This window comes from Podarcis muralis, chromosome 3 (genome assembly GCF_964188315.1).
Source record: "Podarcis muralis chromosome 3, rPodMur119.hap1.1, whole genome shotgun sequence".
NCBI lineage: Eukaryota > Metazoa > Chordata > Lepidosauria > Squamata > Lacertidae > Podarcis > Podarcis muralis.
Window position 1 is genome coordinate 38,957,939 of NC_135657.1, and position 72,089 is coordinate 39,030,027.

General features: G+C 44.3%; 1 protein-coding gene across 4 annotated transcripts; it reads right to left on the reverse strand.

Annotated features, from left to right (window-relative positions):
• Positions 1-3,187: 3,187 nt before the first annotated feature.
• VEGFA (vascular endothelial growth factor A) lies at positions 3,188-33,468 on the reverse strand. Of its 4 annotated transcripts, XM_028724343.2 has the most exons (8): positions 32,365-33,464; positions 25,277-25,328; positions 17,759-17,955; positions 14,996-15,072; positions 13,653-13,691; positions 10,502-10,573; positions 9,176-9,307; positions 3,188-7,090 (listed from the first exon to the last, which is right to left on the reverse strand). In XM_028724343.2, the coding sequence occupies exons 1-8, from the start codon at positions 32,428-32,430 to the stop codon at positions 7,069-7,071; spliced, it is 657 nt and encodes a 218-aa protein (XP_028580176.1). In that variant the 5' UTR covers positions 32,431-33,464; the 3' UTR covers positions 3,188-7,068. The 4 variants fall into 4 exon arrangements, with proteins under 4 accessions (XP_028580176.1, XP_028580181.1, XP_028580180.1 ...); XM_028724348.2 differs by lacking the exon at positions 9,176-9,307 and having other exon boundaries at positions 32,365-33,468; XM_028724347.2 differs by lacking the exon at positions 10,502-10,573.
• Between the last annotated feature and the right edge of the window lie 38,621 nt (positions 33,469-72,089).

Consider the following 72,089-nt stretch of genomic DNA (forward strand, 5'->3'; position numbering starts at 1 on the left):
CTAGGAGGCAGTATTACTAAATACATATCCAGTAAAAGTGTGTAATAAATCAATTGGTCTTGAAACTGACAAAAAGGCAAGGATTTTTTCTTTTTTCTTGTATTGACCATGCTTCAGCTGTTGGAGGATCATGAAGGGCTTTCAAGTTCCTACACCACTTGACTTTTAATAGAAAATGTCAAATTTACAAGTTTAACAGTGCCATCTTCATAGATGTCTTCTTAGAAGTAGGTCCCACAGATTGAAAGGTACTCCCAGTCTGTATTCTCAAGTATGTACGGATAATTCTTTGGTGACCAATGTAACATTTGTAAGCTTCTTTAAATAATATTTTATGTTTTAGCTATTAACTCCAATTAACATTAAACTATTTGTTAACTGGTTTAATCTTCCCTACAAAAATAATAATGAAATATGCACTATTGGTGGCTAACTCTTGTTTTGCTTTGTATTTATGTACTTAAATATTGATTTGGCAGGGGGTTTTTGTTTGTTTCGGTAATGCTGATTTATTCTGCATTTGTTGAAATGTTGATTTTTGTCATTTGAATTTACTAACATGTTCTGTATTTTTGTATGTTTGTATTTTCGATATTTTGATGTTTTTGAATGTTTGCTGTGAGCTGCTTTGGGCAAAACTCATTGTGGAAAAGCAGCATATAAATAAACTCAACCAATCAATATGCTACAAGTAGTTTAATTTTTTTTTTTCATTGTGGGGTTTTTTTAAAAAAAATGTGACCAGTGTAACTGTTTTGCAGCCTCAATAATTCATCTGTAACTTTGATTCCCCCCCCCCCCAAAAAAATATGGATCAATAATTTGTTTTCCATCTGAGCTAATGTTTCATAGACGAGTCTCAAAATTATGGTAATGTTTATTGGAAACTGTGGGAAATAGGCTCTCTGGTAAATGACCTGGAACCAATGTATCATGACCAATATAACATGTGACAATTCACTGATAGACATCCACAAATAAATAGCTCCAAAGCTAAACCCTCTTGCATTCACAAGTTGCCAGTCAGCATCAAGTCCATGAGGGAAGTTGTAATTCCCAAAGGAATTTATACTTAGCTGCAGGCAACACTCAAATGATTTGCTTCTTTCCAACCAAACATTTGTCATTTTCAGGAAGGCAAATGCCAAAAAAAGTTCCTCTTTTTGAAGATGACTTCATGTTAATGAATATAATATTGCATCACCCAGTCCACTTTTTTAAAAATTTCCCAGTCTTAAACCCCAAAATAACAAAGTTGCCAACTGACACTAGTAGTTCACTGGTTGTTTCTGCTTCTGCACTTTCATTCAACATAATCACATTTCTCCTAGGGACATTATTCCCCATGGTTGTAGCATTTATCTTAAATTATGTTGAAATTCATTAATGCTTTGTGTTCCAAGGTTGCCTTCAACATTTCACAGGCAAGAGACCTTCAGTTCCTGAGGTGAAATTTCAAGATCAGGGGTCAGGAAACTCCAGAACATGGCCCAATCTTGGCCTGACAGGCTTCCATAATCAGGCCATGAGGCCATTTTGAGCAAACCATAGCCACCCAACCTGCAACTGTTGTCATACAGGTGTGTGACCAAAAGAGTGGGGCTTGTCCAGCTTCCAAAGTGCCAAGAGCCTGACAACCAGCTGGTTGTCGGAGACTTTGAAGCACTGCCCGAAGTGGGAAAACCAGTTTAAAATCCAACATGAAGTCCTCTGGCCACGATTTTACCTCACTTTTGTCTCTAGACACCCAAACATCGTAACCTTTCCTCAAAGGGGAAGTGCTCCAACTTCATGTTAATTTCAGTTGCAGCTTTGACATTTTTATTTTCCCATTATGTGTTGTAAGCAGTTTTTAAAGATCTCTGAAAGAAAGGCATGGTGTCCATGTTTTAATAAAAAGGAACCCTGAACCAGCTGGAACACCCATCAGACAGCCCCACAGAATCATCTCACCTGCAGTTAACCCAAGCATGTGATGCAACTGTATTTTCTGAAAGCCCAAACTCATTCTTGCTGAGGATATGTACTTCAGGAAATCACTAGGGTATTGATAAACTTAGTTGCGAATGCCATCAAAAGACTGGCATCTGTGGCATAGGTTCATATGAAAGAGCCTTCAATAAAGTCCACCACAACTAGCTTGCACAGATAAACAGCAGTCGTATGAAAATGCTAGGTTGTTAGGTCTTCCAGCAACCTCTGTGTTCATTAGAGCCTTCCGAGTGGACATCTTACTTTCTGACTGAACTGTTTGCTAGTACAGTGGTACCTCGGTTTTCGAATGTCATCACTTCCAGTAGACCGTTAAGACTTCTGAAACATTGGAAAACCAAGGCGCAAAGGGCCGTCTGCAAACTCAATAGAGAAAATTGGGGGGGGGGGGGGGGACTCAACGAAAGCCATTTGACTTCAAAGGTGCGTTCGAAAACGGAAGCATTTAATTCCAGGTTTTCGGCATTTGAAAACAAAAACGTTTGACTTCCGAGACGTTCGAAAACTGAGGTACCACTGTATATAGGAATATTTGGATATCTTAAGAGCACAAGTAGGGAGCATTGAAAGCATACAGTGGTACCTCGGGTTAAGTACATTATTCGTTCCGGAGGTCCGTTCTTAACCTGAAACTGTTCTTAACCTGAAGCACCACTTTAGCTAATGGGGCCTCCTGCTGCTGCTGTGCCGCCGGAGCCCGATTTCTGTTCTTATCCTGAAGCAAAGTTCTTAACCCGAGGTACTATTTCTGGGTTAGCGGAGTCTGTAACCTGAAGCGTATGTAACCTGAAGCGTATGTAACCCGAGGTACCACTGTATTGGTATTCTGCCCATAGATCAAAGAGGGCTGTTTTGTGGCCTTAGGTCACTACATAAGACAATTATTGCTCCCCTATGACAGTTGAGATCCTGGCCATTCATGTGCATTTTTCATTTAACCATTAATTAATTGGCTACTTGTTACCTCCCAACCTCACATATATTCTCGATTTTCCTTTGACTGGGCTACAGTGTATGGATTGTCCTGGCATGCCCAGGGTGTTGATTCTGTACATTGCTTTTTCTCACAATGCACTTTCACAGCTATACAAGCCCTTCCCCCCGTGACCCTCTCCCCACAGCCGATTAGCAAAATCAGTTCAAAAACACCAGCAGAAAAAAAAGATGCAAAAGAAGTTTGGGAAAATAAACCAAGTGAGAATTAAATTCTTTATTACAAAAAAAGCCATAGATGGTGGTTTTTTTAAAGATATATTTGTTATTTTTTTGTCTAAAAATAAATATTTCATATGGAATCTTGAGATTAGCCAGTGTGGCAAATGTATTCTTTTCTTGCCACATTACAGATAAACAGTAGCACCAATAAATAAAATGATAGTAAATTTTTCTATATTTCTGGGGCGCAGGAGCGGGTTACATATATAAAAATCGTAGTGTCTATTTATTCCGAATCACACATATACATAAACATATATATATATATATATACACACACACATACATATAACCAAATATATATATAATATGTAGATGTATAACCCTTGCCTCAAAAGGAATGTGTAGGGGGAGGGTGTTAAGAGATATTAATTAAATAACTGATCATGCTACTGACTCTGTCAACAACTGAGGAGAGATTGGATGGAGCAGAAGAGTTAAAAATTTATACATAACAGTACAAAAAAAGAGGTACGGCTTATAAATAGTAAAATTAAATATTAACAAAGAATACTGAAAAATACCTAGTTTAAATTATTATTTTTAATTTCTAATTTTTAAAAAGGGATATTAAACAAGTATATAGAACAATGTTTGTCACCTTGCACAGCATGAATATATACATTTCAGCTGTGTGCGTGTGTGTGCACGCACAAGCACACACACACCCCTGCACGCACGCACACGCACGCACACTCACACATGCACCACACTTGCTATTGGGTAGAAGGGAATTTCATAGTGGTTAATCATCAAACTTGCAACAAGTTGATTTTTTGCTTGCCTGGAAACAGACAGGCATTTGGCAGCATTCTCACACAGACCAAATGTAACTTTTATTTTTTAAAAACCCAAACTTCTGAAACTGAGCACCAGGCGTACACCCCACTCCAGTGAAGGCAATTGGAAGCAAGCTTCCACACACACACACACACACACACACACACACACACACGATGGGCACATGGTTCTAGACCTTTGCATTCACAGCCATCCCCACTGAATTAGGAAACAGGTCCGCAATGCGAAATGGATAGCCAGCGCTAAGTGCTGAATCTCTTTGGGGGGGGTGTGGAGAATCCAGAACCTACAGCTACCCCAATGCAAGGGAAGAAGTTTGGATTCATTCCGCCCACTCACCAAGCCAATCAGAGCTGGCCTTACTACCTTTTGAGCAGCCAGGCAGCCACAGGTCCATGCATGCAGCATCACTCAGGTGCGCGCGCGCACACATACACACACACTGAACGCCAATGTATTTTACATAAATTAAATAGGAATAGGTTTTCAAAGGCAACAATGCTGCTTCAAATCTCAAAGAGTCTGCACCACATACACCTGCTTAGAAGGGAGCAGAAGCTGCCCACAACGTCACAGGTGCTGGGTCCAATCCAACTGGGGGGGAAGGGGGGAACGGAAGCACTGCCCTTCCAGGATCAATCCAAGTGCAGGAGCACCAGTTCCACTCACCCACCAAGTAAATTTCATCTAGAACTAATGAATGAGGGGAGGAAAGGCTACCAGTGGATTGTACCCATGTTGCGCTTGCCAAGTCATCAATATGGCCCTATTATCATCAGCACCCATTTGCTGGCTAAGGCCAGGGTGCATTTGGGCAAGTCAACAAACTTCAGATATTTAAAGTACATTGCTGCCACCTCCTTTCCAGATCAGAATGTTTACTTAATACCTAGTGGTTTGGTGTGCTTTGGTGTTTATAGTGTTTTATCTTGCAAAGGCACTGAGCATTATAGCCTGATCTCACAAGAGCACTTAGGCATCCGTTACTCAAAATTTTTGCATTATATCTAGGTGACTAGCCCAAGCTTCTGTGTTGTAATGCAGTCCCCATACCAGTGTTACAATGGAACTCTTGCCAGTTTTAAGAGTTGGAAAGTTTTTTTCTACTTTCCCAAGGTTTGTGCACACATGGTCCCGCACATCGCAGGCAATGCATGTTTATAGTGGCTGTTGACTGAGCCTGATTTTACAAACACACACACACACACACACACACACACACACACCTTTAATTCAACAGCCTTCCCCAACCTAGCTGAGTTAGTTGTAATCCCAAAAAAACTTAGTTGTAGTAAAAACAACAGTAACCACTGGAAAGCACCAAGTTGGGAAAGCTGTGCTAAAGGGAGTTAAACGATTCTGCCAACATCTAGAGAGCCTGAATATATTAGCCACTCTAGGGTGCTACCAACTTTAATCAGGTTCCACATAAGAATGTTCCGAACCTTGTAGTGCAGAAGCATGATGAATGGGGTCAATTTGAGGCTTTCTTTGTCACATCAAGCCAAGTCAGACAAGTGTTTTCTGAACAATTCAACACTGAAAATTCAAGATTCTACATGGCACATTGCTCAAGGTTATTGGGGGAGGGGGAAGGAAAATTTAAGATGGGCACCCCCAAAGTCCAGATGAGAGTTTACTTCAGGCAAATAAACTCATTATGAATTATCCAACGTTTGGTGGCGAATACTTCATAAGTCTCTTGTTAAATAAGTTTCTGTTGCAACGGAACACGTTTTCAAATAAACAAGACCGTGTATTGGTAGGATAGGCAACATTATGCCACCAGCATGATGGTGGAAAGAAATAAAGTTACAAAACTCCAGCATAGCACAAGATGTCTTGGCACATTCATGTTACAACAGATTGAGAATATTAATGAATTCACAAAACGAGAAGTAATCTCTCATCGGATACTGCCCAACAGGCTGTAAATGCCACTTTCCAATTTTGAACCTGTATATTTGTGTGCATATACTCCCCACACAGACACACACTCACCCCCCGCCCCAATCTATTGTACATATATACTTCAGATTAATATCCCTTTCCAGAGATGTTCCATAAGCATCTTCAATGGCAGCTCTGTGCATAAGGATGGCAGACAGCACTGCTCAACTGCCTGGCTATATATACTTGCTTCCGTGTACTGCCAAGCCCCCATATCCTTGATTTAAGTAGCAAAGAGAGGTTGCAAGATTGTAGATCCCAGCAACGCCTGCTCAAGTTGACAAGCACCAGCCACTGACAAGCACCGTTAAGGCCAGAACATAGATCCAGGGCAAAGTTCCTGCAGCAAAGTCAATTCGACAACATACACCAGTGTCCCATCAAAGCAGGCAGGTTGCAAGACAAGTTGGGGCAGATCGTTTTGGAGAGGAGGGAGAGGGAAGTTGACCGAATCCTCAGACCTAGTGGCTAGAGTCACTTCCTTGACCTTTTGACCCATAATATTCCAAGGCCCCAACTTTGGAATCCCCTGCCACCTCCTCTCTGGTGCCAATGTCTCTCCATACAAGACAGGGCCTGGGGAACTGAGCTTGGTGGAGCAGCATGCTTAACAGAGTCAGCAAGAGTATGAAGATTACACTGAGCGCTTTTGGCTGAAGTCCAGTCATCGTTTCTTTCTTACGCCCCAAGTAGCCCACTTGTGTCCACAGCAGTTGAATATATCCAGTGAAGACACCAATAATGTTAGCAATGTTTTTTTTTCTTTCTTAAAACTCAGAATATATATGTATATCTATATTTACAAACATATATATTTTTATTCATGTGAAACGGGAGTCCCAAAACATACCACTCCAGTCTCCCTGGCTCTATTATTTAGCAGCATGAGAAGGAAAGTCTCTATAGAAAACCAGTTCAAAACCAAAAGGTGAATCTTGTGAGGGTCCTCGGGGAATGTTCCTTCCGGAGTCCATCGTCCGTACTCAAAAGTGCTGTGCTCTACTGATCCTTCATTTTAGTGTTCATTTGGATTAGTGTTTTTTGACCAGGCGAGATATCAGGCTCCAGAAACCAAGGCTCTCTTCCCCCACTCCTTTTCTTCTCTGCTGCTCACCGTCTCGGTTTTTCACATCTGTTGAAGAGAATGGGCAGGGAGAAGAGGTTATGGTTAACTGAGGTAACTTAGGGGTGGGATTCTCTGAGGTGATGAAGGCAGTGGTAGGGGAAGAGGAGAACTACAGAGCTACTAAAAGAACAGCCAGTCCCATTGTTCCCCCACATAAATCCATACAAAGCAGGTGAAGTGGGTGACTTGAGATTTGTCTTAAAGAGCAATTTTTTTGGAAAAAAACAACACCACTGCATTTCCATGTGATCCCTGCTCCCAAATAATGACAGAAAACTACTTTCCTCTCCAAACTGTCATACCTCCTTGCACGTCGCAACTCACACACACACAAATTATCCCCTCCCAATCTATATTGTTTTTTGTTTTGTTTTTTTATGTGGAGGTGCAGGCAAACAAAGCCATGAGTGTCTCACGCAGGCAAAAGGGAAACAAAAAATATATATTGTTTGTCATTCCACTCTTTGCCAAGAGACAGTGGTTAGTGCCTGAACACAGCAGCAACAGTTTGTGGCAGAAGCAGGAAGAAGATGAATTTGCTGTGCCCTTTTAAGGTCCAGATTTCATAACCAGTAGGAATGAAAGTTCATCTGAAGCAGCTTTCCACACTCACACAGATATGAGGTTGCCAGCCCCAATGAGTACAGCCTCTCCTCCCACCCGATGCACTGACAAGACACTCTGAAAACCAGCATTTCACCCTGGCACAGGGGAGAACCTAACCATGGGGTGAATAATTTCCAAATCCTAGAGCATTTTTCCTCCTCCTTTGAGAAACCTTCTGAGCCTTAAGCTTCTAGCAAGGATGGTTTTCCAAAGCTGCTCTTTGGAAAGTTTGAGGAAAAACTATAAAGGTCAAGGGCAAGAAGATGCCTGGTTTCTCTCCAGGGACTACTTCTGCAGGGTGAACTGTAACCCAAGAAGAGCTGGCTCCCTTCTTTCTGCAGCAAAAGGCATCCACACTCAGGTTACAACCCCTCACAAAATTCCCCTGCATAGAGAGCAGTGTGTCTCAAACTCCTCCACTAACAGAGAATGGAGCTTCCTGGCCAATCATATCAAAAAGCCCAACGGTATCCAGCTCAACATCTGCAGGCACACATGGTCGACTGCGGATACTGTAGGTCAGTCTTCACCAATCTAGTGTCTTCCAGATGTTTCTGACTAAAGCTGCAACTCTACAGAGTCCCAGCAAGTCCAAAACATCTGCAGGGCACCAAATGGACAAAGCTACTGAAGAACCACATGTGCTATTCTCAGAGAACTAAATGGACTCCTGCCCTTCTAGCCTTGGCTGCAGGGCACCCTTTCTCTCGAGGCAGAAATGCTCATTTCCCAAACGTGAAAACAGGATGTATGAAACCTCTTGGTGGCAGGAAGCTCTGGGATCTCTGTGAAGGGTTGGGTGGTATTTGTGGTTACAAAGTGGATACAGAGATGATGACATCTTGTATGCACTCAGTCAGACTTTGAGGTGGTGCATATCATTGGCTTGTGGCATTGCTTCTCTGCCTATTCTAGTCCATGCAAGTCACTCTTCCAATTACACCACAGATGGAAGGACTCAGTCCTAAGGTGGACTACCGCTGCAAGCCTTAATAAAGATTTTAAAGAGCTTGTCTAGTTACACTCCAGTTCTCCTTACAGCCCTGTGTCTGGAGCAAAGGGGACTTCTATTATGATCCAATAGCCTATATCCTATTATACAAGCACTTGCATCAAAGGTACTGAGCCCTTTCCCCTGGTTTCCAGCAGCATGAAATGAGCCATCTTGCTAGCCAAGGAGCACGTTCTCCCTGTCTTGTCGTCATTCCAGCCCAGCCCTACCATAACACAGGAAGCTTGTGACATGAGACTCGTCCTTTTCCCTATCCATGTCAAGCAGGGGAAAGGAGGGATCATAGAGCATTGGCAACAGAAGCCAGCAGGAAGCAAACTTTCTCTCTCTTGCTCTTTCTCAACTTGTTGGTGTGTTTGTGTGAGCTGCACGCACGTGTGTGTGTGTGTGTGTGTGTGTGTGTGTGTGTGTGTGTGTGCGCGCCCATATGTTTGTGGGTATTTTCTCTCTCTTTCATTCTTCAGGACACAAACCTGCAAGTGCGCTCGTTTAACTCAAGCTGCCTCGACTTGCAACGTGAGTCTGTGAATTTGCAGGAACATTTACAGGTCTGGGGATCTTGTTTGAACAAGTGCTTTCTCCTTTCTGAGCAAGGTTCACAGTGACTGCAAAAAGGCAAAAGGAAAGAGGTCTAAGCTACAGCGCTTTAGCGGGAAGAAATTTACACATGCAACACCCTAAACATTGAAGCAACCCCTGCCCCCAACCCCCACTCGCTCAGCACTGCTCATTCAGAACACTGCTGGCTGGCAGACAGTCCCAAAGGTGTTCCAACACTTACTTGCAACAGCTTAAAGAGAAAGAAACCGGCTCTCTGCAGCTGCACAATTCACAAATCCTGCATTAGTCCAATTGGCCAAGGTAAAAATGGCGAGAGCCTCCTCATGTTAACAGAGGTCCCCAAAACAAGAGTGAAAACATGTTAAATACCCAGTGGCAGCTCCTTCTACAAAGAAAGTCTTGCTAATGTCAACTGGGGCAACAGCTATACCAAAAGGTGGAGAGGAGAGGAGACAGTCTCCTAGATTCAGCTGCTTTGTGCGTGGGGGCCTTAATAATAGTAATAATAATAATAATAATAATAATAATAATAATAATAATAATAATAATCCCCTTAGGGATTGAATCAAAATAGCTCCTTTTCAAATCCCTTTCCTGCTCCAGAACTGCCACCAGATTATTAGCAATGCAGGATTCTGTGAATTGAAGAGAGAGAGAGTAAAAGAGGAACCACCAATATCCAGAAGAGAGAGAGAGAGAGAGAGAGAGAGAGAGAGAGAGAGAGAGAGCTCCTCATACGTTTCCCAGAGTCCTCTAGCTCCTCACTGGTTAGTGTTACCATCAGATCACACACACAGACATAAACATGCATGAATGGCAAGCACCAAGCCCTTGTTGCCAGCCTCATTAACAATGACAGCCTTAAAGGGAAAGCTGAAATTAAGGGAAGCGAGGAGATGGGAAATCACACAGGGGGAATTGCAGGGTGCAGCAACAGTGAAGCAAATAAGCCTGCCTGTCCCTTCATGTTGTTGTGCCTTCGGAAAAGAAAGAGTAATCCCAAGAAGAAGAAGAATCGCTCCTCCTTTTATGCCTCTGCGTCAGACGTGCCAAAGCTGCTACGCTACCACCACCAGTGAGGCCACCCCAGCTCTCCACGAAGGAGTGATTTGGAGAAGTGGGTGGGGAATTGTCTCTTTGTTGTAATTAGGTGTATTGCAAGCAGGTGTTTTGATTTGAGGGGTGATGGGAAGAAATGGGGAAGGGGCAGAGTCTACAAGCACATGATGCAAACGTACAAGTTTTGTGGTTTATACCGGCCTCTCTTGCGCTTTCTCTTTTGACCCTTCCCCTTTCCTCGCTTTGATTTTCTGGAAGAAAAACAAAACAAAAAAAAAGCAGAAAGAAAGAAAAGAGAAGGAAGGAGGAAGAGAAGAAGCGGGAAGGAAAACAGGGAGGGAGGACAGGAAATGGGGAAGGAACTGCCCTGTGGGCTTGGGCGAACAGGAAGCCCAGGAAGAAGAGAAGGCTGGAAAGCCTTTGGCTCAAGGTTTCTTTTTTGCCACCTCTTACTCTAGCCCCCTTCACACCACCAGCACAACCTCTGTCAGGGCTACGGAGCTGAACCATGGCAGGACCCAACAATGTCTCAGCATGCAACCCTGCCACTGGCCCAAGAGATGGGAGGAGCTACTTCTCCCCACATGGAGGCGGGGCTTGCTGAAAGAGGTCTGGAAGCCGCCTGTGCCCAAATGAAATGCACTGTTCACCATCAGCTGGTAAGAGACAGTGCAGGCAGGCATCCTTGATAAAGCATTTGCGCCTTGCCCCGCATATGTCTGGATCATTCTGACACACAGAACTTCTGACCTCAGAAATCCAGTTTGAAGAACTCCAGTAAAATTATAAGGGTGGAATTCAAAGTAGCACTAAGGAGACCACCCATCTTTGCCCCTGATTTGGGGGGCACAGAAGGAAGGAAGCCCCACTGCACTAGCTGGACTTCTTGTGTTGGCTCCCACTAGCACAACTATTTAGTTGAACTCAGCCATAAGTGGTGCTCAAAAGTAGGCAGGCAGCAAATGGAACTGCTGACTAAAATCTCAACCTCAGTCCCTTTGGCCTTACTCTGGAGACCATGAACTCTGGGTCCATTTGAACCCAGCATGCTGTTCCACAGCTATGACTGTCATGTTGCAACTGACAGCAAAGCAGCCAGTTCTGCTATCGCTTTGCTGCTGGGGTCATCCACAAAGACTGAAGCCATAACTGATGCTGGCAGGTGAACAACGATGCAAGAAGAGGAGTCCTAACCCAAAGAACCGGCTGCTGAACTTCTCTTGCCTCTCAAGCACTGCTGGGAACAAAGACCTGCCAAACAGCCTATTTCTAAATGATGAGATGGTGAAGTAGCCTCAACCTAGCTAGTGCTCTTTGGGTTATGGCCCAGTCCTGCCAGAGAATTTGGAGCCACCTTCCTGCAGCTAAGATGAGACTGATAACCTGCTAATATGGGAACTGAAGTCTTATTCCAATATGGGAAGCTGCCTTATAGCAAGCCAGCATTTATTATGCTGACTAGCAATGGCTCTCCAGGGTTTCAGGCAGTCATGTTTCCCAACCCTACCTGGAGATGCCCAAGACTGAACTTCAAACCCTTTGGGTACAAAGCTTATGCTTCACTGCTGAGTTACAGCCCTTCCAAATGTATGTTGATAATGTGAATTGATAGAGATCAGCAGGAATGCTCAGCTCCAACCCCAAGACCCAGGTGGATGTCTGGGGAACCCTGATTCCCTGTGTTAGCAGCAGATCAAGGGAGAGAGGTGCACACAGAAAGAAGCAAGAGCATTTTGAGAGGGTTCCTACGTCTCGCTCCCAAGTTCTACCTCCTTCCCTCCCACAGGCAAGTCCACATCAATGGGATGGGAAGAAGAGGCGGGCTGTGGGGGTAACTGGCTGCATCTTTCCCGGGACTTGTTCAAGCCTGTTGGTTGGCACCAGTTTCTCTTTTCCTTACTACAGGCAGAGTAAGCACCCCCAGATCGCAGCTAGAGCTACAAACAAGACAGAGGGAGTGGTGCCTGCTTGAGGAAAACCTTTCCACAATGCTTGACTTCGTGAAGGACACATTCCCCAGGAGGAAAGCAAAACCAACAGCATCGAGCGCAGGAGGAATTTCAGCTTAACTCAAAGCAGAGTGCCCCATGTTCTGCGAAATTTGCAAAGTGAAGCAAGCCACCTGAAGTTCAGCCAAAGGTGAGGAGTGGAAGTTTCAGCAGAAGGTGAGAGGACTTTGGCTACACGAGCATTTTCTCTCCATCGCAGCAGCACACCCTGATCTCTTTCAGCCACTCCATTGAACAAGATATTCCAGAAAGAACAAGCCAAGCTGAAAGTGCTTTGCTGGGCTCTCCCCTCTTGATGGTTCCATGAAACGAATCCCAAGGAGAAGGTTAGACCATGGTAATGGCAACATAGCTGGCCATTAAGAGTCTCTTTCTTCCTTTCTCCTTTCTCTCTCTGTTTCTGCCTAGCTGCCATACCAAATCAGAGACTGTCCACTGTCCTACTCATGCCCTCATAATGCATGTGTAATTATTATTTTTAATCCAGGAGTGGGAGGAGAAAACATTACATTTGCCCTTGTTCGGTATGGACTGGGAGATGGGTAGAGAGGGATTTTTTTCCCCGATCAACACTGCCGCATTAGTCCACACAAAGCTGAAAGCAGATCGCCGTTCACGTTATAACATCAGCTAGTCCCTTTCCCACAATGTCAAGAATGCCCATCCAATGTCAAGAAGGTTCACATGTCAAGAAGATTCACTTTATTTTATTCTACCCATTGTGATCAATATGCGAAGTTCATTCACATGTAGGTCACCTCACCGCCCATACCCTGAACAGGTTTCTACTTTCAGCTTTTCCCCCTATAGCTGGCAGAACTCCCCTTCTCTGAGAGAGACAGCAAAGCTCACATGCATAGCCTTGGTGTTAGGAATCTATGCAAGCGGCTATGAATAAGTCAGCAAGTTTTCACCCAAGCAGCAAGAGAGAGGCAATGATTTCCAGTGTCCACAACAACAACTGCTCATGGAAGGAAACTTTAACCTAGAATCCATTCCCAAAGGGAAGGAGGGAGGGGGAGATTCTGTTGCTTCATGATTGTTCTTTACCAATTTTGTCCTTGCTATTCTTTACAAATTTCTATGAGTAAGCCGTTTCAGTATGTTATCAGGCAGGAAAGAAGCAACAGTCATCAAAGCTAGGTGTGTGTATGTGTTATCTGCCTACAAAGAATGGATTCAGGGTGCAGCCCTTATGATGGCAATTTTGTTTGTTTGTTAAATCAGTTATTGTTTCCCGTGATTGGAAGGAAAGGAGGGAGGGAGGGAGGGAAATTACCAACACCAAAAGAGAAAAAAGAACTTAAGCCAAGTTACTTACTTTTCTTGTCTAGGTTTCACTTCTTTCTTTGGTCTCTCTCTGTGTGGAAAGACAAGAGAAGAGATATCAGGAGGGAACCAAGAATATATACACAGGTATCACACCCACCCTTTCACCATGTTAAACCAACTCTCCCCAAAAAAATGATTACAAGGGTGCCTTTTCTATCTTTCAGCATTTTGTTTGTGTTATATGTTGTGTGCGAAATTGTTTTTATTCACACTTCTGTAAGCCATCCTGGAATCTCTCAATCAAGGGCCATTAACAAACATTTTAAATAAATTATCGCAGCCAGATGCAAAATAATTCCTGGCCATGATGCTAAGATGTTTCACAGCTAGCTATTGGCATCTAATGGAGTCTCATGCTGTGTGCAGGTATTTTGCCTGAACATGTGATGCTCAAAAGCAAGAGATGGAGGCAGGGGTGAGCATACAAGCTCCTTCCCCCCAGCTTCCCTAGGCACACGGGCTTCCCTTTAGACTGGGAGTGGGGGGCCACTTTCTGCCCAAGGGCCTGATCCTCACCTGGCTATCCTTCTTCCGGGGGCTGCAATACAACAGTGGGCAGGAGCAGAGACAGAAGGGGGTAGGGCTGGTTTCAAAACATATCTTACATACTTTTATATACTGTTGTATATAAAATAGTTCAAAAATATGCAAAAATGAATGCAAAATACGTAAAATGCAGCCTTAGGAAGACTGTGGGAAATGGCAAGGAAGGTCAACATAATTGTCCAATGCCATCACATGGCTGGGAGGTGGGTGGGGTTAGCTAGAAATGACCATTCAGAGGGCCGGCCTGGCAGGCCTCCTTAGGCCCGTGCTTCAGAGGTCACAGAGAGCTGCTTCTGACCTTAATGGAAGCTTCTGAAGAGGGTTTCGCAAGTGTGCTCCATTGAACGCACTTAGAAACCTCCCCACAAGTGGGAGACAAAGCTTAGTAGGGTTCCTGGTTGTGGGAAGTTTCTAACCATGTTTGATTGAACGTACCTATAAACCCTTTCCAGGTGTTTACAACCAGTTGAGTGAAGATCTAAAGGGAAGCCCATGCGGCAACAGAAGTTGGAGGTGGGCGTTTAACTAGGTGCCCCTGCCCCAACTTCGCGAGCACTATGCATTCACGGCTTCAGTCTGCACCATCCTGTGAACATACCTAATTGGTGGCAAACAACCTACAACTATTATATTAAGAACATAATACCTCTATTGAAATATTCTCCTTCAAGCAATCACAAACAGAGGCCCCTCTATACCAAGGCTGTGGACCTTTTTTGTCTTTTCTTTTTTTAAGATGCAACTGTAAAGCAGTCAGTTCAACTCCAAGAAGGTATCCACTCTCACCTGCATTCACATTCTCTGTGCTGCTGGAAGCTCATCCGGCTTAAGTGCTGGCCTTGAAAGTGTTTAATTCTCAGGATCTGAAATGAAAGGAGGGGAAAGAAAGAAGGTAGAGGCTGAGTCTCATTCACCAATCACAACCTCTCAAAACAAAGAGGCAAACAGCACTATGGCAAAACAAAATTAAGATCACCTCACAAGAACCCTCAATCAGCAGTTTGTTAAAAGGGCAAGTCTATACATATTTTTCAATCATCTTCCTCTTATTTGAATTTTAGCTACCAAGCAATCTACTTGCCCACAAAAATGACATGCTTCTCCACAGGTGGGGCAAAGGACCGTTTCTGGAGGCATATTGGTGCCTGGATTCAGGAAGACACAATGAAACATGACAAGCAAGGCAGCTACAGACTCAGGAGACTTTTGGCAGCCACAATGATTTCAAATGTCTGTAGAGCACACATGATGATGAAACTTGAAGTGCAGGTTGCTACTGAGTGCGTGTGCATTTGCAATACTAAGGAAAGAGAGATGTGTGCAGGAGCAAACCACACATGCAGGGCTCATTCCACCAGCCAACTCTATCGAGCCTCTTCTCTCGCTTGTCAGCCGGAAGCAGCCATTCCAGGAGTCTGCCTTAGCAGAAGAAACGGGAAGCAGGGCTCAATCCATCAGCTCTGCTGAATGGACCCCTCCTGCCCCTGGACTGTTTCCATTCCAGCTGGTCACTAAAATAACTATTCAACTTTTAAGAACTGGCATCTGAGTTTGCTTTTCCTCCTCTTCCCTCTCTTTTCCTTTTGTGTTAGATCTTTCAGATTTCACACCTGCAGGCAGGGACTGTCTTGTCTGAACTGCTTGCATGCAACAGACTTTTGGGTGGAGAGCAGGGTACTAATGCTATAAATACTGAGGTTCCCTAGTCCTGCAGACACTAAACTGTATCTCAAAGACAGGCTTGCTAGTGTTGTCTGTTTGGTGAACAGCAGGCTTAGGTGATAAACCCTTCAGCTTGGGGGCCTGTTCCTCTGCCTTGTGCAACAGCACGCAAGGGTGGCACCGCCGAAATGATAACTGGCAGGAATGCAAGCTTAACTCCACACTTCACCAAGGTCATTAGTAGAACTGGTTTCCTTGGAATTGCCACTTGTGGTCTTGGGTCTGTATACCAAAAAACCACCACGGCATTTACGCCCTCTGTTTGGGTGAGGCCAGGTCTAGAATGGCAGATTGACATCTGTAAATGGTAACTGGGGGGCATCAGCAGTCGTTTTCTTAGGCACGGATGCGGATGCGGATCAGGATTCAAGACATTTTTGCAAAGCTGAGAGGAACAGACAGGAAGCAAGTTCTGGCAGAGGCGTATTGGCTGTGCTGTGTGTGGAAAGCGTGCATCCTCACAGTATGCTTTGGCCTTAGCTATTCTTTCCAACCATTTCCCTTCAGGATGACTAAATTCAAAGTAAAAGAGAGAGGAAGCTCTTCCATTTGTCTCTGCATTGTTGTTCTTCCTACCCCTGCAGTGCTTTTGCAACTAACAAGTCAGAACTCTGGCTTGGCCAGTGGACCCTGACCTGGCCAACTTTTGATGAAGAAAGTTCACAGCTCCTTTTGTATGCCACAGTCTGCTGCACTGGGAGATGGGGTTGGAAGATACAGAAGCCAAAACAAGAATTAAGCAGAAGCCAGAGTGAAGAGGGGCCAATGGAGCTGAGGGGATCCCTGTCTACACATAGATCCCAAGTTTGTAGCTAACGGGTTCCCTCCAGATATTGCTGGACTCCAGCTCCCTCCAGTCCCAGCCAGCATGGTCAATGGTCAGAGATGGTGGGAGTTATAGGCCAAGAGCATCTCAAGGTGCAGAGGCTCCCCATCCCCAGCTTTTCTATGAGACTTAATGGGGACAAAAAACCTCAAGCTCATCCAGTGCAAGGGGTAGTGTGTAAGCTAGATTGGAGTGGGCAACATATTCAGTCAGGGAGTAGATGGATTCTCCCTATTCAAGCTGCTCAAAAAATCACGGACACTCCAGCTGGGCAGCCCAGCAGCTGAGTGAAGGGCAACAATTCACACGCTGCTTTTAGACCAGCTAGCTATTTCTCAAATTTGAGGGGCTACCTGATCTAAAAGCAGCACATGAAAAGCTACTACTACTACTACTACTACTACTACTACTACTATTATTATTATTATTATTATTATTATTATTATTATTATTACTATTACTACTACTACTACTTATAATACCCTATACCCGGAGGTCTCAGGGCAGTTCAGATAAAAATATCACAGTATATAAAATTAAAATAAAAGCAGTAACCCAGTAATACCCCCCCCCCAAAAAAGAGCCACATTTCTCATTTAGCTGCTTGGTACCCTTCCCTCGAGAGGAGAGGTCTCTGTAATGCTATAGAAATCACGAGGTCAGTTCCCCCATTTTCTGATACAAGGAGTCTCTTGTGCTCCTTTTGACTTCACTAGCACTCCCTAGCAAGTAAAATCGCTCGAGGAAGGAGTGCCACCCGGCAGGCAAAAAGCAGAGCAAAAGTAAGAATAATAAAGAATCCTTCCACTCCAGTCCTTCGACAGCCGACAGCAGCAGTAGACAGAGGAGGCTGATAGATGTGGTTCAAGAGCTACCAGCTGACCATTCCTGATTTAGATAAACCACCCGTGGTCCTTTGTGAGGTACACTGAAGGAAACAAGCAATGTCACCTCCCCCTTTGCTCTGCTCCCCACCTCCAGTTCCTTAGCTAGAGCCTCACCTCCATGGTGACATTGTATGTCGATGTGGGTACGCACTCCAGCGCCTCGTCATTACAGCACCCTGCACACCTCATCAGGGGCACACAGGATGGCTTGAAAATGTATTCCACCTCGTCAGGGTATTCTTGGAAAATATCCACCATGGTCTCAATTGTCCTGCAGGCACTGCGCTCAAAGACCACCAGAAATGAGATAACTACAAAAAAACAAGAGGTGGGGGAGGGAGAGAAATTAGGAATTAAGAACATCTCTGTTTTGCACTGTGATCGTTCGTAAGCTGTTTCAAGGCAACGTAGGAAACAGGGCTGTGGGTGTGTGGATTAATGGCTCTGCACTCGGTGCTCTTTCTGCCTAGATACCTTTCCCATTATCTCATGGGCTCACTGAAACATGCTGTCAATAAATGCATTAGTTCAGTTAAAAAGCACTTAAACCCAAGGAGATACAGAGTAGAACAGGGGTTGTAGAAAAGCAAGATAGGGCCAAATCACTGGCAGGTTCAGCATTTGCCCGTTTGAATTTTAATGAGCTAGATATTCTGAACGCATTTGCAAGGCAGAAACTAAAGCGAATCGTGAGCCTCAGAAATCAGAGCAGATCTCACAGAGGACCATGGCAGACCTTATTAGAGCAGCATTCCCCTGAAGCTAGTGGAAGTGGAATGAGGAGTTTGACGCACTCTGCTCAGAAACCAGTTTACCAAACCCAGTTAACTCAGCCCAATAGCTCACCATATGAAAAACAAAAAATCCACTACAAGTCCTAGACATTGTGCATTTCAGGGCCTCTCTTAAAAATTGGCATTTTTCACAGAATAAAAGGCAGCTGTTGGGGAGAACCAGACATCATCTCCTAAGGAAGCACTTCTGCGGTGGGGATATTTTCCTGGCACTCATCACAGAATGTTTCATCACAAGGAAAATGTGCTTTTTCCTTCAACTACAATATTAGGCTTATTGCGATTGGCATGGAAACTGGAACAGCAGCTATGCAAGTTCTAAAGTCACCTACTGGATACTTGTCCATCACTCAGGTAAACCCTTAAGGTAAAGTAAAGGAAGGAATGACCTGCCATTTTGCAAGCCTTTCAGAAAATGTTCAGGTTACTTTTTTCGGAGCTGTGCTCTCACTCCGTCCTCATTTCAGCACTGGAGTGCTTGTGTCCCAGGATGTTCCTCCGCCCAACCCCACCTGGCAAAGAGCAAAGAAGCTACCAGCACCCTCCAACAAGGCTGCTTCCATACTTTACAATGAGACAGGGTGTATATTGGTATGGCATTAGCAAAATTAATGCACTTTTCCTTCCCCCCCCCTTCCTATTGCTTGTGTTTCATGCTCTATACAGTGGTACCTCGGGTTACATAAATTTCAGGTTACATACGCTTCAGGTTACAGACTCTGCTAACCCAGAAATAGTACCTCGGGTTAAGAACTTTGCTTCAGGATGAGAACAGAAATTGTGCTCTGGAGGTGCAACGGCAGCGGGAGGCCCCATTAGCTAAAGTGGTGCTTCAGGTTAAGAACAGTTTCAGGTTAAGAACGGACCTCCAGAACGAATTAAGTTCTTAACCCGAGGTACCACTGTACTTTGTGTGTTTGCAAGAAGGATCCTACCTGACTTCCAGTATTGGGGGAAAGCTTTAGCCTGGGTCCAACCCGTCATCACCATAAGCTTTAATAATGTATTTCATTATCCAGACCGGTTATTAGACTTGTGTCACCATTTTTTATGAATATAAAAGGAAGTGTTGCATTCGAACAGTACTGAAGACATGAACAGGGCCACAAATATGTAGCTAGTAGAATGGAAAAGGTGCAATGGGCTGAGGTGCACCCATTTCAGCTGCAGATTTTCCATGCTATACAAACATAGGAAGCTGCCTACTCGATTTCAAGAAATTATACACTGCTTTATGTTGGAAAAGATCACCAAAAAAAGTGAGCAAAGGTATGTGCAAGCAATTTAAATTATAATTTTTATACTATTATCCCATTGGTCAATCTAGCTAAGTATTGTTTACACTGACCAGCAGTCCAGGGCTTCGGTTAAGGGGTTTCCCAGCTCTACCCAGACACCCTGCAGACAGAACTGGTGACCTTCTGCATGCAAAGCAGATGTTCTACTACTGAGCTGCAGCCCTTCCCCAAAGACCTTGTGCATATGCCAAGAGAGAAAAACTTAACCAATTTCCACACACACCAATTTCCCAATGTTCCCAAGTGCACAGCAGAGCTCGGACTTGGGGAGGAAAGGCTGCAGAACAACACAAAAGGAACACATGCAAGCGTGCAAAGTCCTCGTCGCAAGATTGTGCTGCATACTTCCAAATACACTCCCAGCAGCATGGGATTGTTCCTTCTTCCTCCAGCGTGCAATTGCTTTTTTAAAAAAGCTGTTAGCAGGGCTCAGTTCACAGACACAGCAGATAGCATCTGACCCCAGCTTTCTTGCCTTCAGATCATACGCCTGTGCCGTATGCAGAGTCCCTGCAGTAGTGAGGTTGATAACCCGGTGTGATAACAAGCACAAACTGCTTGCATCATGGAAAAAAAAGGGACTCCGGTAAGCGTTTCTGAAGAGCCCTGAACCTGTGACAAACCTGCATAAAGGTTGTTCCATCGAAGCAGTGGAGGTGCAGGGAGGGAGGGAGGGAAGAAAGGAATGTACAGAAGCTGCCAGGCTTTGAGCTCAGGGCTTCTCAATTAATTGTCAAAAGTTAATTCTCGGTCATGTGGAGCTGACAGTGCCACAGTGCTGCTGGCAGCAGGTATAACTAAGGAGGAGGCTCCGCCTGGGATTTCTATGGGCTGCCCTGCCTAAGTGCCTATTAAAGAGGCAGTTGCTCAGGAAGCAAAAATGCAGAGTACTGACTGGCAGCGCTCATGGAGGAAACGCAAGCCCCTTCATTGCTTTCGCCTCCCCCCTCCTCTGCCCAGTCCAAAGTCTGGAATCAGCCTCTCATATCCTTTCTTGCCTGGTATGGGGCCACCTCCTTCTCCTTCCCCTTCAGAGTGACCTTAACCTTAAAATACAGCTATCTATAAACTGGAGAATTAAACAATTCAGCGCCTGGGAAACTTGCAGGCATGCAGCCAGACACGTAACCACATTGCTGATTATTCACACCTTTCCTAGCATGAGGCAGCAAAGAACCTGTTAGGGTAAAAATAATTTTTCTGCTCAGTATGCGTCTGCGTACAGTGGACCCTCCGGATACGGACTTAATTCGTTCTGGGGGTCTGTACGTACCGCAAAAAGTCTGTATCTAGAGGCGCCGCTTCTGCGCACATGCATGGTGTAATAGAGTGTTTCTGCACATGCGCGCATGGCAAAACCTGGAAGTATATACTTCCGGGTTTGCCACGTTCGCAACCCCAAAGTTACATTACCCGAAGGTAATGTAACCCAAGAGCCCACTGTAATATATGTATATGTATATGTATATGTATATGTATATGTATATGTATATGTATATGTATATGTATATGTATATGTATATGTATATGTATACGTATATGTATGTACACACACACACACACACACACACACACCAGTGCCAAGCAGCTATGGGCACAGAGACAGAGCATCTCAAGATCCCTTCCATCCATGCTGCAAAAACACAAAAGCCAGCAGGTGTGGGGTTTTTTTACAGAGTATGCAAAGTGGTAGCAATTGAGTTTGTTGATTTATTCACTGTTCTTACAGGAGCAACCTCTTCACCCCCGGTCACATCAAAATTCATCAAAATCTGGAGGGCTGCACTTAATTACACAGGACAAAATGTGCAACGGAACATGTAATCTGCATATCACTCAAAGAAATACGCCAGGTGCCCAAATATAATCAATAGGCATCGTGCTCTCCTTTTTTTATTCTGACATTTTCACCTTTAAATGGAAGGGGGTGAAGAGAGGGGTTGCCTAGCCTCTAAGAATCTTGGAATCTCAATAGACAGCCACATCTACAGCACAAGAAGCAGAAAGGTAAACCAGCTAGGAGCTTCCAAAGAAAGTGGCCTGACAGTTTCCGTTGCCTACAATGAGTTACATTAAGATGAGGAATAAGAAAGGGAAACTGTGTGAGTTTAAATAATTTTGAGAATTAGTGCTACTAAATTCTAAGATATCAATCCCAGATGGCAGAATCAGGCAGCTTTGTGGAGAAAGTGATGCACAACTGGAAGGAGAGAACATGTGTTGTAGAGTCCCTCATTTGTGGCTACACATACAGTTGCGGTGCTTTATAGATAGTGCATTATGATAAATTTCATTATTAATGTAGCAGAGTGAATCTGCAGGTGAGCTTTAAATGCAGTTGCCTGAATCTAGCTCAGTGACTGTTCCACATAGTGATCAAACACTGTCACAAGAGATTTCCTATAGAAGCTGCCACTTTAACTGGCTGCTTCTTGAGCATCTGCACACGAGAGGCATGTTCCAGTGTCTTTAAACAGCATTTGAAATGTAATCAGGATAAACCTACAAAACCAGGAGCCTGCTTTTGACAGCAATGCCAACTTGGCTGGGCAGTTTCTGTACACAGCATTCTGTAGAACTGAAATCAGGCCTAAAGCTAAAGGATGAAGGAACCCAAACAATTGCTTTGTGATAGAATAGCATCAACGATGAACCACAGCTTGACCCTCTGCTGCCATTGATATACCTGCAGCTCAGCATAAAGGGCTATACAATCTAATGAGCAATCACGGCAGCCAGAGGTTTCCCTTATATGCATACTACAGGGAGGAAGCATTTCCCCTGAAAGCAAACGTGTTTTTTTGGATTCTCTCTGCGCTGGTCCACGTATTTCAAAGGTATGTAAATTCTAAATTCTACCTCCACTGTCAGAGGTAATACGTCTCCGAATACCAGTTGGTGGGAATCACAGGTGGGAAAGTGGGTCCTGTTTGCTGATTTCCCACGGGCATCTGGTTGGGAGTAGGAAGCCAGACAAGATGGGCCATGGGCCTGATCCAGTAGGCTCTTCTTATGTCTGCATGTTCTTATGAGGTCTGATCTGGCCCTGTGTGTGGAGCTGCCCCTGTCTCTGTCACCCACACAGGGACAACCCAGGGCCTGCACACATACAATCCTATGCAGCATAGGCCTAAATATGTCCATTTGATCCTCCACAGAAAATCAAGAGATCAACCCCACGGCTTTGGCCTACCCACACAGAGTTGTATATATACAGGCTCCACAGGTGGCGGATACCCTTGTGGACAGCAGAAATTAAACCTGGCGCCCTTACTTCCGAGTATGCATGCATAGGATTGCGCTACAATTTACTGTACTCCTAAATCACGTAGACCGACAGCTAAGTAGTCGTTGGCCAGGAACAGTAAAATACAAGTGGCTATCCCCAGAATAAATCATTTTAATCAATGAAGACCAGTGTATGCCTAAGCCCATATAAAACCCCAGGGGAACAAAGTGATCTTTCATCCCCAAACCAGTACATGCTCTGTGAATATTAAGGAATAGAGGCTAAGCATGAGTACGCAATAATTGGGAAGAGAAACTCAGAATTCCGGTCCTACTCCTTCCTCTAGAACTCAACAATTCTCCTCCCATTTAGTTAAAACAAACCCAGAGAGTAACAAATGTTCAACTGTCCCACCAGGAAAAGAAATCCAGCGACAATATAAAATGGGTCCGTTGTTACAAACTTGCTCTCCTATAAGCCTCTGGCAATGCTCCTCTGGTTTACCCAGCCAAAAGAAATTGTTGCAATTGTAACCTACTGTGGCAAGATGAGAGGCTGCCCCCTGGTGCCCTGCACTAAGAACAGCAGCCCAGTGCCACTCCCTGAGTGTCCCAAAGCAGGCAGGTGACATTGCCGTTGCAAAAGTGGTACATTGCAAACCTGGAAAACAGCAATTTGGTGATCTCACTGTGGGTGGAGACTGCACAGCCTAAAGGTCCAAAGTTTGCATCATGTATTGTTAAACTGAGGTCCTCACAACTAGGAAGTAAGTCTTGCTGAGGTGATTCAGTCACCTATCAAAATAAGCTCTGCTCTCTTTACTCACTAAATCCTCCTCTTGGCTCCACCTCTTCGCCCAATGCTATTCCTGCCTCCAGCATCTCTCAACCTTCTCTTTTATGAAGCACATTCATGCAAGATATAAGACTTTTGCAAGGAGCAGGGAGCTGGCTGCTCCTTCTCTCTCTCAAGAGGCTTGTTGTGAAAAGGCTGCACTCACTTCCAGAACAAGACCTAATTGCCCAGCACTTGCTGAAAGTCTAATGACCAGGAAAGTCAACATGGTGTCCATCAGATGTTGTTGGACTGCAACTCCCATCACCCCTCAACATTGGCCAAGCTGACCACAGCTGACGAGAGCTCTAGTCCAAAAACATCTGGAGGGCAGCATGTTGCGTCCCCCTGGTTCAGAAAGCAAATGCCTTCAGACCCACCACCACTACCCTCCAAATCGGTATAGTCACAACATCCTGGCCCCAGAAGTGGCTGAATTGCCTGTTCCAACATCTATAACGTCAGACGCGCTAAGGAGCTTCTAGTTACCCTTTGCCCATTTTCCCAGCTATACTGGACTCTGATCCCCAGCAATGTATTGACTGGAAAAGTTCAGCCCCAATGCCCTGCCTTGTGCAGAAAATTAAAACACGCCCACACACCACCACATGCGTTTTCCCTCCTCCCAATACAATGACAGTGCCATCGTGTGCATGTTTCCTCCAAAGTAAACCCCACTATGTTCAGTGACGTTTGTCCCAAGGTAAGTATGCCAAGGATGGCAGCATTTGAAAAGATGGCCACCTTCTGATAAGTTTCACTGCTGCTAAGGATAGAGAGGGAAATGACTGGAAAATTATCCCCTTTTAATTCCCTAACTCAGGTTTGCCAGCGGCATGATCTTTGGAAGACTAACACTGGTTAATAGTTTGGTGTCTTGCTTCTGTGTCGGAACAATACAACCTGGGTCAAAGGCTTGCCAATGGGAAAGATGCATAGGTGCCCAGTGATAACAAATAAATGCCAAACCTTCCACAGAAACAAATTCCTCCGTACTTCTTCAAAGGGTTGCTGAGAATGGGGGGGGGGCATTAATTTTATTTTTAATTAATTCAAATTAAAGGGCAAGCATCCTGGAAACTGAAAAATAAGCTTCAGAAAATATGTTTTATAGGGTTTGGTAAAACTCAGGGTTTCACACTGTCTGTACTCCAAAACAAAACAATATTTTTCTTAGTTAGAGCAATTTTAATGGGGGGGGGGGAGACAAGCTGGGATATAGTGAAGCTAAGGCAAGGTTAAATCTGGTCGTTAACTGTTCAAATTGTATTTCCCATTCCTTCCTTTTAATATGTGTGCTTGATCCCCCACAGTTTATACCCATTTTCCAGAAGGTGACAGAATTAATGAGGCTCCCCCCCCCCCAGCAGCCCAGCAAATGGATCCAATCCACCTCCACAACCTGCCATCCTTCTCCCATAATGTATCCGCACCCACCATGCCAATTAGAGGAGCAGAAGGAAGACAAGCCACTTACCCTCACTCTGTTGCTTTTCCCCATCTCCCTGGGCAGGAGCAGCCTGCGAGAACTGTGAAAACAAGAGAAAATTCATCAAAACACAAAAATACTGTTAACCTGTCTCCAGAAAAAAATGCTTTTAAACAAGGGAACCAAGTTGCTTCCCAGGACTCTACAGCAAGGCAAAATCAAGACACCATTTTAAACGGTCATGGCTCCCCCTGCAAAGAATCCTGGGAAGTGTAGTTTTTTATGGGTGCTGAGCATTGTGAGGAAAGCCCTATTCCTCTCACAGAGCTACAGTTCCCAGTGATCTTTAGGTTGTTAAACTATTCTGGGAATGGTAACTCTGTAAGGGGAACAGGGGTCTTCTAACAACCCTCAGCGCCCTTGACAAACTACATTTCCCAGGATTCTTTGAGGGGGGCCATGATACTACAGTTATGATAAAGCGCAGATGAGGCCTGCCATAATTTGCAGCATTACTACAAAAATGTTGATGGCAAACAGTTGCAAGTCCACAATTCTTTTCTTCACTGGGAAATGAGACATCCTCAAAGGAACGTGTCCGAATTATCAGCTGAAACACTTCTGGGGTACGGCAGGGCTGCGTGGAATTCTTTCTTTCTTTTCATTTGTGGGGCGTATTTCTCCAGTTTCCACAGTGAAACACCCACAGAGACCCTTCTCTTTCCCTCAGACAGGAGGGAAAGTGGGCTTCAAATGCCCAAACCCATCAGGGCAAGGAAAGGGCAGGGGGGAAGGAAGGCCCAAGAGAGCCAAGTTCCACAGGCCCCGTCCGTGAAAGGAGGGGAGCTCAGGAAGAGAGATCTCACAGAAAGCTCTTCTCCCTGTCACTTTAACAGGCAACAGAAGTGCAACTAGCTGCTCTCAAGGCATTTCAGATTATTAAGGTCGAAACACAAGAGAGCAAAGCTGAACTGGGGAGCGGGGTGGCTGAGGAGAAAACAACATTGGTGACCTTCTAGCGCTGACATGACAAATATGCCACGAGATTTGTACACGTCCCTGTTCCATGGAAAGTCAGTAGAAGGTATTTCGAAAAGGGGCCTGCCTGCTACAAAGCACTCCAGGAGCAGAGCGCAAAAGGGAGCTGGCAGAGCCGTTAAAGGGTCCACAATCAAAAAAATGTCCCCTTCCTAGTTTCGTAACAGGATGGGCATGGCGTGATGCAAGGCAAATTTGGAGAACAAGTGTCCCTCAGGTTGGAGACTCTACCTGTGCTACATCTGCACAAGAGTGGTGGCTCCTAGCTAGTCTCAGGGCCAGCGTGTGGTGTGGTGCTTCGCCTTGGACCAGGACCTGGGAGACTAGAGCTATAATCACCATAAAGCTCACTGGGTGACCCTGGGCCAGTCACTTTCTCTCAGCCTAACCTACTTCACAAGTCTGTTGTGAATATGAAATGGAGGTAGAACATTCATGCTACCTAGAGCTGCCTGGAACAAAAGAGGAATATAAATATAATAAATAAATAGTCTTAAACGCAGTATCACAAAATGTTGGGTTGTTTCCCCACAAGTCTTTGAAATTAGATGTCCCATTAAAATCGGATAAGTGTTAGTCCTCACCATCCCTGAAAGTACTTCCATCTTTTTTTCTCAATCACTCCATCGCAAAGAAGCACCTATCTCACATCTAACCTGCCCAAGATACGCTCTATAGTTCTTGTTATCAGAGAACTGTTTAAATGGCATTCTTCAAAACCAGCTCCTTTCTCAAGTGCTCAAATACTAAAACCCTTAGGAAGTCACTATTAACAGTCCTGGTTTTCCAGCTAAGCCATTCTCTTCGCTGGTGTCTATGTGTTTTGGGGGGGAACGTGCAGCGTATATATACAAGCAACACACAATTTGCAGGTTGCACGTTTAGTCAACAAATTAATTTCTATAGCTGCATGAATGGAAATTTAGCCAGAACAGTGAAGAAGGATGGCACAGGTAGACAGCAGGTGGCCATATCTATATGCAAGCAGTTTGCACATTTATTTTAGAGAGAGTAATGGGGGTTTAAAATTGAGGAAGGGGGGAAGTATTCACATAAAATTTCCCCTTTGGTTTGCATTTGCTACTAATATGCCTCCAAGTCTCTCGGTTTCTGTCCCAAAACTTCAAGGAATTTGAGTGATGCTTAGTTTCAGATCTCTCAGTTACTCAGCCAAGGTCGATAATCCAGTTTCAGTGAGGAGAGAAGGCCATCAGGCCATTCCATTAGTGTCAACAGTCCTGATCTGCAGATAATGGATAAGAACCCACAAAGGTGGCTGCAGGAGAAGCGAGAGGAAAGCAGCAGAAGATGCCCGGCCTCTGCTCTTGAACAGCTCGGCTGCTGAACTCACATTTACACCCATGAAATCTAAGCAGCCTAAACTGTGTGTTGGCCAAGTGGACAGAACCACCTGTTCTTAAACAAAAAGAAAACTCACAACTGGCTGGCTTTCTTAGCAAAGAGAGCTTGGTAGTCAACAGGCTACAATGTTAAGAACAGAGGAAGGTTTCTATTCAAAAACAGGGAGCGGTTTCTATCCCAGTGTGAAGGTGATGACAACAGGTATAACCATGATTTGGGAGGAAGAAGTCACACCTGAACCCCAGTAACCAACCAAGGCCAGCAGGCAGCTGGAATATACTCAAGGAAAAGTTGCGTCCGAGGCCTCAGATGCACAGCCTGCAAGTGAGATGGCAAGCTGCCACAGCTGTCAGGCAGGTGTCCACCCACCTCGCCGGCACCGCGTATCGCACGTAGCCCTTATGAGCAAGCATCAAGTGGCAAGCTGTCCTGGGACTCCTCCAGTTTATGATGGAATACCACACCTGCAGCAAACGTGATCGCATGCACCTGTTCCCACATGAGTAGGCAAGAACACAATGCAGGCCAAACACATTCAGGGCCCTAGTGAAAGAGCAAAATGTCTCAGCTTGCCATCCTTTATTTCCTCTTATTCTTCTTTGGGAGATTCTGAATCAGCTACAAGCTGCTCATTACTTTTTAGCTAAAGTTGCCTTTGAGGTACTTTGTGTTGTTTTTTCAAAGTCCTGCTAATTTCACTTGAAATAGCGCTCTCTCTCTCTCTCTTGCTCTCGCTCTCTATCTTCAATGTTCAAAACAAAACAAAAATACATTTAGGAAAGGGACTGCCAACTAAGCCATTGATGTGGAACCTGTGGCCTGCAATGTCTTGTTAGACTCCAAATCCCATCAGCCCCAACCAGCAAGCCAATAGACAAAGATGATGGGAGCCATAATCCAGCAACATGTGGAGAGATACTGGCTCCCCATGCCTGGGCTATGCTATTGCTTACAACACTTTGCTCTGCTAAAACCTCTAGTTTCGGAGCTGGCTGAAAGGCCACTAGAAATCATTCCAGACACTAAATGGAGATTTACTCTGGGTTGTTGTTTTTTTTAAGTATGTGTTAAGACGAGACTGAATACTGCTGATTAACAGAGATCAGCTGTATTACATCGAGGTATTCTCCTGAAAGGGATTGCCATCTATCTCTATTGCTCCTGTAACGACACAGTTGTTAGCCATCACGTACAATATTTTCACAGCATTGCTCATGCCGTTTGCCTTGGGATCGAGACAGCCTCTTGGAGCTATTTATACAGCAGTGTCACCTTGAGTCTATATCAGAAACATGAAGGTGCTTTGCTTGCCTACAGTGCTGAATTATGTTCTCTGCTGTTGCGACTGGGCAATCCTCAGCTAACCAAAGCAGCAGTGCTTAGGCGGAGGGCAATTTGTCCCCATTTACACCGGACTTTTCTCCATCGCAGGGAAGACACTAAAGGGGGGCGGGATCCTTCCGAGGGACAAAAGGGCCTAGTGCCCTTCTGAAGGTCAGGCAGCTTCCACCCATCTCCTTTGCTGGCTTGGGCTTTTACTCATTGTTTCTACACGATGGCTATCTTTCCATCTCACTTCAGAGTTTCCCATAAGACAGATTCTGCCTTAGAGCAAAGAGAGAGCAAACTGGGCGCTAGGGAAAATGCAGGTCACCAAGAAAGACTCTCTTCTTGAAACCACTACCCCCTGCTTTTACAACAAGGTGCCCGGTTCCAGTCTGAGCCAAGGAACAGGTTAATCCAATAAATTACACACACACACACACACACACACACACATACACTTTACTCCTTCACACCACAACTACCCCTTTCCCTCCTCCCCCTCCCCCTAATCTCTGCAGCCTCATTAAAAGAGCTTTGTAACTGTTTAGGACTGGAACAAACAATCCAGCTACTTTGGAAGGCCCCCTGGGACAGGAGTTAAAACCCTTTCCATCTCAGGCGCTAAAAAAGTCTTCTCAGAGGTTTCTACTTAAGGAGGAGCTTTGGTCTGCAAAATCTCTCTCCTTCCACCCCCACCCCCCATTGTGCATACAAGGGGAGAGAGGCCAGTAATCCAGGCAAGCAACAAGAGAGGGATCTCTGAAATGGCACATGAGAAAGAGAGGCTTGGGCTGTTCAGAAATGACAGCAATATTACCAGAGGAGCACTGGAAGGGGGGGGATCTGCCTTTTGCTGGGAATACTTGTTGATCCTGGTGGGAGGTGACCCACTCTGTTCCTTTCGAGCTTAACACAAGGAGTTGGGAGGAAAGCCCTGTCCCCAGTGTGGCCTGATCAACAGCAAGCGGCTAGTGGCTGCAAGATCATTAGCAGTCTAGTCACACGCTCTTGTCCCCTCCCCCCTCTCCTCCTCCTCCTCCTCCCCCCTCCGCGTTTGATCTTTGCCTGATCCCACTGGAAACACATCCTGGGAAGGAGCTCCAAGGCATGTTCACTACACCTAACTTAACATCAAACCGCACTAAGTAAGGTGATGGCGGAAAGGGAACTGCAAGATGCCAGTTAAGTAAAAACCAGGACAGAATAGAACTGTCCAAGGTCTTGGACGGAGCCTAGACCCAAATGGTCTTTGAACTAGGGCAAGAAAATCAACAGGAAGATGAAGTACGCAAAGTCGTAACTTGACAAGTTTGGAGCAAGTCATCTAACCCTCTTCCCACCATATCCTGACCAGCAACTTCAGAATTGGCTAACGGTTGGGGTAGGCAAGGAGGTGGGGTATGGCCACTGACTGCACCAATATATGTCTCTATGTACCTCCTGTGGATGGAGACCAACACCTGTGGTACCTCTGCCAGGTCACTGACTTGCAGGTTTCCTAGACTCACTTCATAGCCTCCATCTGTGGTTAGTAAATGTATCTTTCCCTTGACCAAAGGAACCTTATCACAGACCAGCACCTCCCCTTTTGTGCTCACTTAAAAGCAATTGCACAGAACTCCGATTCTCCTCCCAAACACCACTTCTCCCTCAACACATCCAGCGGCAGGCAGGTGTGTGTAGTCAGAACTGCAGGAAGTTGATAAATATAAATTTATCAATTTCCCTTTCCCAGCAGAGACACAGCTTGCCAAGAACGTGAGCTTCGGCTAGCACTCCTATTACTCTCCTTTACTATAGTTCCATACAATCTACCCAAGAGACTGCGCAGTCTTCACAGCTGAGCATCCCGTCACCACACCTCCCTGAAAGAAAAGGCATCTCTGGTTCCCCCTAACTATCTCAATCTATCTACGCTCAACTTTTCATTCACCTCGGAGTAACCCTCCCTCTTTCACTTCACCTGCAGGACCTCATATTTGAACAATGCCATTTTAAGAGCGCTTTCCAAAGAGAGCACAGAAATGGTATCACGCTGCCTTGCTGCAAGGCTCCCCAAAGAAATCGGAGCCACGTTTCCCCATCAGGCACAGCCTCATCTGCTGATGTCACTTGAAGACAAGTGGCAGGCTAACAGGTTAGCAGGAAAAGCATGTGACCCCCCTGGCAACAGGACATCTGAAATGGCTCCTAACTGAGGTCTTACATTTGCTGCTAAATTAAACAAATGCAGATTCATTTTCCTATGACACACTGATTCTCACATGTTGTTGCAGGGGTGGTCTGTGCCCACACTGACCTCCCCTAGAATTTCTCAAGACAAACAGCAGAATAAAACTTATTCTGTACTAATTATGACATGAATCTCTTCACAACAGCACACATGAGCCACCTCAGCTGGAAAATCTGTCTAAACCCCGATACCCAACTCTAGACTCTCTCTTTTTTAAACAAGGAGAGTTCAAACAAAAGTCCGCTAAAAGAGCAGGATAAAAGCCCTTTATGGTATATATTAGGAGTAATGGGGTGGACTTCCACAATCAGAAGTACCAATAAACTGATAGAGGAAAAGAGTTATGAGGGCAGGAGAACAAACTTCCTACTTATGGTAGCTCAGCAGAGCCGTTTATTTTGAAAATCAATCTGGAAGAAATACAAGGATCCATTTTGTGGTCTTTGATCTCTATTTGCTTTTCCAAGCCAGGAATTTTGAACTCCGGTCAGCAAACCTGCCTCTACCTAAAGCAAACAGGCCGAAACAGCCACCCCCCCCCCCGCCCCATTTTGCAATGTCAGGAAGGAGAGAGAGAGTGTGTGTGCTGATGCAAGAAGTCAGCGCGCTCCGCTGCCTCCCCGCTCGGCGATCGATGACGACGCAGAGCCTGTGTCGTCTTCACGCCTGGTTTTCCAACTCCTGCTCAACTCCGCAGACAGACAGAAGGGAGGGCAGCCCAGCAGGAACCGTCTGGGCAACGTGCGAGGAAGAGGAGGTCAGACCTGTCCTCCTGGGGGATCCGATCTCGCGCCTCCCTTCTTGCCACAGGCCCCGCGCGCCCCGTTCGCGCGAACGCCAGCAGGGAAAACCTCCACGCCTCGACCCTGCCTCGCTCCCGGCCTTTTGTTGGCAGCCGCAAGCGGCGCAGACACCGCATGTCCGCACCAGCGCGCCAGGGCAAGCCGGAGGCGGCTTGGCGCCGAGGAGCACCGAGGCACCTGGATCTGCCCTCCATTTGCGCCAAGGCAGCTTCCGACACGCGTGCGCGGATTTCTTTCTGGTCCGGCTGACGATCCCCTGAACCCCCGCGAAAGCGCCCTGGCCGCCAAGCGAGCGTGCAGCGAGCAAGGCCACGCGGGGGCAGGAGGAAGGCTTCCCCGCCGCCCCGGATCCGCCCGCCCGCCCCCTGCTTTACCTTGGCGTTCTGGAAATAGAGCAGCGCGGCCAACCCCCAGTGCATCCAAGCGAGCAGAAAGTTCATGATTCCTGGCGCGAGGCAAAGAGGAGCCGGAGTAGCTGGTCGGAGCCGCGCTGGCTCGCTCTCTTGAACTCCTCTTCTTCCTTTTCCTGGGGCCGCTCCGATCAAGGAAAGCGCAGGGGTGGGTTGTGGGGGGGAGGGGGGAGACTTCAGTCTCTGGTTTCACCCGTCCATAAGCCCGGCTCCCTAGGCGCCCGAGACGCAGATTCCCCTCCGCACACCTCTCGGCTCTCTTTTCGGCTTGCAGAAAGGCTCTCGGGGCTCCCTCGCTTCGGATTCGGAGCCTCTCCGCAGGAATCCCACCAGATTCGTCAGAAGGTTCTGAATTGTAACAGATTTCCAGCCGCCCACTCTCACTCTCTCTCTCTCTCCAACCCTCGGTGGCAAGACACCACACGCGAGCGAGCGTGCACTGCACAGGCAGACACACACACACCAAAAAAAGAGAGAGGGGGGGAAGCGAGGAAAGTTTGCGCGAAGTTTCAATGCATTTTCTCTCCCCCGGGTCTCTCTCGAACGCACGCGTGGGCTCGGATCCTGCAGCCGCTGTCGCTGCTTCCAAGCAGAAGTGGTTGGGGGGGGTGTTCTCTCTCTCGTCTTAGCACCACCTTCGGGGCCCGGGATCGCTCAGCCCAGTTCGATTCGGGACTCTCCTCTGCTAGGCGTGAAGAAGAGGAGCAGAAAATGTCCCCCCTCTTTCTTTCCACTTAACCAAAAATTAAAAAATCCAAGTTGCTTAGCGAGGAAAGCGAAACCTCTCAGCCGATCGTGGTGGTGGAATAAATTAATAAGAAAAAAAAGGAATAGCAGATCCTAAATGCGTAGGATATAGGGAAGATCGCTCCTCCTCGCCTGAATCTTTTCTTTCCCGTTCTTCTGTCTTTCTTGCCTTCCTTCCTCTTTTATTTCTTCCCTTTCCTTTCCCGAGGGAGCCTGCACTTTTCTCTCTGTGCGTCCGCGGCTCCCTTTCTCTCTCGATTGAATGTCAGGCAGCAGCAGCAGCAGCAGCGACGCTCTGACTGGCTGGCGCGCTCGGTGAGCTTTGCCTCTCGCGACTCTGCTCGGAAAGAGACTCTTTTTCAGGCTCCGTAGTCCCTCCCTCGCCCTCCTCCTCCGCGCTCCTCCCTCCTCCCCCCCCACTCCCTCCCTACTTATGACACTCCGTACTTGTCACCTGGAATTAAAAAAGACCCTCCTCTTTACCACCGCCCGCCTCCCTCCGCTGCACACGCAGATCCTTCAGCGCATTGAAGGTTGAGCCGGGAATCCGGGATCGAGGCGCATGGAAAGGCTTCCGCGCGCGTCTGTTTCACTCAACGAGTGGAAAGAGCGCAGATGTCCCATTCATTTACGCGAGGGTTTCTGATTGAATTGTGCCAGTGCGGTTATGACCTTCATTATAAAAATGCTAAAAAAACCCACCCCACATTAAGAAATGAAGTACCAAGTCCGTATAGTGACCATGGCGCCTGTTCATAGGTCGGTTGTTTCAAAAAAGACCCTAAGCTATTGGCGTGGGACAAGGCGAAGTCGCGGGTGGAGTTCCTTCCTTGTCCCGGTGTTCCCTGAGGACGAGATCTCGCTCAGTTGTAAAGCGTAGAAAAGGTTCGATCCTATCCATCTCCTGGGACAAAAAAACCGAAGTGCGGTGGTTATCTGTTGTGAGCCGCCCTGTGATCTTCGGGTGAAAGGCGGTATACAAATTCAATAAATAAGAATGATCATATGTGAAACGCTAGAGAGCCTCTGCCAACCAGTGCAGAGAGTGCTGAACTAAACAGAGTAACGATCTGGTATACGGCGGCTTCCTTCCCGCCCCGTTTTTCTTGAATATAAGGCTTGCGAGTTTTTAAAGTTCTAGGCAGCTTTTGTAAGCCTCTCTTCTCCCACCCACTTTTGCCTGCAAAAGAGGCGAGCATGCCACTCCTGAGCGCGCATGTGGACATATTCGTGCTTTCCAGGGAATTGGCCTTATTGTCTGCTCCATAGGTGAGCGTAGGCCAAAAGCTGCGCGCACCATTCTCTCTCCAAGTTCATCAAGCTCCCTCTTGGCTTTGGAAAGCCATTCCCAGTGTATTCCCCACTTGGGAAGCCCAGTTTCACCCCCCTCTTCCTGCCCAACGACTTCTGAATCAGAATCTCTCCCTGAACTCTGCAATGGTTTCCACACTTCAGAAGTTCAGCCCGGGCAAAATGCAAGCTCTTCGCCGCAGCTGAAGGAAGCAAAGCGCGGTGGGGGGTGGGGAGGGGGAGAGGAAATATCATTAGAAAGCAGTCGGCGCTAAACCGAGGGACCTTGAATGAAATGGGCAGAGCTGTGACTGTAGCGCTACCTGGTGGCAGAAATTTGAAGAAACTTGAGCAAATGTGGCTAACTCCTCACAGAAAGTGTGAGGAAAGGAGTTACTTGAATATTTGCTGCATTAAAGCTTTGCACATTGGCAGCATATTTTTTAGTCAGCGAGGTTAATCGGAGGCATGGTTATTGCAGATTGAAAATAACATGATTTTTTATGTTGTTGTTTTTTGCACCGGCCACATTAAATATGACACTTTTCCTCTTGGTGGCAGGGGGAATCCATTTAGGGGAAAGCGTGAAACAGACTTGCTCTTTGTGATCGCGCATGATGTTCACACGTGTATATAATATTTCAATAAGAACATAAGAAGAGTGTGCTGGATTAGGCCATTGGGCCATCTAGTCCAGCATCCTGTTCTCACAGTGGCCAACCAGATGCCTGTGGGATGCCTGCGAGCTGGACATGAATGCCATACTGCCTCTGACTATGCAGCCAGAGCATAGCCATCATAGCTAAAAGCCACTGGTAGCCCTCTCTTCCTCCATGAATTTGTCCGATCCTCTTTTAAGTCCATCCAGGTAGGTGGCAATTTCTACATCCTGTGGCAGTGAGTTCCATAGTTTAACTATGCACAGAGTGAATAAGTACTTTCTTTCACCTGTCCTGAATCTTCCAGTAAAGGTAAAGGGACCCCTGACCATTAGGTCCAGTTGTGACCGACTCTGGGGTTGCGGCGCTCATCTCGCTTTATTGGCTGAGGGAGCTGGCGTACAGCTTCCAGGTCATGTGGCCAGCATGACTAAGTAGCTTCTGGCGAACAAGAGCAGCGCACGGAAACGCCGTTTACCTTCCCGCTGGAGCGGTACCTATTTATCTACTTGCACTTGGACATGCTTTCGAACTGCTAGGTTGGCAGGAGCAGAGACCGAGCAACGGGAGCTCACCCCGTCACAGGGATTCGAACTGCTGACCTTCTGATCAGCAAGTCCCAGGCTCTGTGGTTTAACCCACAGCGCCACCTGCGTCCCATCAGAATCTTCCAGTATTCAGCTTCATTGGATGTCCTCGAGTTCTAGTGTTATGAGAGGGAGAAAAACTTTCCTCGTTCTCCGCTTTCTCCATGCCATGTCTATCAGGTCACCTCTTGCTCACCTTTTCTCTAAAGTCTCAAATGCCGCCAACTTTTCCTCATTGGGGAATTACTCCATCCTCCTTATCAGGTATACAGGTACTGGGCAGTTTCATGCAGTTGTATACATGCTGAGCAGCAGGTTATACACATCAGGATCACCTTATATGATAATGTACATGGAGGTCTTCTATTTTTCCTCACACATTCTCAACCTTCAACTCTATGCACAAATACCTGAGAACAAGGGCGAAGCAAATTCCCCCAGTCAGGCTTTAGAATAAGGAAACCAAAGCATTTTCTTTGAATTTTTGAATGTGGCTTATTTGTGTGGCTTATTCAAAGCCAGATTCCTAGCCAAATGGGAACCCATTGTGCCCACAATGATGGACGAGGGCTCAATCCTCCCTTCATCTACCTCCACTGAGCTTCCAAAGTGCTTCCCTCACTTGCCCCTATACCTGCCTGCCTGCCTGCCTCCTGCTTTGGCACTTACCTGCTGAGTACCAAACCAATTGTGATGTTAACTGTATAGACACAATTAATGCACACATGTTTTGTGAAAGCCTCGTGTAAGTGGTGTGGAGAACTATTTCTCTCCCTGACTACGAAAACCTCCTCTCTGAAGCTACTGGGCACAGGATTATAGGCAACAGAGGCAACCTCTTGGTTCATCTTGTTCAGTATTGTCCAACTCCCAAGACACAGTGATCTACTCCCACTATTAAAAGAAACTGTCAGTGATCTCCCCAAAGTTTTTGAGCTTTTTCTGGGGAGGCTTCAGCTAAGTTGTTGACCAGGGATGCCCCACGATCGACTGGTAGATCACGATCGACCGGTTGGGCATGCCTGGTCTATAGTAACTGTGGTTCTCCATGATTTCAGACAGAGAATATCTCCCAGACCTACCTGGAGTTGCCAGGGATTGAACCTGGATGCAAATAAGATGCTCTGCCACTGAGCTATGACTCTCCTTGGCACCAAAGGAGCCTTCCCTTGAAATGCAAAGGACAGTTTTGGAGACGTTTTTGATCAGGACCATGGCAGGGAGAGAAGAGTTATTATTATTTTCCTTCCCTTCTTCTCCCCACCCTTATGGCTCAAGGCTACCCAGGCTACCCCTCATTAGCTTTTTACACAAAGAATTGCATGATTGTTGGCTCCAACCCCTTAACACCAAGCAAAAGCTTCAGAGATTCAGTGACATCAGATTCAGTTGAACTCAGATTCCTCCTCTTGACTCACAATTCTGTAAATTTCTTATGAACAGTAAATTCATTATTAACTTGTCCTGTTTATTGTGAAATCGCTCATTAGTGGCTGCTGCAATATTATCAAAATGGAAGGAGTTTCAGTGAGGTAAGAAACTTACTCAGAGCAAGAAACTACTCACAGCTAGGGGAGGAAGACTTTGGGACAAATACAAAAGAAGAGGAAATGATATAAACCAACAAATGCCACCAGTCCCATTCCTATGACTGCAGATCATTTTTTAATTATTATTTTTCTGTTCCTTTTGAGGTTCTGTAGAAAACTACAGTCATACCTCGGGTTGAAGTCGCTTCAGGTTAAGCCTTTTCAGGTTGCGCTCCACGGCGACCCGGAAGTAACGGAGCGTGTTACTTCTGGGTTTCGCCGCTTGCGCATGCGGAGACACTCAAAATGACGTAGCGAGCATGCGCGGAAGCGGCGAAATGTGACATGCGCAGATGCGGGTTGCGTTCGCTTCAGGATGTGAACAGGGCTCTAGAACAGATCCCGTTTGCATCCAGAGGTACCACTGTATACCTATGACGGTCAGGGAATTAAAAATATCTCTGTGTGTCATCATATACAGAGGAAAAAGCCAAAAGTGAACAAAGCCAGGGATTTGGAAAAATCTGTCCTAGTATGCTAGGATAGGAGAAGTGTTCAGAATTACCATGTCAGATAAGTTAGTTTGGTATTAATCAGAGATGCTACGTAAGGATTATCCAGGATCTCAGTAACAGTTGAACAGTTTATCCAAATATTTTCCTTCTAAATTGTCCATAGTTTCCTTTACTTTACAAGTGTGATTAAAATCCTGCCAATGTTTTAACCTGCTTGCAGTGGTCTCGTATATAAATTATAAACTTTCCCCATTCTTTTTAAAAGTTCTTGTCTTCTTGATTTCTGAGCTTCCCAGTTAGTTTTGCCATTTCGGCATGGTCCAAAATCTTGATTTGCCATTCTTCTCTGGTCGAGGTTGACTCTTACTTCCATCTCTGGGCCAGTAGCATCCATGCGGCTGTTGTTGCATACATAAACAATACTTTGGGATCCTTTGGGATCTCGGTACCTGTAATTCCTAGTAAGAACACTTTTGTTTTTTTAATCAATGTTATTTTGAACATATTTTTTCATTTCTTTATATATCATCTCCCAAAAGTTTTTTACTACTTTACACATCCACCACATATGACAAAAAGGTACCTTCTTTTTCTTTGCATTTCCACAAAACCTTGGAGATTTCAGGACCCAAACTTGAGACCTAGGGGCAATCCCTGGTGATGTCATAGGGCGGCCCCTGGTGATTGTTCCCCAAGAGACTCTGCAATAATTTGCAGCCAGCTCGTGCCAGGCTGAAGCTTGCAAGCTGCACACATAGTTTTCTTAATGTTAAAAAAACTGCAGAGGCATTCTCCCTCACCTGGAGATTCAAGCCCTCCCCCTGCCATGGGGGTGGGAAGGTAAAGCTGGAGACTTTGGGTCAGCCCTAGAGGTCTGGCAACCCTAAGTCCTGCTGAACTCAATGGTGCTTGCTTCTGTAGACATCCATAGACTTGCACTGTAAATGTCTTCTTTGGAGCTGAAAAATCTACAACAAATGCAAAGGAGCTGAAAAATCAGCCTTCTCAAGGCGCTTGGTCATCCAGTTAAAGAAAATAAATACTCCCTTGTAATGAGACTTGGGGTAAAAATAAAAGAGGCAGAAATCAGCAAAATGCAATGAGCCAATAAATGGACCTAGAGGTTACTGATCAAATAATTTCAAACAAATTCTCAGGAAACCGCAAGTTGTCTATGAGTAAATCGGCATCTGAATCATGGGCCAGGTTTCTCAAATAAATTCCGTATGCAAAACTATACATGAAGGTGAATATAAAGGGGAGAGAAATCAACACAGTGGCACACGGTTCCTTGTTTGGACCATCACATGCTGGGGAGAATTTCAAGGTAAAGTAATCCATCAAAATAGTTTGCTGTCCACTAAAAGGGGATATCCCTGTAAAGCTTCAGTGCAGCCTCTCTTCTAAAATTACCACTATGGCTTTGCTTGGCTGGTTTTATATTTCATCTGGATCTCGTGGGCCTGACACTTGCCACAACATCCTGTACCCAAAAAAATCAGTCAACGTTAAATGAGTTCGTGCAAGTGCATGAATTCAGTAAAAAAGCCATGAAAAGCCCAATTCTTTTATTTCGTTCCAATTCCAACAAAAACTCTGGTGTTGGAGACAGCTATATGTTTTTCCAGGGATCTTAAAATGCTGGCATTTAGCATTACAAAGTAACAAAATAATGCCGTTTTTAAAAATATGATGTGCATTATTTCTGCTCTCTCTCACACACCCACACCATTGTTTCTGTTAAATTATTATTATATAATGTATAGCATTGTAGCGTGCATCCCAATCCTATTCATGTTAATTCAAATGTAAGGAGCCTACCTGTGCAATCCTAAACAAGTTTACTCAGTCTAGAATCCTATGCACACTTCCATGGAAGGTAAGTCCCACTGAACTCCTTCAGGCTTACATTTGAGTAGACATGTCCAGGGTTCCTCTACCAGCCTCACTTTGTTCAATGGGGCTTATTCCCAGGTTCTGTGTATAGATTTAAAGCATAGCAGTGAATGGTAGACCAAGGAATCCACAGTTCAAATTCCATCATAGCCATAGGTACCCATGCTTAAGTAAGGGCTTATCCATACTTCCTCTGGCGATGCTGCTTTCCACCCAAAGAAAACTGTTCTTTAGCACTCAATCAGAGCAAACAGCAAGTTAGGGTTTCTCTGGATTGCCCTTTGCTCCAATTTAAAGCTAAAGAGTGAGTCAAGCAGAAAGCTGCTCAGACCCATGCTTTCCAGACAGTACAAACAGAAGTGTAGATGAGCCCTCACTCTTTTCAAGCTCATTCACCAACTGCAATGAAGAGATAACAGCGACCTGCCTTACTGGGCTGTTATGAATATTAACACAATAGGGTAGATGAATAACTTTGAACACTCTGTGGCAGGGGTGATGAACCTTTGGTCTTCCAAATGTTTGCTGGATTCCAATTCCCAGCATCTCCATCCAGCATGGCCAATGGTCAGGGATGATGTAGTCGAGCAACATCCAAAGGGCCACAAATTATCCACTCCTGTTCTAAAGCATTAAATAAGCACTAGGGAAGAAGAAGAAGAAGAAGAAGAAGAAGAAGAAGAAGAAGAAGAAGAAGAAGAAGAAGAAGAAGGGGTATAAGAAAGATTTGCTCTTTTGTACATTTATAGCAATGTAAAAGGCATCTGTGCAAGAGTACTACCTACTCAGAGATAGTCCAAGCCGTGTAAATTGTCCTGCACACTGAAAAGTCTGAGGCACTGCACATTAGTAATAACTTCTGAATCTTATCCCATGAAACTATACAGTCGTACCCTGGAAGTCAAACGGAATCCATTCCAGAAGTCCATTCGACTTCCAAAATGTTCGGAAACCAAACCAATTGGAAGTTGCAGAACCCCATCAGACGTTTGAGTTCCAAAGAACATTCACAAACCAGAACACTCACTTCCAGGTTTGTGGCATTCGGGAGCCAAAACGTCCAAGCACCAAGCGTTCAGGATCCAAGGTACGACTGTATTCCCATTCTTTGGAAGCAGTTTGATCTGTGTCCCCCAAAGAAAAGTCCAAACATTTTAAGGGAGTCCTGTGCAAAATTCAAATGTCAATTTCTATTTGAAAATATCTGGGCTTTAGAGAAACCAAACTAAACACTTATTTTCTTGGAGTTTCATCTTGTGAAGTTATTTGGATTTGGATAATTCGGGAGAGAAGTCAGGGAAACGAGAAGAAGAATCGTGTGATGGTATTGGTGTGATGCCAGTTTTATTTCTTAACTCTCAAACCACACTCTGATTTCGTATAAAATCCCTGGACAGGAAACCCAAAGCCCAGCACCAGAAAAAGCAGCCAACTCCTTGGGTTTCTCAGCAAGGGATCAAGGGAAAAGGCCAAAGAGCACTCACTTCCGAGGAAAAGCAGTCCAGAAATCCTCACATCTCAGAAATGCTTCAGGTCACTCATACCAACCAAAACTGCAAAATAAATTTTAAAAATGCAATCACATACAGTAGTTGTACAGTATTATTGCATAGTACTGGGACTCTTGCAAGAAAGCAAGATTCGTTTCAGCTGCACTTGCATGAGTAGCTTAAGATATCAGAGATACTTTTTTTACACAGCATGACTAACGCTCCCTCTGGTGTGTTCAAGGCAGAAATACACTTTGTATTTGCCCAGTATCATCCTTGGAAGCGTGATTTTCCTTCAGATCCATCCCTGTGTACACTGATGAGCAAGACTTTTTTGTGACTGCACCCACTTGCATGGAGTAGCAGCTCCTCTTTTGTTGCTGCTGATGGCAGACAGTTTGTGATGGCATCCACGGCCCTTTTCTTATTCTACGAGTTCCAGCACCTCAATTTTTTACCCACCAACAGCATTGCCTATGAGTAAGCCCCATTGAGCACAGTGGAATTTATTTCTGAGCCAGCATGCATAGAAGTGCATTTTTTAAAGTACAGTGGTGCCTCGCAAGACGAATGCCTCGCAAGATGGAAAACTCGCAAGACGAAAGGGTTTTTTGTTTTTTGAGCTGCTTCGCAAGACAATTTTCCCTATGGGCTTGCTTCGCAAGACGGAAACGTCTTGCAAGTTTGTTTCCTTTTTCTTAACACCGTTAATACAGTTGCGACTTGACTTCAAGGAGCAACTCATAGCACACGGTGTGGTAGCCTTTTTTGAGGTTTTTGAAGACTTTGGTGATTTTTGAAGCTTTTCCAAAACTTTTCCGACACCGTGCTTCGCAAGACGAAAAAAAATCGCAAGACGACAAAACTTGCGGAACGAATTAATTTCGTCTTGCAAGGCACCACTGTATATTATGCAAGCCTGTTGCTTTTGTCTGTTTTCACACATACCTTTTAGTCTATGCTATTCATTTCAATATAGAAATCAAATAGGATTATTTTCAAATCAAAGGTCAAGTTGTAGTTAGTTTTATCAACCCATTTATACATGTGGAATTTTTTAAAAAAGCATTTAAGCATTACTGATGAATCATAGAATTGTAGAGTTGGAAGAGACCCTGAGGGTCATCTAGTCCAACCCCCTGCAATGCAGGAATCTCAACTAAAGCATCCAAGACAGATGGCCATCCTACCTCTGCTTAAAAACCTCCAATGAAGGAAAGTCCACAACTTCCTGGGGGAGTCAAACAGCTCTTACTGTCAGAAAGTTCTTCCTGATATTTAGTCGGAATCTCCTTTCTTGTAACTTGAAGCCATTGGTTCGGGTCCTGGTCCTACTCTCCAGAGCAGGAGAAAACAATATTGCTCCAGTCTCCATGTGAAAATGACCTTTGGTTCTCTGTGCCTATTGTAGAGCTTGATCATTGGTGCTCCTCTTCATCCACTATTCCTTCCTAAACTTTAACTTATTCCTCTTTGAAGCTTTTAATTTCTACCTGCACAAGTAGAGGACATTGTTATGTGTGCAGCCTTAAAGCAGGCCTAGCCAATGTGGTGCCTTCTAGGTGCTGTTGGATTACAGCTCCCAGGGATGATGGGAGTTGTAGTCCCAGAACATCTGGAATATATCACATTGGCTACCTAGATTTAAATTAACTCACAGAAGCCCAATAGCCAATGTGAAGTTCATTCTATTGAACTGAGTCAAACATGAAACAGGAAGTAAAACTGCCAATTGGGGTAAGATTTAAAGAAACTGTACAACATAGGTATGATAAAGGATCCAGGAATAATGAAGGTTCCTTTTTGATGTCAATTATCTTGGATTCATTCAACTGCAGTGTATGGACTAAATGCATTACAAGCAGTGACGAAGCTTTCGATTATCTAGGTATTCTTCAAGCTAAATATTCAACTAAAATCTCAGACGGGATGGGGAGAGAAAGATTTTTCAAGGGATGATAGAAAAATCTCAAAGTCTGCCATTTGTAACTGTTTTAAATCAAGTAAAGAACTCAATTACTCCAAAGGCCATGCCTGCACACAGAATTTGTCTCCCATCTGAGGGGAGAAATTGAATTTACTCCTACACCAAATGCATGCTAAAAACTTACAAAACCTGTTTGAGCAGATCCTGCAACAGAACAACAACAGGAATATGTATAAACTGTGGGCAGTGATAGCACAACCACACTATCCAACCACTTTGAAAATGTTACATTGGTATATAAGCTGAGTCGTAACCCCATTATCAGCGTATCCTGGTACCATTTTTATATGACTCTTCTCTGTACGTTTTCCGGTGTATGACATGAATTGAACAGGACAGTCCCCAACACTCAAGTTATACTTAGAAGATGGAACCAAAACTATCAGAAAATGCATTTTCTTTTCAGCAGCTAAGTACTCTGCTGTTAGAGACACTTTGTGTTCATTTTTATTTTAATAATTTGTATATTGCTTAGCTGGCAAAAGGCATTACTGAAGCTACCCAAGACTCCAGCTGCAAAGATGGTTCCAGAAACATCTCCAAACTCTGAATGTATTATTACAGAGGGAGTGCAACCCATCCAGAACTGGCCTATCAGCTTATTAGCCCTCATCCACTCCACAACTTCATTTTTGTCATTTCCTATTTTACAGTTTAATCATCAGTTATCCGTGAGTAATGAATGGCAATATCTTCAATTACAACATTTGTTAGTGACTATGTATGGGTCAACTGTTCTGAGTATTTCAAAGTCTCCTAAATTGTTGGAATGGATTATTGGATCTTTATGGATAAAATGCTGTTTATAAATGCTTAATGGAACTTTTGTGACATAAAAGTTCAGGAACTTAGAGAAGTGTGGATTAGGGAATTAGAAATCGTGTCTTCCCTAAAAGAGGGCACGTGTTGTGGTGAGACCTGGAGACCGATCCCCTGTTTTGTGGGTGAATAAGATTAGTCAGCCACAAGACCTGATTGGTAGGTCCCTCGATGTTTGGTTCAATCTGGCCAATGGGGCGCAGTCCAAACAGCTCGAGGGACCTATATATACCCATGCACGTACCCATGCACGTACCCATGCACGTGACCCAGAGCTTCCTTTTTTGGTGTGTGCATTCGGAACGCCCGACCACCTCTCCCTACTTTTAGGGCTTTGCAGCGGCGTAGCGTGGGTTATCAGCACCCGGGGCAAGGCAAGTAATTTGCGCCCCCTAACCTGTGGATTTGCGCCCCCTAACCCGTGGATTTGCCCTAACCCCAGATGTTGCACCCGGTGCGGCCGGCACCCCCTGCACCCCCATGCTACGCCACTGGGGCTTTGCACTTGACCTTGATATGCCATTGTGTGTTGTCTGTTGTTGGGACAGGGACATGGCAGGAATTTTCCCCACTTGGCTGATTGGCTGTTGCCATTTGGGTTTCGCCTGCCACGTAGCAAATCGTCACAACTTGTAAGGTTGCGGATAGGCTCTGGTTCAGGTGATAGGGATGGGAGAACGCTCTCGCCATCCCTACGTGAAGGGTATTCCATTAAAGGAATCCAGGGACTCAAATGGTTTGGTCAACCCCTGTGAGGGGGTTGTGCCCGTGCCTGAGTCCAGGGGGACATCTGGGTGGCGGACATAGTCTGTTCCCGACTTTTCGCCCATCTCACCCTTGGCTGACCTATGCTAGAACGCTGGGTCAGCGCTATCTGCAAGTGCAAGGAGCTAATCGAACCAGAGCCTATGCAACTTTCTGTAATCAATAAAGTTGTGGCCTAAATTCTGCCAAAAAGCCAACCAAAATTTGAGTCATGTGAATTTATTTAGGGGGGAGGTCTCTGGGTCTGAACACACAATGTCTATTACAGTGTAAACAATGTAAAATTGCTTTAGAATCTATATGGAATGATTCTTTAGATTTGAAGCTGAGATCAGTCTGTCAAAAAACAATATTTCAGGTATATTGGACTCCACAACATCTGTGTAGGCAGGCACTGTTCAATACAAATAGATGATGGAGGTGAAATTCTGAAAAGGCATCACTGAGGCACATGATGTGGCCTTGTCCAGTGGGTTTTGGGATGGGGAGGGGAGGTTGTCTGAAGTTGTTGTTCACAGTTTTGTCCCTGCAGTATACCTTTTAAATTTTATTCCTGTAGTGTGGGAATTAATGGCAGGACAACAAAAATGGATATTTTAAAAACCCTTATGGCCATGAATAGAATATACTTGAAGCATAAATATCCACGGTCTATCACAAAATGGCCTGAGGACCTCACTGCTCTGACTGCACTTGAACATATTTCATATAGACATCAATTTTGTATTGATACCTATTTGGGCATCTGGAGGGCTAATTATAATTTATGTTTACTTTAAGATTGATGCACTGATTGCATCCTTAACATGAGGTAATGGTATTACTACTACTACTACTACTACTACTACTACTACTACTACTCATATGATCTCTTTTCTTTATTTATTTCTTTATTTCTTCTTTCTTTCTTTCTTTCTTTCTTTCTTTCTTTCTTTCTTTCTTTCTTTCTTTTTAAAATAGCCATTTTACTTCTCTTTGTTAAATGTGGAAATAAAAAAATCAAACAAAAGAAGAACTGCGAGACTCCAATAACCATATTCATTTGATTTGCCTCAGGAGGTAGTTTCTAAATTTTAATTATTCTGCCTTACCACCTGCACTTTCCCTTGGGTACTGCTAATATATTTACACACCAAACTTCTTTCTTTACTTCATGTCTTGGGTGCATGCAGCTATTTTGTTGGGAGGGGTGGCTTGGGTTGAGGGTGGATTTTTTTAATTTTTAATTTTTGATTTGGAATGTTCACTACTTTTAAAAGGGAGCTTTGTTTGTTAAGCACTTCTTTAGTGAAGTTCCTGTTTGTTCCACCTCTTTTTAAAGCAAGTTTCAGGCCAGTCTGTCTTTTGTGGGGTTGACATCTAGCATCCTGCATCAACTGACAGGTTTATATTGCACTTCCGCAGTTCATTTATTAATTAGCACATTGCCAAGCCATTTCCCCTAATAGCCCCTTTCAGGGTTGAAACTTGTGCTGGCTGTCAAAAATCTGCATCTTTCGAAGACGGTGATTACCTTGTAACCAGCAACAACTTGGCCAAACCATTTAGGTTTTTTTCATCTGTGCCATATCATTCTATAATTATCTTGCATCCTCAAGAGAACCTTGTAAACGGTCTGCTGCTTGAATCAATTAGTCTTCAACATTTTGCTAGAAATTTCCAAAGGCTGGGCCCAGGACCAGGTGGGGGGAAAACTCTGTAACTGGAACAAATAATGCAAATTAAATAAATTGTTTCAATTGACTCCTCTTGGTCACACAGTGTGTTCTGTGGTCCTGTTAAAAACAGATCATTTTGTTCCGTATATTAAAATTACAAACTGTCACTGCGAGTGGTATTCAGTCACATACCTGCCAATTCAAGTTGCGCCATTTAAAGAGGATTTTGTGCTCTTGCACAACAAACCCGCTTCCAAAAATAAAATAAAAACTAGACTTTTGCAGTAAGGAAAGTGATGGAGAAGCACACTGAAAAGGGTGGGATTCAGTTTGCTCCATGAGATGTCATAAAACCTCATCAGAAACAAATAAAAATGAATGCTCATTAAACTGTGGATAAGCCTTTCACAAACAAATGATGACGGTGGCTGCATAAACAGACAGTGTGAACGTACAGAAGCTGTAGGGGTGGTGAGAGAGAAAGCTAGGCTTGAGGGGAATTAGGAAGATGAGGAGAAGGAGTGCTGTCTGGAGCTCAGTAACTGCAAGGCCTTTCAACCTATCTGGGATTAGGAGTGACAGCTCTCAGACTGGGGTTGGGGGAATTTTATTTTTATTTAAGCAGATGTGTGCTCAGTGGTACTAGTCTTGAATACTATGGTCCACAAAAGCGTGTGCCATCATTAATTTGTTAGTCTTTAAGGTGCCACAAGATTTCTTATTTTTGCTGCAACAGGCTAGCAGGCCACCCCTCTGTAGGCTGATGCTATTGGCAAGGCTATGTATGGAAGAGATGCATGTGTTTTATATAGGTTTAAGATAGCTCAGTCAGAAGAGCATGAGACTCTTAACAGAATGCTCCCCTTGGCCCTACGTTGAATACAACCCATTGTACATTTGGCCTGCGAAGCCACACTCAGTCACAACTTCCTACACATAGATTTGATAATAATATCTGACCATCTGCATGCACTTTGAAACCTTTCCCCCTCTACAGAGGTGTTATGCTTTCCTTGGTGTAAATGATTGAAGCACCTTCTTTTTCTTCTTTGGCAATCACTCATAGCAGAGTAAGATTGTCTTCCGTAAACATGGTTTTAACAATGGAAAGCGTAATGCTGGTGGTCAACAAAAGAGGTTTAAAGACTGTCTCAAGGCAATTTTTTTAAAAAATGTAGTATAAACACCAACAATTGGGAAACACTTGCCTGCAAGCGCTCCAATTAGAGAACAGCCTTTACCAAAGGTGTCATGAGCTTTGAAGACACTCAAACTCAGGACGCAGGGGAGAAATGTGCTAAGAGGAAGGCATGTGGCTAATTGTGTCATGAGCCACTAAGAACAAGAATTCACTACAGATTCATCAAATGGGGGTGTTGCCTGTTGAATTATATTTCTCTATTGTGTTGATCAATAAATCTTTTGTATTTATTTGGCTCTGAAATAGCCTTGAAGTTTTTACCCTCACCTTTGCATTGTGTGTGTGTGTTACTGTTGGCTGTGCCTAAAGACAACTCCCTTTTTTGTGTTTGTGTAGATCCTAAAGGGCACCCCTGACAAGTACCAGCATATTGCACAGAACAGATAGTGATGCACAGGTGAATGTACCTTTGAGAGCATGGCTGATGCCCCCTGCGATACAGAGTAAATGAAGGGAAACAGCTGGTGCCAGAGCGGCAGGTCTTGATGTTTTGCTGCATTGGGTGGTCGACTGCTGGTGGTGAGCAGCTGTTTCAGGTTAGACACCAGTCAATTGTAGCCATTGTTAATTGAGCAGAACCCAACCAGGGACACAGGCAACCAATTAGAGTAAGGTGCCAGATTAGAATTTCCTCAAGCATTTTTAACCAATAGCTTCCCTAACGATCCATGACAGCTTGGGTTGCAAATACTGAATATCAGATTTGGACAATCAGCTACTGGCTATGAACTGTCATTCCTCTTCTCCCAGGCCTTTGGCCAATTAAACAAGATATGGCCTTTTAAAATGTGAGTGGAAGTATTCTTTCTGTTTGTTACTAGGTTGTGTATTTTTGTGTTTTTATATTTTAAACAGGGCAGTATAGAAATAAATAAATAAAATCCTTAAAATTACATATAGAATTGTTGTTGTTTTGAACTCACAAGGTTTCCCACCCAGTCCTTAATGTGATCACTACATTTACCACACCCCTTTCCTCTATCTTTTCCTCACAGAGCGCAAGTTCCCTGTTTGTTAGGAAACTGTACTGCTCTATTCTGAATACCATTGCTCTTTTCTCTACTAAAGAAGCAGAATACTGTATTATTAAAGCACAAAACTTAGAGAACACAAATTTGGAGGTAAAAAAAATGGTTATTTCTAACTGGTTTTGAAACCAGCATAATTTGAGAATGTAATTCTGTGGTTGGGATAGATGTGGTCAACTCTTTCTCCTTCCTCCTTTTCTCCATCCTCTTATTCTTATTGAGCTAGACATCAAGATAATAAAGTGCTGTCCCACGGGTTTTGCTGTGTCTATTATACTTTCAAAGCAGCCAAGGGGTAAGCTTCACTCTGCAGCTTCCCTGGGTGCCCACACTTCAATTAATGCCTAGGGATTGACATCCTGAGGTAACTCCTCTCCTGGGACTTTTCAGGTCAGGAAGCATATGGGCAGACAGGGGGGCTGCAAAGCGCTGGGGAAATGTTTACAGGGAAGAAATAAAAATGCATACCACCTTTAACAGCTGCACAACAATAAGCCCTGCACCCATACTAGAGAATTTCTGAAGCGTCCTGAGTATGAGAAAGAGAGAAATCGAAGCCTCTTTCACAGGGGAAGAAAACTTCTAAGAAAGGACAGGTTTCAGCTGGGCACTAAGAGGAGAAGAAGTCGGAGCAATGTCACAGTTTCGCTTCAGCCAGCCCCCTCAGGATGCTACATTTGATGGAGTGGGCTCTGGTGCTGGTCTAACTCCATTGTGTCCATGTTAATTCTGAAGCTCCGTAAGCCCAGCCTTTGATATCTCTGCTGGATAGATTTTACCCTGCTCCTGGAACCACTGGAAGGCCACAGCATTAATCCCATTAACCTACAGGAGTAGCCAAAGATCCCCTGGCTTAGGATCACCAAATACGCCCTTGCCCTGAAACTCTAGCAGTCTTTCTTTTCCCTTTTTAAGAAGTTTCATTTAACAAAACAATGTAAATTGAAACAGAAAGTAATTATTACAATCCTGTTTGGTTATTGTTTTTAAATAATTTCACCAACTATAAATAGCGAGTCCTCACATTCTTTTACGATTAAAGATGGCGATGGTACTCCAGCCAAGACATAATTGCTGTCTGACTTGAAGAATGCTTTCACATGAATGACAAATGGTGTTTTTATTTTTCGCAAGTGATGCTTCTGCTTTTTGCATTTTCCGTGTCTGTAAATTGAATGAAAGCCCTGCATTGTCTAGGAGGCACATTCAATTTAAAAATGGCTCTCTTCTGCTTTCTATACCACATTAACAGCGTTCAAAAGTGACATTCCTGTCTTTAGGCTGCTTTCCTGTACTTTCTGTATACATTGCACAAACTTGATGGTAGGATTGTACCCTAAAAGTGTTCTTGGCATCCCTTGGTGAAAAACACTCACAGTCTTTTAAAATAAAGCAGCATGCATGTATCTGAAAAGAAAAAGGCAAACAATGTTTGTGAAGAATAATTGCAAGTTTCCCCCTCCCCCTCCTTTTGTGAACTCTTATATAATTAGTCCAAACAGCAATTGCCCGCAAGCACAAAAATGGCCTTAAAAACTTAAATCAGTCTCCAGACCCAGAGTCTATACAATTTCTGCAGACTGCTCCCTCTCCCTTTAGAAATCCAGGGGGAATGAGGAACAAAAACCAAAAGTAATTACAGAAACCAATATCCTGTGGTTACTGTCCAGCACTTTAAAAAAAACAAAGGCTTCACACAATGCTGACCATAACTGTATTTCCATTCTGTGATTCCATTCTGGCCCACAAGTCCCACTTTCAAAATGACTCGAGCAGAACGAAGCACATCACACAGAAAGCTGAAGGAGAGGGAGTACAAATAAGATCGGGAAGAGGCAAATTCTCTGTTCAACAAGGAGCCACAATCACAACCAACTCCAGTTCCAAAAGATAAGGATCCTGAATAATGTCCTCCTCTGAGTGGTTGGCCCTGTAGCTTCTTGTTCCCATGAAAATAGTTGTTGCTAATTTTGAATTAGAAGCCAACACTTGGCATCATGAAATTGTCCCTCTCTCACACAGTCGAATAATTCAGGCCCAAGCCACAGCATTTGAAAATAAAGGGGTCCAGCTCACAACAGCAATATTTTGCTCTGACAGATCAGGGGAGACTCTGGTTGTACCAGGGCTTCTGCCATGGAGTCCTCTGGTTTCAAGGCAGCTCGCCTCACCCCCTGCTTCGAGGAAGCAGTCGGCACTCCCTGGACCGACCTAGTCAATCTCCTCTGGCTAGCTACCACAAGTCATGATGGGAAAGGGTCAAAGTTGCAGGTGGTACGCCCAACAACTTTACGCCACATAATAAGGCTGCCATCACTGAAAATAATCTGAAATAACCAGACACAATACGCTCAGGATGCCTATGCCAGAGTTGTAACAACTGTGGTGTGACGTTTAATTCCAATGCAGGCAATTTTTGCCTCAAAGTGCCCTGGAAACTTGCCATAGCAGGCCTCCAATTTCTCAGGGCTCTCTCCCAGAGGAGAGGGTTGTACCAGCCCCCTAACCACCTGGGAAAGCTCCACTGGATAACTCTTGGAGCAGTTGCAGCTGACAAGTCTGTTTCTTTGCCACCACACAGTAGGTGTGATTATGATCTCTGACCTGTGCTCACTCAGTTGCCTTTATATGGTACTTGAGCCACTTGTGCTCTAACCCTCAATAAGCCCCCCAAACCAAGAGGAGTCATTCAAGCTCCACAATGGAGAAGGTGCTTAAGGATAACCTTGTCCATGGCTCTTTCCATCTCGCCGTTCCACAGAGAGAAATTGAGAGCCTCAACAGGAGTGCCTGCTATGCCAACTGGAAAATCCTTGTTGGTTTCAGTGGGAATGCCAAGGCCTGCAGGGGGAATAAACACAGGAGAAGTCAACTTGAAGAAGGTCCCAAAGAAGGTCCAAGTGGGAATATCTAGGGGGAGAGTGGAGCTACTAATATTTTCTATGGACTTGGTCACAAATATTAAATCAAAGCCAACCCTAGGTCTCCTCAGTGTTAGGAATTTTTTCAGCACATGCTGCTTAGTAAGTGCTCCTGTGGTCAAGTCTTATCTTCCAAATGCAAATAGAATCTCTTAAAAACAGGATTCTATGAATAGATTCTATGCTCCCTAGAGTTTCTTGCCAAACCAGTACTCAAAGGCATTCCCAGCCCTGGTGTGATTTTGCTAATATGTCACTTCCAGCAATAGTTGAGCAAGCAAGGAAGAAAATGTGTGTTGCTTTAGTAGCTTGAGATATTTTCTTCAGTAAACTGGTCTTCTGTCTCCAGCAGAAATACCATTGAACTTCCCTGTTGTCAATGGACAGATCATTTCTAGACATGTGCCAAATTTCTTGGGGAAACTGTCCATTTTAAACAACTCTTTATTACCCACCACTGGGAGCTGTGAGGTTAGAAAGAAATTACAGGGAGAATCTCGGTTTCAAAGGTAGATGCATCCAGTGAGTAAGGTAGTGGAAAGCTTTATTTACATCCATTGCCTTGGAAAAGATAACAATGGTCTGTTGCTGTTTTAAGAGTCATTGGCTTCAAACAGGCAGAAGTCATTAATGTGCAATATGCACCTGATGGAAAGTCCTTCAGCAGAAGAGAAGCATGAATGCCACTGTATCGCATCTCCTCCAGGTCCAATGTCATGCATAATGGGGGGAAAGCATTGGGGTATTGAGTGCAGATAATGTTCCACTAGGCAACAAATTCAGCTTCCAGAGAATCTTTGTTTTCCATTAAATAAAAAAGTTTCTAGTCCCTGTGGTTGAAAAGGTGTGCTTGAAAGTGTGTGGTGGTGAAATCCCAGAAGTGAGGAAATATATTGAATTTGGTTTCCATGGTAAAGGGGGAGAGCTGCCCTTCCCACGACCAGCAAAACCAGAACAAATTATGCAACACAGCAAAATTGCAGGATGAAAATTGCTCAAATTGCTGAACGTAAACAGGTTTTAGATTTTATATATATATATAAAAAGCAGTGAATATATACAGCCTTAGAAATAAAAACAAATTATCACTATATGGCATAAGGTATGCAACTCCATATTCACATGAGCAGAGCTCTGGTAGATCTATTCGTTTGGTAGGAGGGCACACAAAGCTATTGAGAAGAAAGGAATGAGAAACTTTTCAAGTACTCAACAAGTATGTAAGAAAACCAAACCTCTTTTAGGATAACAGCACATGGCTCCTTTGGTCTGTGTGAACTGATAAAGGAAATGTGTGTGCCATCTGGCACTGTCTCCAGCCAGGAATGAAGTTTGTTTGCACATCCCAAGACTTCGGATTTTTAGACATGTTTGTTGGACCACTGGTTAGTCTGTGTCGCAGACCTCCTCTATGGCCTTGGGCAAATTACCTGTTTTAGCTCTGTCTTAGCTTTTCATTCGAGATGAGTAGCACCTCCTTGCCAGTCAGGGCTGCTGAGTTTATGCATATGCTTCAGATGCTGAATACCTTGGGTACTACTGTAAAAAGGACACATGGTGTAATCTGGGACTTCCAGGAGACTTTTGTTTCTCTTCTGGAAATGGAACAACATTCTTCACTGTGTGACCCAAGAAAGCACCAAGTTCCTCCTCTGAGAACATTCATATTATTTTGTTATAGCCCCAATCATATTTAACTGCAGGTTTAAGCAAATCATAATAGTTTTAACAGCATAAAAGGTAAAGGTACCCCTGCCCGTACGGGCCAGTCTTGACAGACTCTAGGGTTGTGCGCCCATCTCACTCAAGAGGCCGGGGGCCAGCGCTGTCCAAAGACACTTCCGGGTCACGTGGCCAGCGTGACAAAGCTGCATCTGGTGAGCCAGCGCAGCACACGGAAACGCCGTTTACCTTCCCGCCAGTAAGCGGTCCCTATTTATCTACTTGCACCCGGGGGTGCTTTCGAACTGCTAGGTTGGCAGGCGCTGGGACCGAACAACGGGAGCGCACCCCGCCGCGGGGATTCGAACCGCCGACCTTTCGATCGGCAAGCCCTAGGCGCTGAGGCTTTTACCCACAGCGCCACCCGCGTCCCATTTTAACAGCATAGTTATATGTATTTCCCTTGCTAGCCATCTTGTGATTAGGCTGTTGTTGATCTAGTCACCAATCCCATGCATGTTTACAAAGAAGCAAATTCCATTGCAGTCTGCTCATTTTTTTTAATCAATTTCCCAAATTTTAACCCAATTATATAAATTATTTCCAAATCAAGCAAATTCCATTGCCGCCAAAAGCAACAAAAAAAGGTTGGATTTGTAAGCAGTCATGGTGTATATAGCTGGAAATTAGCCTTATCATTTTGTATGGCGTGATTTTCCATTGACCTATATCAGTAGTCATATTACGTTTCTTCTGGCTGGGCTTGCAAATTTAGCCATTGCTGTGACAATGTTTGTGGTATGTCATTTAGTTAACCTTCCATACTCTCAAGTCCTTGGATGCCTCACTTCACCATCATCTGTCCCTAACTTGTCCCTACTACACATAGAAAGCAATGTACTGTTGACTTGGGAGATAAGAAGAGCTTCCCCATTGCTGTGGCCTGATTTACCTCTCATCCATCATCAGTTTTAATTTCTCCCCTAGAGTTTCTCTACCATCCCATGCTTCCATCTTCTGCTGCTTCCCTCAGCATTTCCTCTAGAAATGATTTATTATTAAAGAGCATGTTCCTCCTTCAGTTAGAAGATGGAAACAGAAACTCAATAGGCCTAATATGATACCGGAAGCAACCAACTTGTCAGAGAACGCTTCACAAATCTGGTTGCTTTTGATCTTCCTTCCTGAAAGCACTTGCAGGTTGAGTCTGCACATCACACAAAAGCAGTGTTGTCACTGGGAGTGGTAGGTATGGGTGGGGTGCAGATAAAACGTGGGGGAAGCCATCATTTAGTCCTTTGGCTGCATGGGCCTAGCACAGAGCGGCAGAAGACAAGGAACAACTTGAGAAGCAGTGGCGCAAGGCTACTTGTTGATGCGCAGGAGCCCATTATGGCAGCCCACCAAGAAGAATCTGAAAACGCAGCCCCAATGGTTTTCTTGCTAATCTGTTGCAAACTATAGTGAAACCTGATAGCTTCATTATCACCTCATTACTTGCCAGAGCGAGGAGGGCCCATCAGTTACGCTGGTGCTCTAGTGGGTTATGCCATTGCTCCTGTTGCGAAAGAAGCCTCTGAGGTGCAGTTCCATGTATTCCCTCTCTATTGCACCTGCCTAGAAGCAAGACTGTAGGGCAGATTTGACGGTAAAGAGGATGGTGGCCTTGTCGGGAGAATGTTGTGGAGAGGGGTATCGCTGCAGTGTGCAAACTGTAGGCATGGGACTGAACTAATCCTTGGCCAGTAACTTTCTGGCATGTTTCCATTATATATCTCAAACGCCTTGGAGATATGCTGCTCTCCTTCACAGTTTACAGCGACCACCATACGAGAGCCAGTATGCAAGAGTGGTTTGATTGTTGGGACTAGGAGGCCAGAGTTCAGGTGCCCAAGAAGCCCATTGGGTGACCTTGGGGTAGTAGTCACTGTCTCTACCTCACAGGACTGTTGTGATCAAGAAGGGGGTGAACCATGTACGCCACCTTGAGCTCATTGGAGGGGGGAAAGGTGGGATATAAAAATAATGAACAAACAAACAAACGAGAAACAGCCTTAGGAGCACTTTAGGAGATCAACAAAAGTTGTGCAGTTTCACACTTGAACTGAAGCCGGGCAACTATTCATGGGAGAAATATATAACTGTGCCTCAAAAAAGCAAGGAAAAAAATAAAAATTAAACTTACTTTAAAGAGTCATGAATTCACAATGGAATGTGAGATGGTAGAGAGCTGTGTATGGACACAACCTGCCCTTGACCCCTTAAAATAATCTGCTGCCTCAGTGGAAGATACTTATGTAGGGGGAGCAGAGTGCCATTTTCTTCTGCACCTCAGGCAGCCGGCCCTGCTTCTTACATTTCACTTTTGTTTGCAGTGCTTTCCAAAGAATCACATAGTTAATCCTTTCAAATAAGCTTCGGAAAATACAAAGAACAGAGAAACTGTTAAAATCCTCCTCCTCTTACTTGCTCACATTGTATACTTATCAGCTTGGGCAAAAGCTACACACACACACACACACACACACACGTAAGGGTGTCCTGAACCCTCAGATCCGACACTTGGTTAAGTCCCAGAAGCATAGTTTCAGATTTTACACAGAAGAAAAGAGATCTGCATCTGTTCAATTACATAATCATAAAATCCTAAAGAAACACGCCTTTCAAGTAGCCTTCCCTTGAGCCCAATGTTCCTGTTGTGTTTTTATGAGTAAAAGTCCCCTCCTTCTTAGAATATGATGTAAGTATCGGCAATGGTTTTCAGGAGCTAAGAGACGAACATATTGCTCTAAGGCCTCTAGAACACAGCAGTTCTCTGAGAATCCATAGTTGAATATTCTGCTTCTTCGCGGGAATGACCAAACCAAGCTTCTACACCTGGTCAATCTGTCTTCATTCCCTCCACTCCCCAGCTTCCATTGATCTTTTATAGCTTCCTTATGCAGATCCATTTCATTCTTTTCCTCTGTAAAATTCTAATTCTCTCCTCTGCTCCTTCCTCAAAACTTTCAGAACTTTGGACATTAAGGCTCAGTGCAACACTGACTTTTCTGGTGTGGGTGTGCATAATTGTATGCATAAAGATGGGTTGGAGCCAAACTTGGTAAGTTAGGCATGATGGAGGTGTAGCATAAGCATGGCTAAATTCCCATCTGCACAATACATTGAAAGCAGGATCACACCACTGTAAACAGTTACAGATTCACCCAATGAATCCTGGGAATTTTAATTTGTCAAGGGTGCTGAGAGTTGTTAGGAAATCCCTATTCCCATCACAGAGTTACAATTTCCAGAGTCGCCTAACAATCAATCCCTCTTCCCAACTGTACCTCTGAGAGGGGAATGGGAATCTCCTAATAACTCTCAGCACTCTTAACAAAGTACAATTCCCAGGATTCTTTGCCGGAAGCTATAGTATGTCACTTAACTCAAATCTATATCTGCAAGTAAAAGACAGGAAAATGTTGCTGAAGATTCTGGATTTGGCTTCAGACAGATCAAAAAATTGTAGAGTTGGAAGGGACCCTGGGGATCATCTAGTCCAGCCACTGGACTATATAGACAGATAGATGTAGATAATCTGCGAATGTGCCCACGGTTTTAAGAGGCACAGAAAGGCCATTGTCAGTTTGGTTATAGTATGCCAGAAGTTGCTGTACAGACCACCATTGTAATATTTGAGAGATGCAGGAAAACATAATCTCAAGGGATAGCTCACTTGGTAGAGCATGAGACTTTTAATATCAAGGTCATGGGTTCGAGCCCTACATTGGGCAAAAGATTCCTGCATTTCAGGGGGCTGGACTAGATGACCCTTGGGGTCCCTTCCAACTCTACAATTCTAAGATTCTAAGGGGTGCTACCAGATTTCAGCAACAGCAAAATTTGAGGCAAATTGGGATGAGGCAAAACATTTTTATTTTTTTTTAGAATTTTGAAGTATATTAAAGGATATTTTTCTAAGATTTTCTGAATTTGATTGGATTTTCCTCAAAAGGCCTATTTCATCTCTATCAATAAGTGAACCTTTGGCATGGGCTGCAGTAAGACAGATTTTTTTTTTAACTGAGGGCTACGTTTTCGCCACCAACATCCCTATTCCTCAAGGTGTTTTTTTGTTGTTGTTTTTTAAAGTGGGAGATGCGGGAGATATTGAACATTCCCTTACTGGGCAATAATACAGCCAGCCTAGGTGGGGGGAGGGGAAGGAGGATCCTTCGCCAATCGCCCCTTGTTAGGCTACCTCACCGACCACTTTAATCACAGCTCCATTGACCCAAGTGTCTGCCTCATCAAAAGAAACTGGAGTTCAGTGTCTGTTCTGGGAAAGGCAGAGGGAAAGGAAGGGGCTAGGGGGTGGAGCGGGGGTCAGAGCGGATGATGGTTTCCATGGTTTCAGCCTTCACTCTTTCCTGGTGATCCCTTCTTCCTCATTGGCAGCTAATTCCTCCCGCCTAGGTCCCGTTCATTGAAATTCACTTTTCTCGGGAAGACAAAGGCGCACATTATGTGACATGTTAAATCTTTCACCAGTTGAGGTCAATTGAGTTGAACCTGCTTACACCAGAATAGATTTTGGCCAATGGCGTATATGTGTGCAACTCTACTTCGCGTCCAGTTTTCAGCCAATACTACTTGATTCTTACCAGTCAGTGCCACGCTGAATATGGCCTGTCCTAGATGTGTTGCCCTGAGAAACCATGACATTAAAAAGGTATAAATCCATCCTTTCCTTCTCACACACACACTGCTTTCCACATGCCTGCTATGTTCCCCGCCTTCAATCCTAGCAACATATTTAGGGAGTCCGTGTGTCCTGCCCTCTGTTTGAAGAGCTTTCATAGAGTAGTCCTCAGTCTGCTGTCCAGCTGAGGGGCAACTTCAAGGTTTCTGCTGCTCTCCTTCCTTAGGGTTCTTTATCTTTAAACCAGACATGAACCAGGCAGCCCTTTCAAATATCTGTGTATTTATTTGTTGAATTTGCAAAATAAATAAATAAATAAATATTTGAAGGCCGTCTGGTTTGAAGATGAAGAACCCTAACAAGGGAGAGCAGCAAAGTTCTTGAAACTGCCCTTCAAAAGTTGGCACCTGGAGAGCAGAATGAGCGCACACAATACAGGCCACCTGGTAGTGCTATTTTTCTAGGAAAAGAGGTGCTGGAACTCTTATACAGTGGTACCTCGGGTTAAATACTTAATTCGTTCTGGAGGTCCGTTCTTAAGCTGAAACTGTTCTTAACCTGAAGCACCACTTTAGCTAATGGGGCCTCCCACTGCTACCGTGTCGCAGGAGTACAATTTCTGTTCTCATCCTGAAGCAAAGCTCTTAACCCGAGGTACTATTTCTGAGTTAGCGGAGTCTATAACCTGAAGCGTATGTAACCTGAAGCGTATGTAACCCGAGGTACCGTTGTAATTGCAATGGCACCCACCTGAGAGGTGCCAGAACTGAGTTTTGCTGAGTTCTGGTGAGTTTCTGCTGGGGGGGGGGGAGACTGTCTTCCCCACTAGGGTAAAAAGTATTGAATTCCTATTTAAAGCATATTATTTTTAAATGTGCATCTATATACATAAATTATCATGTGCAAATTTTGTGCAAACCTGCCCCAAATTTTCTGCCTTTTGAATTGCCTCTTTTTTAGGAGCAATGCGTAACATAACTGGCCACCCAAATCAGATTATAATCAGATTATAGCCAGAAGGATCATCTCTAGTCCATGCCTCTCCAACAGGAGGATTTCCTAAAACTTAAATGCTTTATATTTTGTAGCAACGCTGCATTTGCGTCCTTCCTGATTTCATCAGCTGCACCTGGAGTACTAGGCTTGCCAGATGTCTTCGTTTAAAGGAGTTTCTGCTTATTTTCTTGATACAGTATTATAATCCCCTGAAAGAGAATCAATACCAGGGAATCAATACCTAGAACAGATAATTCAACAATCGGTCTGTGGGCATTGAGAAAAGGATGCTGTTATTACGAAGACCCAGCATGGGTTCCCCAGAAATAAGTCATGCCAGACCAATCTGATTTCTTTTCTTTTTTTTTAATGGAATTACAAACTTGGTGGATCAGGGAAATGTTGTGGACATAGTGTATCTTGATTTCAGTAAGGCTTTTGACAAAGTACCCCTGGATATTACCACAAGGTAGCTGGTAAAATGTGGGTTGAATGTTGTAACGGTTAGGTGGATTTGTAGCTGCTTCACTGACCAAACCCAAAGAGTACTCATTAATGGTTCCTTGTCATCCTAGCAAAAGTGACAAGTGGGGTGCTGAAGGGTTCGGTCCTGAGTCTGTTGTTGTTCAGTGTCTTGAATGAAAGAATTGAGGGGATGGTAATCAAATTTGCAGATAACACTGGGAGGGGTAGCTAATGCCGCAGAAGACAGAATCAGAATTCAAAATGACCTTAACAGATTGGAAAACTGGGCACAGGCTAAAAAAAATGAATTTCAATAGGGACAAATGTAAGGTTCTGCACTTAGGCAGGAAGAACCAGATGCACAAATATGGATGGAGGAGACCTGGTTTACTAGCAGTACATGTGAAAAGGATCTCGGGGTCTTGGTGGACCACAAGCTTAACACGAGTCAACAGTGTGATGCAGCAGCAAAAAAAGCTAGTGCTATTCTAGCCTGCATCAACAGAAGTATAGTGTCCAGATCAAGGGAAGTAATAGTACCACTCTATTCTACCTTGTTCAGACCACACCTGGAATATTGTTTCCAGTTCTGGGAGCCACAATTTAAAAAGGATATCGACAAGCTAGAACGTCTGCAGTGGAGGGCAACCAAGATGATTAAGTGTCTGGAAACTAAGCCTTACGACAGCCTTTCTCAACCTGTGGGTCCCCAGATGTTGGTGGACTACAACACCCATCACCCCTAGCTAGCAAGGCCAGAGCTCAGGGATGATGAGAGTTGTAGTCCAACAACATCTGGGGACCCACAGGTTGAGAACCGCTGCCTTACAAGGAGCGCTTGAAGGAGCAGGGTACATTTAGCCTGGAAAAGAGGAGACTGAGAGAAGATATGATAGCCATCTTCAAATATCTTAAGGGCTGTCTGTCACATGGAAGAGGAAACATGTTTTTTTTCTCCTACTCTGGAGGGTAGGACTCAAACCTATGGCTTCAAGAAAGGAGATTCTGACTAAACATTCGGAAAAAGCTTTCTGACAATAAGAGCTGTTCAGCAGTGGAACAGATGCCCACGAGAGGTGGTGGACTCTCCTTCCTTGGATGTTTTTATGCAGAGGTTGGATGGCCATCTGTCATGGATGCTTTAGCGGAGATTCCTGCATTGCAAGGGGTTGGACTAGATGACCGTCAAGTTCCCTCCCAACTCTACGATTCTATGATTCTATGAAACCGACGTAGAATTAAATTCTTAAAAGGATCATTCACTATGCTGTAGTTTAATACTGCTTATTTCATCTAATGAGAATAACATATTGCCACAGCAGTATTCCCAAGCTCTCATACCCTAGAAAGGAACTTCTTATTTTATGTTACATTATGTTCTTTACATCTATCGGTCGTTTTCAACAAGCCATGTCCACCCAGTAAAGAATGTGAAAGTAACAATATCCTCCACCCAAATCTGTGGTAAGCTAGGGTTTGCTTTGTACTTCTTGAAGCTTTTTTACTTTTTAACGAAAAATAAACGCAAAGTGACTTACAACATAAAATTAGTGGCCTAACTACGTATATACACACACACTTTAAATGCTATTAACTACACACACACAGATGCCATTAAAATACGAATAGGATTACATTTATCTTCTCTTTAAGAAACAGAGGAGAAAATGGAGGTAGAAAGTACCAGTCGGACAGACTGAAAATTGAACTCGTATTGTAAGTACTAAGCATCTTGAAAAAATAATAATTCTGGTGTGAAGACCTCAGTCATGTTTACAAATACACAAACACAGCCCAACCTTTGGCTTGCTCCCAAAGCAGCACGTCCCCACAACTGGCTTGTGTTCAAGACTTGGCGTTGCCTCCCCAGAGTCATTGTAAGTCAAAGCAGAAGCCCAGAATATGACATAACACAGTTTTTTGCGCAACATTTTCATGCACTTTGAGGTACAGCAGAGCAAGGCTGGTAGTGTTGTCCCCATTACTTCAGTTACAAAAATATTATGCTCTGCCCTGCATTGAACCTTGAATAGTTTGTTTAAGAGATGAGCACTAACGTTTGCCTTCCCACCAGCACCAACTGATTTGATTCAGTAATGCTGAAGTGCCTGGATGGCTTTTATGTCCAATTCATTATGGGGAGTGGGAGAGAGATACCCTTACTGGTACTGGCCCTTGTGTAGATGCTTCTCCGGGTCCATATAAGCTTACTGTTCAGTCATTCTTTGTGTGATGAAGATATGTATTCCACCACTGGCTTAATGAGACTTTGGAGTGTGTGTGCGCGCGCGTTGTGAATTTGAGGGGGGGTGTCCCTAACAACACAGCTTAGTAGTTTTGTAGTCACTGGCAGTTAGGTCCAGGCAGGCCTCAGAAGAAGCCAAGCCATGGTTCGGCCTTCTTCAGCTGCCTGGCTGATGCATTATTACAGAATCCAGCTGACTATTGCATTTCCTACATTGCATTACCAGCTTTTGACATGGATGTTAGCTGCAGCTAGGATTTCAGTAGCCAAGTAATGGAAAACCTTGGGGGGGGGGGGGAATCTACATTTGTTTTTGTGGTGTAAGAACTTGTGGACTTCAGCTATTGCAGAGGAAAATAATGCACATGAACTGCATTAGGATCCAGAATGCTTTTATGTCATCTGATGGGATTTTATTTCCCATACTTCAGGCTTAAATGCTCAGCAGTCACCATCCACACATGAACTCCAGGGCAGTGTACATTAGAATCAAATATCTTTGCAATATTAAAACAAAGGATTGAAAATACTTTATCAAAATAATTACTTTTGAAAAACAATAAACCAAAAACCAGCTAAAACAACACAATAGATTTAAAATCAGTTTAATGGGCCCTTAAAAGGTTCCTCTGCAAGAATATTTCAGTTCTCTTTTCTGTCATAAAACTGGGACTATAGGAAATAGAATTGCTATTTTTTAGAGTGGACTGTGCCTCTTCAGCAATGGCCTCCGTTTCCCAGAGCTCCCATGCAGACTGCTGGTGTACCAGGCAGAGTCTGTGTTCAGTTGTTTGTGGATTATGGGTATTGATTTCACTAGCCTAATTTCATGAGTGTACTGAGAAAGCTCCAGTTAGACATGACCTAAAGGACACTTGGACCTCTCACGATTATGCAATCACTTATGTTGTTAACAGTCCCTTTGCTCTTGCTTAACCATTATAGTGTTTTCTAACAGTTCCCCACTGGAAGAAGCTCAACAGAAGCTTTTGGCATTACTCCCTCTCCATGCTGAGCAAAGATGTGGCCTGCTGAACGTCTGCCTGATATGTGACCCTTGAAAACACAGGAAAATTGAGTGGGGTGACAGCCTCAGCGTTCGCTGATCACCAAAGTTAGCTTTTAAAGAGCAAGAAGACTCCAAGCGATTTCTTATCTACTTGTTCAAATCAGTGCAAATATTTCCTTTACAAATGCATTGCATTTATGCAGGAAGTAGCCACAGAAAACCAAGGCCATGTCAGAAACACCAAACAGAAAGAAGCAGCTGCAGGAGGGGAAGAACTAGGGAGAATTCAGAGCAATTCCTTCTGCGAGACTAGATCTATAGAGTCACAGAGCTGGAAGGGAACCACAAGGGTCATCTAGTCCAACCCCTGAAATGCAGGAATCTTTTGCAAAATTATTTCTAGTGTGGAAATGGGAAAGTGCCAATACAGTCAAAAGGAGGTAAATTGGGTTTGCAACCATTGTTAGTCGTTCAGTATATGAATATCAACTTCTATTTTTAAAACAACACATCTCCAGTCCTTATCAATGCAAGGGGCAGCTCATCAAAGCATGTATACAAAGCCAATGCTGTTTTTTAAAGTGACAAAATAGCGGCTACAATACCCCTTCATCCCTGTCATTCATGGACTTTTAGGAATTACCTATTTAGGTATTTATAATCTATATAATTAAATATTTGAAGGTTTTGCATTCTGTCTTGTGTTAGAGCATGCACCCACAATTGTGAAAAGAACGGCAAAAAGGAGAATGCCTACCCGTTCTGCTAAGCTGTTCTACAGTGATATTGGTGCTGGAATCAGAGGCGGTTTTAGGGTAGTGTGACTGGTTCGGCCACACTGGGCACCAGCGCCACGGGGGCACCACAACAATGGTGTAGAACAGAGTGCAAGAGGCGGGGGGAGCACGAACTGTAGCGTTGCACAGGGTGCTGCTGACATTTGAGATCCCAAAGTCCACCACTTCTGGAATGTATCACTGGGGTTTCTGAATGTATTACACAAAAAACAACGTGCACACATGGCATGTTTTGTTTTATCACATGGAAAGGTCCTTTGTTTATGTCTCTGTCTATAGTCCCTTTTCAAAAGCAGATGTTATCATTAACGCTTATGCTTACGCAATGTCCAAAGCCCTTGAACTCAAGACCTAGCTTTGAGGGATTAGAAAGTGGGGGCCCGTAGAAACATCACTCAGTTGTTTGGAATGTAGCTGCAGAAATGCAACAAGGTTGCTCAATAAAAGTAGGGTACACTGATTATACCGCACTCTGTGTTTTGAGAACAGAGTTGTACATTTTGTGTTTGCATGTGTGAAACAGTCAAATGCTATCCATTGTGGAGGAGAAAATAAATGGGAAAAGAAAATGGAAAATTAACAAACATATTGAATCTTGGTAACAGGACTATCACAGCATCACACACATAAAAAAATAATAATCTCATCACTGACATATTATCTCATGAAACAACACAAACTGTCAAATAGACAGGCCCTGTTGTCAGCTTTGGAAATACTCATTACCTGTTTGGAGAGGTGGGGATCCTTAGTCCAGGCTCTTCACACACACCCACACACCCACAAAAACAGCTGGAGGGATGCCTCGGTTCAGTTCCCTATCCCAGACAGGTGGGCACGCAAAGCTGGAGAAGAACCTAGGTTCAGTTCCTTTTTCTAAACAGGTGGTCAACATCAGCTAAAAGACGTTAGTGAGCATTTCTGACATCTTTCAGTGCTGAATGCATAGTTTCTCATTCATAGTTTGGACCAGATACCCAGCTCTAGGGACCCCATGGGTCATACAGAATGTACCCATTGAAGTCTGTGTGATTTGGTTTGTTTGTTTGTTTGTTTGTTTACTAAAAGGCATGCCAGATTCAGTAGCAGGTGATGTGGCAGAGCAACAGCATTCACCTGGCCTCCAATTGCATTGTTGCTGCTTACAGGGAGGTAGAGGGGTGGGTACAAAGGGGCAGAGTGTTGGCACCATACCCCTCCCCTTCTATCTCTCCAAAGATCAATTTGGCCCCACCATGTTGTCCGCTACTCATCAGATTCGGGCAGGGGGAAATGAGAGAGGAGAGATAATGCATACATTTTGTGAAAGAAGTTGAACTTCAGTTTTTTTTGGGGGGGGGGGCTAGATTTGAAAGGGAACAATACCTGCTGTTAATGGCTAAATATTCCAAATTGTATAAATTCTTATATATCAGGGGAAATTGGCATATGTGATACACTCCCAACAAGAGCTGAAAGCAATTGGTAGAGGAATTCACACTTCATTTCCAAAATTTCAAGTTTTCAGATGTCCGAAGGCACAAAGACAGACAATCCCAACGAGAACAAAAATCGGGAGGCATCTAAAGAAACCAATGGGGCTGCATATGGAGCCTGTAGGTGAGCTGAGATGTAAGAAAGGAATTTATAAGAAATAGAAGAAAGGATAAACCACAAAGGAAGAGTACACATAAGTGGTAAACAGTTTCAGGGAGAAGGTCAGCTCAGAATGAACTCAAGCTTGCAAGGGAGGTTAAAAATATTGACAGAGATTTCTTCGGCTATGTTTGAAGCAAAAGGAAAAGCAAATAAATAGTAGGTTCTTTAGGGGGAAGAAGATGGAGAAATCCTATTGTGTGACAGACAGAAGGTAAAACTGCTCAGCACCTACTTTGCCTCTGTCTTCACCCAAAAGGAAAACCGTGCCCAACATGGTGATAACAGAATAAACAATGTATGGAGGGAGCTGCAGCCCCAAGATAGGGAAAGAGGCGGTAAGGGAACACCTAGCTACCTTAAATGAATTCTAATCTCCAGGGCCTGGTGAGCTGCACCCAAGAGTACGAAAGGAGCTTGTGGATGTAATCTCAGAGCCTCTGCTTAAAGTCTTTGGGAATTCTTGGAGAACGGATGAGGTCTCTGCAGACTGGAGACAGGCAAATGTTGTCCCCATCATCAAAAAGGTGGGCAAAGAGGACCTAGGTCAGGTTGATGTTGATACCAGGAAAGTCCAAGAACAGATAATTAAACAGTCGGTCTGTGAGCACCGTAGAAAAGGAAACTGTGATTACAAAGACCCAGCATGGCGTTTCTCAAAAACAAGTCATGCCAGATAAATCTCATTTTTTTAAATAATATTATTTTAGAGAAGCTGGTAAAATGTGGACCACATAACTGTTAGGTGGATTTGTAGCTGGTTGACTGACTGAAACCAAAGAGTGCTCATTAACAGTTCTTCATCATGCTGGGGGGAAACTGACAAATGAGGTTGCAAAGGGTTCTGTCCTGGACCCATTGTTGTTCAATATATTTGTAAATGATTTGGATGAAGGAATCAAGGGGATGCTCATCAGATTTGCAGATGGTACCAAACTGGGAGGGGTAGTTAATGCCACAAAGGCAGAATTGGGATTCAAGATGACCTTAACAGACTGGAGAACTGGGTCAAAATTAATAAAATGAATTTCAATAGGAACAAATGTAAGGTTCTACACTTAGCCTAATATGAGATAGGTGACACCAGGCTTGCCAGTAGTAAATGTGAATAGGATCTAAGGGTCTTAGTAGACAACAAGCTTTACATGAGTCAACAGTGTAATACAGCAGAAAAGAAAAAAAAGACCCTTGATCATCTTGGTTGCCCTCCTTTGCACACATTCCAGCTTGTCAATATCCTTCTTAAACTGTGGTACCCAGAGCTGGAGAGAGTACTCCAGGTGTGGTCTGACCAAGGCAGAATAGAACAGAACTATTACTTCCCTTGATCAGGACACTATACTTCTGTTGACTGCCTCACTTTTTCTTCCTTCTGTTTTCCGCTAAACTATCAAGCAGTGACTTAATCACATAGCTGGCACCTTCTTTTTACTAGAGGACACGATACATAGTATGGCTTGGGTGCTGTTTTTTTAAAGATAAAGCATCCTTGCTATACACCTGAATGGACTTGACTCCTAATGTTTTACCGGCTTGAGTGGAAATGGGTGATTGTTAGAACTGTGACTGAGATTTGGTTGACAGGGATCACGTTTCTGTGTGCACTTACATTCCTTGGAAACTGGAGTTCTGATCTTGTGTCTGGAAAAATGTCTGACAATAAGCATCAGCGTGGCACTGAGAATATCATTATGAAGTCTGCAAGCATAATTTTTGGCAAGCTTGATAGTCATTTCCCCATTTTCACTGCTTCTTTCTTGTCCTTACAAAAATATTTGCTTCTGCTCTTGCTCATATTTTTGTAGCTGCTGTATGTTTAAGCTGACAGGATCAAAATCAGGGATGTGTTCATAGTAAAACGTTTTGTAAAACTATTGAGAAGGAATGCCTAGAGTAGCAGATGAACACACTTACTACAATTCACAAAGCCCACTCAATAATATAGTTGGCTCTTTGTAGGAGGATGTGGTGTTGTGCCATGTGCCAGATTGGGATCCCTGTGTGTGCTATAGATGCTCCTTGTATTGGATGGCCATGGGAAAGTCATACAGGGTTCCAGTGAAAAGTCCCTCCCCTGGCTAATTTTTAAATGGCAACGATTTTTGTAATCACTGTGTGAGTCTCAAAAGCAGGAATTCCTGGGAGGTAATTGGCTTTGTCGGTCTGTTGAGTGCACCCGGCCTTGATCTCTTCAATTACTGCATGCACGTACCTTCTCTCGCACCAACATGCCACGAAAAGGGAAGCCTGCTGGCTTGCTGAATGGGGGACATGTGCTCAGAAAAGCACAACTCTCCTGTGATCGAATCTGGTGCATGAGAGAATGGGCAATGCCTGCAATGGGGTGTCAAACCCTTGGCAGTAAATTCAGCAGATGGCTGGTGATGCTGTGCCCTCTCTGGCCACACAGGGAGGAAGTGGGAGCTGTCATCACAAACATTCAAACCAGAATCAATAATCCTGAGATAAGAGAGCTCAGAAAGTTACAGGATTTATTCCTCGGGCCCCAACATTTCCATTTCATCTATCTTCTGGGCCCCTTTGAGCCAATGCAAGGCACATATCAATGAAACCATGGGTTCTGTTTTCCTTAAATATGCTGGGATCAATAACTTCAAAAGTGGACTAAGTCATAACATTTCAATAAAATAGCCAAATTTTACATGGACAGCAGTGCCCATTAAGTGCTCACAAATGGTATTTTTCCACCAAATTGTGTTCTGCTCTAGTTGTGTCAGCCATTCCAGTTAACAACATAAGATGAGGCCAGCTGGATCAGGCCAAAGACACACCAAGTTCAGCATTCAGTGGCCAGTGAGATCCTATGGGATGCCCACAAGTAGGATCTCAGCACAATAGCACTCTCCCAGCCTGCGAATCCCATCCATTTTTTCTGCTTCTATTCTTGCCAGCAAACCTCTCTTTCTAACAGTATACACAGGAAGGGAGGTGGTTCTAATTTACTTTAAAAACATGCCAACAGTTAAATAGTACAAAAGTCACACCTTAATAAAACTACACCCACATCCCAAACATGTTCACACCAATAGAATCTGGCATCAGAAAGAGCAATATTCACAAAGCAGTGGAAGAACATGTCAGCCTCCCAGGTCACTCTGTTATGCTCTTAAAGTGACATTCTTGAGCAAAGGAATTTCAAAGGGAGACTTCAGCCTGAAACTGCTGAATTACTATTTACCAAGAAGCTCAATTCTTTTACCCCTGGCCTGACCTGAGATAGCAGGTTGTTATCCCACACCAGGTGCTAATTAGCTGACCAATGTCAAGATTTTCAGAGAGGTGGCTCTGTTAGTCTGCTGCAGCAAAAACAATGCAAAATCTTGAGGCGCCTTAAAGATTAATGTTCTTACAACATAAGCATTCAAGGACTAGAGCCCATTTTATCATGATGTGTAATCCTCAGGTATAGATAGATAGATAGATAGATAGATAGATAGATAGATAGATGATAGATAGATATAAATGATAAATGATAAATGATAGATAGATAGATGATAGATAGATGATAGATGATATATATATAGAGAGAGAGATGATAGATGATAGATGATAGATAGATATAGATAGATGATGATAGATAGATAGATAGATAGATAGATAGATAGATAGATAGATAGGTGATAGATAGATAGATACATGATAGATAGAAGATAGATAGATGATAGATAGATAGATATAGATAGATAGATAGATAAATAGATAGATAGATAGATAGATAGATAGATAGATAGATAGATAGATAGATGATAGATGATGATAGATATAGATAGATGATAGATAGATAGATGATAGATAGATAGATAGATAGATAGATAGATAGATAGATAGATAGATAGATACATGATAGATAGATATCACATATGATTGAGGGAAAGAGTTGTAAGCAGTGAGGCCAAAGGAAATTGAAATGCAGGTAAGTCACAGAGAGCAACAATTCAATTAGCGCTAGAATAATGCAAAACAATAATAGTGACCCTTTATGACAGCAATGATAAGTGAGACAATATTCAACTTGCCCAGCTGTGACATGGCTGAAGTTATGGTATATACACAACTTCACTCAACCAACATTTTCAAGAACATCCTTTTGATACGCGATTTGGAATCATGTTAAAATAGTGACAAATCCAATTCAATGCATGCCAAGATCCATCTGGGGAGACTGAACCACTTTCAATGAGCTTCCATCATGGGTTGGGAATTCTAACAAAACCATCACCCATGTGACCGGCTTATCTTCATCAAGGTGTGATCTCATGTGCCTTCAGGCCATTTCTTGCGGACAACACTGCTAGCATATTGGAATTATTTGAAATTCAATAGGATTGTAAATTCAAACACTTTTGCGCCTCAAATTAGTCTCCTGCCCACCCCGCACCCTGCCTTATATTTTTGGCACACATTTATTTGCTGCTATCATCCTTCCTCCTGCTTTCTTTCCATTCACTGATCACTTTTTCCAATTTGGTTTTTGGTTTCTGAGAGAAAATTGGAGGAGGGGGCAAAATGGTCTTGGAAACTACCTAGCAACTGTGGTTCACCATTCGAACTCTGGTGTCTTTCATCTGGTCACTATCCATTGCGATCTGATTCCAGGCATATTTTGGAGATAGAGGCTGCATTTCATACTCCCTCTGTTCCTTTAATTGGATTCAGCATCCCCCAGGCAGGAAGGGATATCTGTGGGGCTTGTAAATTCTCTCCTGGCATTCCGAGGGAGTATCTCATCCAGTAATTGAGTGAGCTTTCCACGGACAGTTTCTAATAAGAAATTAAAGAGCAACGCAACCTCTAACAGGGGCATGGGCAACCCCCAGCAATATAAACACTGGTTTGCAAATGTTGTCTCCGAGTATTGCCACATGTTCTGCAGACACCGAGCTAAAAGGGATCGCCTCAGCTATTTTCACTGTATGCAGAGTGGCCATCTGCTCTGGAAGGTTTGTGTCAGGAGAAGAATACATGACTGTGCTCATTCGTCTGTAAATCAGGCCTGTCCCTGACACTTGCCATAGGTCTGTTTTCTATATACCCTTATGAGGACAGTTTGACATTGCCCATACTGAGGAAGAAGAAGAGGCCTGCGTGTTCTGCCAACAGATCCCAGGCTGAGATAAAAGTCAGGGAGAAACAGGCCTAGCTCTCTTGCAGAGGGACAACAACTCAGGGGCAGAGCACGTGCTTTCCTTGTGGCATCAAGCCCTGGCACCCCCATTTTAAAATGCTCAGGGAGCAGGTAATGGGTGAGGGGAGGATCTACCTGAGACCCCAGAGAGGCAGTGCCAGTCCTGATAGACAATACCATGCCAGAATCTAATCACCATGGCAGCAGCTGATTGGCAAATGGGCAGCCCTGCCCACCTGTCAATTTTGGCCTGCCAGGGTTGGGAGAGTATATGCTGTTATAGAGGGGGAAAATGTTGCCACTCCTCAGTGCCAGACTCCCCTGACTGATGCCGGCCTTATCAGAGAATAGCAATCTCAGAGAAAGCCATCAGTCCCTCTAATCGTGAACTTGTGTAATTACATGCCTATCAGCAAAATGGGGCCACCCAAAAATAAGATAGTGTTTTCTACATATTCAGGGGACTCCAGAATATGTAAAATTAAAAGAGGGGGCTGTGTTCTTTTATTAAACCAGCAAACTGGCCCTGTGAGCTTCCAGGACCTATGGAATATTAAAGGCAGTAGTGACACCAGAAAAATCTGGAGGGAGCACAGATGCTGCAAAGTATATTCATTGGTGGGCAAGCTGTGCCCCTCATGTCAAGATCGCTGAAAGAGAAATAACAGAATATGTTACTGGTAAAGCCCTGCAAAGGAAGCAGGGCAAAGCCACTTCCGGGCCTGCCCAGGAGGTGGGGTTGCGGGCTTCACGCCCACCCCACATGAGCGGGGGCTGGTCCCAGCCCCCGCGAGAGCAGGGGAATCCCGGTTGAGTCTGCCCCCCCCAGCCAGCCAATCAGCTGGCTGGCTGGGGGGTGTGGGCTGCCCTATTTAGGGCCGGCACAGAGGGGGCTTGCCCTCTTTTCGCCGGCTCATCCCCACGTTTTCCCACCCTCCCTCCCTTTAGCTGGGCTTAGGTAGGTCATTGACTTTGCTATGGACTTCGGTCTGTCGCCGCAAGGGGCATGGTAGGAATTTTTCCCAATTGGCGATTTCTGGCCTTTTGGTTTTTCGCCTACCTCGTAGCAACTCGTCACAACTTCTCTGCATTGGCGGTAGGCATTGGTAAGAAGGGGTTAAGAGGATGTGTGGGGGGGGAGGAACGCCATCACCTCCCCCCAGCGACCGAAGGGTGGTCCGTTAAAGGGCTCCGGGGGGCGTGGCCCTGTCCGAAGCCTATGGAGGTGAGGGCCAAAGGCACGCCCCAGAGCGGTGACCCGGGGGAGCTCTTAGCCGACGTGCCTCAGCGGGAGACTCCCCCGATTAGTGTTAACCCTTCCCCGTGTCTCCAGCAAATGGGCTGGAGCCGGATAGTCGTTAGGACCAATGCCTAAGCCAATGCCTCTCATTCCTGAATTCAATAAAGTTGTGGCCTAATTCGCCCAATTAACCTTAAATTATGGTGTCTCGTGTCTTTATTTATCCTGGGGGGGCGGGAACTCGCCACGCAAGTGGGAGGCAAGTTGCTTGTTTGGGGGGCGCTTGTCCCCTGTGCCCCCCTCTGGTTCCACTCATGGTTAAGGTCATTGAATTAAGGTAACACTAAAGTAATTAATCTTGTTGTCTGAAGAAGGAACCTGCTGTTTTGCACTGCTACCTTTGGTTAATGGTGGAGGACACGCTGCTGACCAATCATTCACACCAATGCTAAAATCCAAGATCTCTCCATTGTTTTCTATGGACAGCTTTCTCTTTATCTTTGGGGGAGAAACAAAACAAGTAACAGATTGGGCAGGCCCTATTCCAGCGTTCCAGAAATGCCTGTAGGTGAATAAAGCCTGGAGGGGACAAGACGTTGCACCCAACATCTGCTCCCCAACAAACTCAACCCCTCCAGCTCCACCCTGACCTTTCAGCACTGAGGCAGAAATTGGCTTGCCTGTGCATACGGAGAGCTTATAAAATCTTTGAGCTGAG

Coding starts and splice junctions, on each gene's coding strand:
- VEGFA (XM_028724343.2), bottom strand. CDS start 32,430: ATGAACTTTCTGCTCGCTTGGATGCACTGGGGGTTGGCCGCGCTGCTC. Junction 13,692..14,995: donor CACAGAGAATGTGAATGCAG/GTGAGAGTGGAT, acceptor CTTTCCACACAG/AGAGAGACCAAAGAAAGAAG. Junction 7,091..9,175: donor TTAAACGAGCGCACTTGCAG/GTTTGTGTCCTG, acceptor TCTCTTCAACAG/ATGTGAAAAACCGAGACGGT.